A 72089-nucleotide genomic window follows, 5' to 3' on the forward strand; every position below is an offset into this window, starting at 1 on the left:
CACATAGACACATACATACACACATGTATGTGCGTATACAGAATATTCCCACATACAGTTAAGTACAAAGAAAATACAAAACAGATACGTGTGCAATGACTTACATGTAACATTATCGTTTTGTTCTATTTATTTCTGTAATTTTAGATACTTTTAAAGTTTTGACAGATATACTTGAAAACTTACCCTCTACCCCAGCCCCAAATCCCACCCTTTACCAAACCCAAACTTTGTCTGGTAGAATTCACCTTTACTTGCCCCCCGGCACCGCCAGCAAAGTCCATTAGCCCAGCATGTTCCAGTGAATGCTCTTGTCCTTTGCACACATTTGCAAACACTCTCTTCTGTCTCTCTGTCCTGTATCAGCTGTTTCTCAACGCTCAATTCTGTAATTCACTTCCACTGGTTTGCCTCTCTCTCTCTCTCTCACATACACACACACAGTCTTTATTACTATAAATTTAAAACCATTCAGAAAAAGATACTTGCCACTTACCAGTCCCATGTGCCTGAGCCACATAGCTCTAATGGGAAAAAAAAAAAAATTCCAGCGAAAAAGAGAATGAGAAATAACAACACTTCAGGGATAGGTGCTGAGCTCCTCACACATAGTTCTGGTGAATCTTCAGCTACATGTCTCAGTAACATTTCAGATATTAAGACAGCATCATCTTTGGAAGTGATTCTGTGAAAATTATCTGTGTCTCCAAATCAGCTTTGTTTTATATGGGTTAGAAGAGAAAAAAGTATATTAAACCTAAGGTCAGCCCTCGTTAAGAGAGAATAAACAGAACGCACTAATGGTTAGGTACAAGTGCTCCAAATATTCTTAACTTTCATAGCCAGGCCCTTTTTTAAAAAAACACTTTCTCAAATTTTCTAGGGAAGCATTTTTGACATTCCCTCCTGTTAAGACTGCAAGGAGATCAATCAGTCAACCTAAAGGAAATCAATACTGAATACTCATTGGAAGGACTGATGCTGAAGCTGAAGCTCCAATACTTGGGCCACCTGATGTGAAGGGTCAACTTATTAGAAAAGATCCTGATGCTGGAAAAGATTGAAGGTGGGAGGAGAAGGGGGCAACAGAGGATGAGATGATTGGATGGCATCACCGACGCAATGGACATGAGTCTGAGCAAGCTCCCAGAGTTGGTGATGGACAGGGAAGCCTGTTGTGCTGCAGTCCATGGAGTCAAAAAGAGTCAGACACAACGTAGCGACTGAACAACAACCTATTGAGACAGTTTTCTTTTGGTTGTTCTTAGGCAGAAACTTCAAGAAACTGTCTTTATTAAGCTCCCGCTGTCGGTGGCTTGGCTTCCCGGGATGTTATACCCCTAAGCAGCTGCATCCCAAAAGCCATCAGTTACCCTTTGGTCTGCCCTGTGTTCCCATATCCTGTACAGTAAAGACTCAAATTCTCCCCTGGGGGTGAGTTTTCTTTCATTTTTTATTTTTTTCAGTCTCTTCATCCATCTGTATTCCTTTTGGCTATCAAGTCAAGGTGAGACTGACACATGCTGATAGTTGTTTCAGCTGCTGCTGGGCACCGGTTACCCTAGCAATGGAGAGAAAACAACCATAGGAATTCCAAGGGGCCATAGGGACACCCCTTCAGCTCTAAGCTCCTAAAAATTAGTGGAGTAACTGGATCGCAAGCCCTGCCCACATCTGTCTGGCTGAATTTGTGGCTGAATTTACAAAACACAGAGGAAGAGCTGATTGCTACCACCAGTTCCGAGGAGGAAACCTCCCTGCTTTTTCTTTTTTTTTTAAACTTTTTATATTATATTGAGGTATAGCTGATGAACAATGTTGTGATAGTTTCAGGTGAACAGCGAAGGGACTCAGCCATACATATACATGTATCTGTTCTTCCCCAAACTCCCCTCCCATCCAGGCTGCCACATAACACTGAGCAGAGTTCCCTGTGCTTTACAGTAGGTCCTTGTTGGTTATCCATTCTAAACATAGCAATGCACTTTGTTTATAGCTTGTGATATTACAGGCAAGAGGACCCCTATCCCCAAGTATTTTGTGTCCTGACCTGTGACAGTAACCCTGATCCATCTCCCTTTATGCAGAGGTGTCTGAAACTTAGCAAGCTAAGGGGCTGCCAAGGTCTTGAGGGGCAGGAACCAACCATTGTCTTTGGCCATCGGCACAGTCTTTGCAGTAGCAAAATTATTATTCCTATTAATGCAGTGGGGGAGGGACTTTCATCTTTTAATGAGAAAATGGAGGATTGTTTTCATTTTTCATTGCAGGGGCTAATTAAGGCCTGGGGCTCTGTGGCCGGGGACCCTTGTGGGTTTGCATTCCCATCACCTCTGCAGAGCCTCCCCCCAGCTGTGGGTAAGCCCCCTGCCCCAACTTCCTGCTGTAATTAGTAAGGGCTTCTATTCCGATTAAGTACTTTATTACAGAAGCTAATTATGAAGCCCAGAGCGGGTTAGCTGTGCCTTAGGAGAGATTTCCTTGTGCTTTGTGAAGGGAATTCTAATGGCAGCAAGGGTGTTGTTTCGACCTTTGAAGGACAAAGGTAGGAATTGGCACATCACACGGATGGTCAAATGTTCATCTATCCATGGAAAATGGACATACGTTAAAGCCACACCAGGAAAGCCAAGCAAACAAAGCTCCTTTTCAACTGAGATTTCAGCTGGAGGTTAGAGAGGAAACAAACGCTGTCGGCCACCAGCACCCACAGACTATTACAACAAAAGACCCACCTTGGACCCCCGAGCAAAGCCGCAGGGTGAGGAATCTGTGTTTTGTCTAATGCACGAACCCAAGCTGAAATCGTGGAGTGAAAGAGTTTCAGTCGTAACTACATATTGTATCCTGTAATTGTCTGTGCATTCATGTTTTCTCAGTATCACCGTGGTATCTGGAGAAAAGACAAGTAGCGAAGAAGAAGGAAACCAGGAAAGGTTGGGAATTTGTAGTAGTCTTTTGTTGTTTTTTACATCATTCATCTTAAAGCCCTTTGGATAAAGAGAGTTAAGAAAAAGCATGTTTTTTATTAGACATGTGTTTATAATTCTATATGGCTTCCTCACATTTCTAGGGAGATACAGATATCTATATTTGTTGTTGTTTAGTTGTTAAGTTGTGTCCGACTCTTTTGCGACCCCATGGACTGTAGCCCACCAGGCTCCTCTGTCCATGGGATTTCCCAGGCAAGAATACTGGAGTGGGTTGCCATTTCCTTCTCCAGGGGATCCTCCTGACCCAGGGATGGAACCCTCATCTCCTGCATGCAGGTGGATTCTTCACCACTGAACCACCAGGGTCTGGAAGCACATTTTGTTCATTCAAGATCCCCACTTCCCATCAAAAACTAGAATGGCCTTCAAAGCGGAGAAGACCCTGCAGAACTTCACTGACACTTTCTACTTTACAGGGGAAAGGCAGACAGTGGGGCTTCAACAAGCAGGGTGCAGGCCAGGGTCCCTACCCCACCCGTTTAATCCACCACAAGTGTGTCCAGCAGCTTCAGCCAAGACAGGCAGGAGATGATGTCCTTTTGTACAAGGTGTCTCCCAGCTGTGACTGCCTGGTCTTCCTCTCAGCATCCATTCAGCTACTGAATCTGCATGTCCATGTCCATGTTCCATCATCCCCTCACATAGAACTGTAAAATTTGAATAGGAACCCCCATTGATTTTTTACAGAATATTATGATTTTTTTTTAGTTGAAGCATTTCAGTTTATTTTACTGAATAAGGTACTTTGTATGTGTTAGTAACTCTCTACTTTGCTCCAAGTTATTTATGTGGCTTACAAAAATACATATAAAATAAAAAAGAATCAATGGAGACAAAAAGGAGCATGTTAAAACTTTCAGTTCAGTTGCTCAGTCACATCTGACTCTTTGCAACCCCATGGACTTCAGCACGCCAGGCTTCCCTGTCCATCACCAACTCCCGGAGCCTACTCAAACTCATGTCCATAGAGTCGGTGATGCCATCTAACCATCTCATCCTCTGCCATCCCCTTCTCCTCCTGCCTTCAATCTTTCCCAGCATCAGGGTCTTTACCAATGAGTCGGTTCTTCACATCAGGTGGCCAAAGTACTGGAGTTTCAGCTTCAGCATCAGTTCTTCCAATGAATATTCAGGACTGATTTCATTTAGGATGGGCTGGTTGGATCTCCTTGCAGTCCAAGGGACTCTCAGGAGTCTTCTCCAACATCACAGTTCAAAAGCATCAATTTTTCAGCACTCAGCTTTCTTTATAGTCCAGCTCTCACGTCCATACATGACCACTGGAAAAACCATAGCTTTGGCTAGACAGACCTTTGTTGGTAAAGTAATGTTTCTGCTTTTTAATATGCTGTCTAGGTTTTTTGGGGTTTTTTTGTTTTTTGGTTTTTTTTTGCTCTTGTTTTGATCAAATAATTGCTTGATGAAAGGAGGAGAGAATGGCTTTGCTCAGACACTGCTTGTGCAATGGTCAGTAATGTAATTTTTCTGATGTTTTATTTAGCAATGTGTGCTTTGAAAGCCTTAAAAATGTTTATATTCTTTACCCCAGTAATAATGATTTTGTATTTTTAGAATGAAGAAATCATCAGAGCTGCACACCAAGATTTACATGGTTCTTAGTATAATTTATGATACAAAAAATGGGAAAGAATCTATATATTCCTTAAAAGTTTGGTTAAACACAATTGGATAGGTATAGGCATTAAAAATATATTTGAATAACTTTTGTGAATTTTTAAGTAATGGAAGAATGCCAAGTATATCTTAAGTGAAATCTCAGCTTATATAGAGCATGATGCAATTGTGTACAGATAAAGCAAAGATAAAACACATTTATAAAGGGAAAGAAAGGCCAAATGCTGCAATTAACATTGTTTATCTCTGGGTTGTAATGTTACAGGGCATTATTATTATCCAAATATTCTGCAATAAACATTTATTACTAGTGTAATCAGAAAAAAAATTCCTTTTCTAAAATTCTCATTCAAAATACTCCTTCTGCCTGGGAATGATTTGTGATTCTTTCCCTGGTAATATTAGCTGAGAAAAAATAAAATATCCACACCTCAATTCATTTGCTATTCCCATCTCCAGCCAGATCAAGTGAAAGTGAAAGTCACTCAGTTGTGTCTGACTCTTTGTGACCATGGCTATACAGTCCATGTAATTCTCTAGGCCAGAATACTGGAGTGGGTAGCCTTTCCCTTCTCCAGGGGATCTTCCCAACCCAGGGATCGAACCCAGGTCTCCCGCTTTGCAGCAGATTCTTTACCAGCTGAGCCACCAGGGAAGCCAGATCAAACCTGATCTCAAATCAACAACAAATTTGTAGGAATAAAATATCACCAACATCTTCTCCCAGAGGGCCGGAGCTTTTTAAAAGACTTTTTCAGAGATTAGTGATGTCTTTTGGCCCGTGCATTCTTTTAAGAGGGCTTGAGGGGACTGTCCAGGAGTAGCACTCATGCCACGAATGGATTGTTGGTTAGAACAGAGGCACCAGGAATAACTGATGAGAATGAGGTCATATAGATGGTAACTACATTTGCCTACAGCCTCCATGTCAATCCAGAAATTTCTAACACAGGTGAGTATCAGGAAAGAAACTTATCATCATTGATGGATTTTTTTTTTAACAGATACCCATTCCATACTTTTGAAAATGCAAGTCATCTCTGGATAGTGCCTTTCTAAGTGACAGTGACTGAAAGTGGCAGATGGCCCAAGAGGATCTCTGAGGGCACGGTGTCACAACAAAGTCTTCATGGATCTGCTAGGTGTATGCAGTGACAGGCCCCCCCAGCAACCAATCAGGATGAGAAATAGAATCCATTAGTGGACTTGTTAAGCATCTTTGGCTCTCTGTGGATGACAGTCGAGTATCTGCCTTTCTCTATAACAGTAAGTCATTCTCTTCAGGTAGTGACAGCAGGGAGATGTCACACAATACGAGAAAAATCTCAACAGTGATTGCTTTATTTTGTAGATGACATTGAGAACACCAGAGGTGCTGGTTAGAAACACGCAGAGACTTATTTTTATGAGGTTTAAGCCTCAGGAATGATTTATAGGGCAACTCCTGAGACAAAGTAATAATTCACCACGGACCATGGCGCTGTGTCTCTGTTGTGAAGCCTCAAGAATACAAGATTCATCTTTTATTGTGTCTGTGATCATGAAAGTGAATGCTAAAAGTTAGCGATCGGTAGGAACTCTGTCACAGTGATGTATAGACTTGCCACTTTCAAAATTAATACTCCTTCAACCTGTGTGTCTAGAGATTCCTGAAGTCACCTATCTCGACTTCCTTATACCATGCATCACATGTATTAATAGTTGAAAACATCATTTTGTATTGGATGAAAAAGATGAATGCGGTCCTTCCAGTAATTAACTTAGCGCCACTGATCCTTGTGACAAACAGAGGGTGAATCAAGCAGCATCAGGAAAGGAAACTCACAGGCAATCAGTAGTCACAGAGTTAGCCAAGCTGAGATGATATTTGACTATGACTGAGAGACCTCCGCTCAGACAAAGGGAAATGCATTTATCACTTGTCAGAGCTTTGGTCTCCACATGTGCTATCTCCGGACACATGTGTTTATGATAACCTTGTAGATCTGTGTCTCTTAAACCAGCAGTCCCCAACCTTTCTGGGGCCAGGGACCAGTATCATGGAAGACAGTTTTTCCACAGACTGGGGACAGGAATGCTTTCAGGATGATTCAAGTGCTTTGCGTATACTGTGCACTTTATTATTATTATATCAGCTCCACGTCAGGCCATCGGGCTAAGTTAGATTGCAGGGGTTAGGGTCCCCTGTCTTAAAGTAAGGTTGTGATTCCTGCTTTTAATTAATCCAGTAGTCCTTGGATCATTCAGGTATTCCAGGTGAAAAAAAAGAAATCATACCATTTTGGTCGCAGATTTCACAAATCAGTTCACAAATACAACTGTCCAATGACGATTTCCTCCAAATCTCTCCATGTTCCCAATCATCCATTATATTGATAAAGGTTGCACAGTGACTTCATTGATTGGGCTCGGCCCATCCCACCCCACCCCCACCCTCTCCATAAGCCTTATCCCTTCACTTACAGGTAATTACTGATTTTTGTTAAGTGTGCATTTCTAGCTCTGATGATTGGATTGCATTATAATCTCAAGCCACAGAAAGGGAAAAAAAGTCAACTGTTGATCATGAAAACAGTGCTGCCTGCAAAGACCACTGCTACTCTGCCTTTTGAGATTACTCGGGTCACATACAAGAATTCTTTCTCCTGCCAAGTCTAGATTTCACTGTTTGCTCTCAGATAAGGACGCTTGCTTTTTTTCCACCCTAGGTCCCAAATATGCCTGCCCAGGGCTCAGAGTGTAATCTTAGTCCTGGTCATGGTAGATCTCTGCTTGCATTTCAGGTTTTTATCCTGAGTACTCAGCCAGTGCAAAAACTGTGCACTTCCCACTGGGGAGAAGAAGACATGTCTGTGGTGTGGAGGCAGTCTTGTGAATGCAGGGGGACACATTTGAGAGAGAATGCTAAGTCACTTCAGTCATGTCCAATTCTTTGCAACCCCACGGACTGTAACCCACAAGGCTCCTAGGTCTATGGGATTCTCCAGGCAAAAATATTGGAGTGGGTTGCCCTTCCCTTCTCCAGGGGATCTTCCCAACCCAGGGACTGAATCCACATCTTTTATGTCTCCTACACTGGCAGGTGGGTTCTTTACTACTAGCGCCAAGTATAGGATGTAAATCAAACTATTAACAGTCGTGAACATTGAGGAGTGGGGCCAGGAGAGAGCCAGGAGAGAGTGAAGAGAGAAAAAAACTCACCTTTTACTCTGTGCATGTTTGTTCCAATTCATCCATAGATCTTTCCAGAGCCCCTTGCCATGGGCTGGGAGGGTGTGTCAACAGGAAATGTGGGGTCCCTGCTCTAATGGAGCTTACCTTGTAGAGGGAAAGCCTAATTAGTAAACATATAAATACGGAAATGCAATAAATATACATTGGATCATGGCATCCAATCCCATCTCTTCATGGGAAGTAAAAGGGAAAAAGGTGGAAGCAGTGACAGGTTTTATTTCTTGGGCTCCCAAATCACTGCAGACAGAGACGGCAGCCATGAAAATGGAAGATGCTTGCTCCTTGGAAGGAAAGCTGTGACAAACCTAGACAGCGTATTAAAAAGCAGCAACATCACCTTCCCGACAAAGGTACGTATAGTCAAAGCTATGGTTTTTTCAGTAGTCACGTACAAATGTGAGAGTTGGATATAAAGAAGGCTGAGCACAGAATTGATGCTTTTGTAGTGTGGTGCTGGAGAAGACTCTCGAGAGTCCCTTGAACTGAAAGGAGATCAAACCAGTCAATCCTAAAGGAAATCAATCATAAATATTTATTGGAAGGACTGATCCTGAAGCTGAAGCTCCAATACTTTGGCCACCTGATGCGAAGAGCTGACTCACTGGAAAAGACCCAGATGCTGGGAAAGATTGAGGGCCAAAGGAGAAGGGGGCGGCAGGGGATGAGATAGTTAGCATCACTGACTCAATGGACATGAATCTGAGCAAACTCCAGGAGATAGTGGAGGACATGAAAGCCTGGCATGCTGCAGTCTGTGAGGTCACAAAAGTTGAACATGATTTAGCGACAGAACAACAGGGAAGAAAATGAACAGCCCAGGGAGATCTGCCTTGAAGACAAGGACGGGGCCTGAGGAGCTGACCACACACATCACACAGTTGGAACTATATTCAAGATCCACATGCTTCCTTTAAACTAATGCTTTTGAAGAAAACAAAAGCAGAGCAAACCAGGCAGCCCCTCAGCGGGATTTTGGACTTGAAGTTTTGGTGTCTGCCCTCCTCTCCCTTGGCAGTGAACTTGGCTGGGATGGATGGGAGGAGGGCACATGAAGGCTAGACAGAGGCTTCGCTGAAGCAGAAGCAGAGCCTTGTCAAAAGCGCAGGCAATGGAACACGAGACCCGGAGCCACCATTCATTTTCTGAAACCCAAGGACAGGCTTCAGCGGGTGATGGCAATGCAGCTTCCTCCAGCTCAAAGGACTGGCAGGTCCATCCATCTGTGCTGTTGCTGTTTCTGATGCAGTAGGTCTTAATAAATGCTACCTGAGAAAAACACACCTAGTCCTAGGACTTTCTCACCTATTCAGGGATGTGAAGAGGTCCATTGTGATGCGGACCCCAACTGGAAGGGAAATTCATCTATTTTTGCAAAGCATTCCTGAGCACTTGGAGTTCTATAGTCTTCCAATTGCTTATAACCCTCCTCCCCATAAATGTGCTTGGAGCCACCAAATATCTGGGCCAATTTCCTGTCCATCTATTCAGTGAGTAAGACAGAGCTGAATGGGGAAACCAAAAGCCAATCACACTGGCAGAGACTGGAAGGACACGGAGGCTGGAATGAGACACTAGTCCCCACGGGAAAGATTGGCATTCCAGGTAGATTCACCACCAGGCATGGAAGGCTGGAGCAAACATATTCATCTCTGCTCCATGGCACCTCCCCCAAGTGATGGCAGAAGAGAACCTGGCCCCAGGGCAGCCTCCCCCTCCACCCACAAAGGAACCCTAGCTGGTTAGAGGCAAGCAGAGCGAGCACATTTCCATCTCACACAGCGAAGAATCTAACCCAGTGGAGACCAGCAGAGCCAGCCAGCAGGTGCCACCACCCACATCAATGAATGCAAATGGAAAATAAAGGAAATGCCCTGTTTTCCCCACCGAAGTTGAGTGTAAAATTCCAAAGGGAAAATCAACTCTTCTAAACAAGCTGGGGAGAGTTAGAAACTTTGCTCCACCATCCCTAACTGCTCTGCTGGGCTTTATGTCCCTGTGCGAAGTTCTGCCTGGTCTGAATTTATGCAAGTCACTAAAACACTTGGAGCATCGGATTCTTAATAAACCTTGATTAAGCAAAAGATTCCTGAAATCCAGAAGTGTGAGACCTCAGGAAAGCCCCTTGACCACTATTTTCCACCCAAGACTCTTATGCAAAGAGAGGAGAACCTAGGATCAAACCATTCCCAAGGCTCTTTTCAGGCTTCCCTGGTGGCTCAGTGGTAAAAAATCTGCTTGCCAATGCATGAGCTGTAGGAGACACAGGTTCGACCCTTGGGTCGGGAAAATCACCTGGAGAAGGGAATGCTCACCCACTCTAGTATCCTTGCCTGGAGAATTCTGTGGACAAAGGAGCCTGGAGGGTTACAGTCCATGGGGTTGCAAAGGGTCAGAAACAACTGAAGCCACTTAACATGCGTGCATGCACGCAAGGCTTTGGGAAAAATAATGGCAAGATCTAGAATTGTCTTTGTCCCCTTTTTAACTGAGTGAACTTCTGAGCTCAAAGCAAAGAATGAAATCTAGCAGCTGGGAAGTCCTGGAGGAAGGGTGCAGACAGCCATTCTTCCAATAGCATTATGTTTGGAAAAGAAATTCTGTGAAAATGATAACTTAGATTTCCCCTATTTATGTTTTCTCAAAGACTTTCATATCCAACAGAATAAAAGAAATAAACTCACCACCGTTTGTTAAGGTAGTTCCAAAGCAGATTATCTACGGTGCCTCAACTTTAAGGACCAGATTAACTACAAGTCTATCAGTGTAAACGCTAAGTCAGTGAGCGTTGTGTATGAAAATCACGTGCCTATGACGCTGACCAAACGTGGCTTGAATGTGTGCAGCAGACAGGGGAAGAGTTTCTTCATCACTGCTGGGAAAGGTTGCTACTTTCTAATTCATAAGAAAATAACCCCTCTCCCTAAGAGCCCCTCTGGGAAGAGACAGGAGATAAACACAAAAACTTCCCTGGAGCCCGGTCATTACATCTGGAGAGTCAGAAAGGGCTGGAACATGATTCTGTCCCCAAAAGGCTCATTGCAGATATGCAGACAGGGAGAACAGGAAATAACAATGGGAGGGACAACAGGTGGACTAGAGATTGCATGAAGCCAGGTAAATGCAGCACAAGGTGTGTCTAGATGATAACAAATGCCAGGTTATAACACTGGTGATGCAACCCTGACATCAATTGTACCTCATTTCTGCCGAACGCAGGCAATGAATGGCTGATTTGATGCTGCCAAAAAAGAGATTGATGGGGGGGGGGGGGTGGCCAAAAGAGTACAATTTAGCAGCATATTAAACATTTGCAGATGAATGAAATAGAGCAGTTGACGACCTGTACTAGATCAGCATTAAGCACAGTGCCCTTGGCAATGGCTTCACCAGGGTGGCCTTAACATTCTTTGGTCTTGTGTAAAACATTCCTTTTTAGTTCTGATTTTCTGTAATCCTTATACAAAACCCTGACAATCTTATTGCACCCTTCCTCCTATGGGAGATAGATTTTCTTCTTCTTCTCTCCTTCTCAGCTGCTTCTGATAAGAAAACGGAAGCTTTTTTAAAAGTACAATTCAGAAGAACTGGGGAAGTGAGCGTATTATGGGAATCACAAATTGTTTCAAATTGGAGGTGATTTGAGTGAAAGTGCTAACTCCATCAGGAGGTCAGGAGGTTGCAATAAGCTCTGTGTAAGGCACCACATAGAATTTAAAGAGAAGAACCTGAAAAATAGAGGCACTGAGGGAAGCTTTGGGATGCATTCCTACAAAATCTGGTGCAATGTAGCCGGGGATATTCCAGAAGAGGTAGGAAGATGATTGATTTAAAATAAGACACAGTTTCAGGGTGCAGTTAAGGTAGGAGGAACTGTAGGGTGAGAAGATCAAACCTGAATACAATTTAAAGGAAAATAAAAATCCAAGGCTATGAAAACTGGGTCTCAGATGAGATCTACGTAAACAGTAGATGTGCTGAACAGCCATCTGTTAGGTATGATGAGAAGCTAACACTCTGCTGCTTTTTGCCCAGGTGATCAAGGGTCAACATGCACTGGTGGAAGCCGAGGGCACACTCAGATGCAGAGCTGACCTGAGAAACCTTCCAAAGACATCCCATGGTTCTTGGGAAGCAGGATTTGGGGGGTCAACATGCCTTACAGTCACTTGCTGCCAAGTTCTCTTCTCTGTGACTGGGGGCCTTTGGCCTGAAGGTCTTGGAGTTTGTGGGTTCCCCAGTTCCCCTGACCTCACTGGCTCAGAGGGTCTCATCTTCCTATGAACTTGACACTAGTGTTATAATACCATTTCTATTCATTCACTCATCAACTATGTATCGAATGTCTTACTGGGCTTACAAGACATTGGGGATAAAACAAGGAACCGCTTCTGCCCTCTTGATTCTTATGATCAGTGGGGAAGATCTTGTTATTCACAGCCTTGTCATGGTGAAGGGGCTTGCATAACTCAAGGAAGCTATACTGGGCAGGGCTACCCAAGATGCACGGGGGTCATAGTGAAGGGTTCTGACAAAACAGGGTCCACTGGAGGAGGGATGGCAAACCAGTCCAGTATTCTTGCTGTGAGAACCATCATGAAAAGATGAGGAAGATAGGCATTCATTAATTCATAAAAATGTAAAGATGCAACTATGATCAATGTCTCCAAAGTAAAGAATTCGGTGGGGGAATTCAGCCTAAAAGAAGCACCTGCCTCAGTGAGGGGGTATCAGGAATTCAGCTGAGTGGAAAAAGATGAGCAAGAGTAACCAGGTGAAGAGCAGAGAGAGGGAACTGCCAGGTGAGAAGGAACAGCATGTGCAAAGGCTCAGAGGGAGGTGGTTGCTGCTCTTTAGTCACTAAGTCGTGTCGGATTCTTCTGCAACCCCATGGACTGCAGCCCACCAGGTTCAGAAGCATGTAACGAGGGACTAAAGAAAAAGGCAATATAACCGGAAGAGAGAGAAGGAGGAATTCTGAAAATCTAGCGGAACCACGGCAGCTGAGGACTAATGTAGCAACAGTAGATTTGAAGAAAAGAGGGCAATTGGAGAGAAAACAGAAGGGATTTGATGATAGTTTGGGCATCAGTTGAGAGAAAAGGAAAAATCAAAAATGACTCCTATGCTTTCAAGCTGAACCCTTTAAGTGGTAACACACGTGGATTCAGGAAAGTCTCCTGACTGTGTGTCATGTTGGGAATTTGAGGGGTTTGGGGGGAGGAGGAAAATCAGGAATTTTGTTTGGGTTGCACTAAGTTCAAGTGTTCTCTGTGACATCCTAATGAATAAATCAGGGAGTTGAAGTGGATCTGGACTCAGAAGAAAGGCCTGGACTTTAGAGAAATTTGAAAATGACCACTATCAAAATGGTACTTAAACAGAGAAGAACAAAGACACTCACCTAGGAGAAAGTTAATATCTAAGCCTCAAGGAACCTCAACAGGTTCAAAATTTAGTAAAGGAGGAGGGCTTCCCTGGTGGCTCAGTGGTAAAGAATCCGCCTGCAATGCAGGAGACACAAGAGATGTAGGTTAGATCCCTGGGTCAGGAAGATTCCTTGGCGGAGGGCATGGCAACCCACTCCAGTATTCTTGCCTGGAAAATGCCAGGGACAGAGGAGCCTAGCGGGCTAAAGCTCACGGGGTCGCAAAAGAGTTGGACATGGCTTAGCAACTAAACAAAGAAGGAGGAGTAAGCATAAGGGACTAAGAAAAAAAGAACCACTTTGAAAGTGAAAGTCGCTCAGTTATGTCCGACTCTTTGCAACCCCATGAATTCTCTAGGCCGCAATACTGGAATGGGTAGCCTTTCCCTTCTCCAGGGGATCCTCCCAACCTAGGGATCGAACCTGCATCTCTTGTGTCTCCTGCATTGCAGGTGGATTCTTTACCACTGAGCCACAAGGGAAGCCCAAGGATACTGGAATGGATAGCCTTTCCCTTCTCCAGGGGATCTTCCCAATCCTGGAATCAAATCTGCATCTATCTCATAAGGATCATAAGAAATCTCATAAGGATCTAAGAAAAAAAGATCCAGTTGAGAAAAGAAGAAAAAAAATCTTTGAATTATGAGCCAAGCATAAAAATGTTCCAAGAAGGATGTAGCCATCATTAATGCCAAAAGCATCTAAGAACATTTTTTTATTTGATATGTTGGATAAAGACAAAGTGATATCCACTTGTTCAGGAAGCAAGAGGTCCTCAGAGCCCTTGGCAAGGTGTTTCAGATCCTTGCATATTAGGGGCAAAATCTCTAATGTGGGAAATTGAAGGATAAATATGGTGGGGTAGAGGGTGATAGCATAGAGACCCCCCCTTGGGAGATGCTTGGCTGTTAAGGTTAAGGAAGAGGATTTGGACTCCAGGAAAATTTGGGATTTGTTCATTTTTAATGTGTTATACTTATTTGTTTTTATCAGTGGTGCATTGGTAAATGTTTAACCAATTACCTGGAGTCAAACTTTGGTCTGTAGTGCAGCATTGGCCAATATCTGCAGCATAAAGGCTCTCATGGGGATTGATTTCCAGCTACCCATGTGGTATCACTGTACCTAAACATGGAAAGAAATGCTTGGAACTGGCTTTTACTAACCTGTGACTCTGACTCTAGTACAGTTCTGCTCTTCTCATGTTTGCATTTTGAAAACATCTAGTTCAGAGTGAAGGATGCACAATGCAGGATATGGAGACCAAAGAAACAAAATGTTTACAAAGGAGAGAGTGAGAGACTTGAGAACAAGAAGGAAGCTGGCCTTTATGAAGAGGAGGAATAGTCCTCTGTTGTAACAGGAGATAAGAAGAAAACAGGTATAAATGAAGATGCTGGGGGAATTCTCCTCTGTCTTTTCTGTAGGTGCTAGGCACCAGGAACCTTCAAGCACTTTACATAGATTATCTGATTTAATCCTCACAGTCACCAGAAGAGAGACACTTTATTAGGAGACTTTTTCACAGGCTGAGGAAATGAAAGGTAACTTGGATAAAGTCACCCGATTAGTAAGATTAGAATCCAGGTGATCCTAACCACAGAACCCATGCTCCTGCCCACAAAATCCAAGTTCATAGGCTGGAACTTCTGCAGCTATTTTGTCACTAAGAGGAAAGAGCCTACTTGAGGAAAAAATATCAACCAAACCAAATCCCACAAACAAGAAAGGGGAGAAATCAAGTTCTGATCATTTCATTTGAACCTACAGATTAAACCATACATCAAGCTAAAACTACCTCTGGGCTAAGAGAAGTATGCCAATAAAATTCTCTCTCTCTCTCTCTTAGCTTCTACATATTTCATCTCCTTATTACTGGCAACAGAACAAAACAGTTATTGCTGTTGTTCAGTCACTCAGTCCTGTCTGACTCTTTGAAACCCCATGGATTGCAGCATGCCAGGCTTCCCTGTCCTTCACCATCTCCCAGACTTTGCTCAAATTCATGTCCATTGAGTCGGTGATGTCATCCAACCATCTCGTCTTCTGTCCCCTTCTCCTCCTGCCTACAATCTTTCCCAGCATCAGGGAAAGTAAACACAGTTTTAAAAAATGCAAATATTTCAGACTAGAACTTTAGAAATTCTATGCCAGAATACATTGCAGAGTCAGGAATCTATATTGTGCGGACCAATACCCAAGTACAGCTAATCCATGTATGCGGATTACAGCTGTTACACGTCAGCTCATGTATGTGAGCTTGGTGCCTTCTTTTTAACATTATCTAAGTTATGCAAAGATGGGCTCGATAAAGGACAGAAATGGTATGGACCTAACAGAAGCAGAAGATATTAAGAAGAGATGGCAAGAATACACAGAAGAACTGTACAAAAAAGATCTTCACAACCAAGATAATCACAATGGTGTGATCACTGACCTAGAGCCAGACATCCTGAAATGTGAAGTCAAGTGGGCCTTAGAAAGCATCACTACGAACAAAGCTAGTGGAGGTGATAGAATTCCAATTGAGCTGTTTCAAATCCTGAAAGATGATGCTGTGAAAGTGCTGCACTCAATATGCCAGCAAATTTGGAAAACTCAGCAGTGGCCACAGGACTGGAAAAGGTCAGTTTTCATTCCAATCCCAAAGAAAGGCAATGCCAAAGAATGCTCAAACTACCGCATAATTGCACTCATCTCACACACTAGTAAAGTAATGCTCAAAATTCTCCAAGCCAGGCTTCAGCAGTATGTGAACCGTGAACTTCCAGATGTACAAGCTGGTTTTAGAAAAGGCAGAGGAACCAGAGATCAAATTGCCAAGATTCGCTGGATCATGGAAAAAGCAATAGAGTTCCAGAAAAACACCTATTTCTGCTTTATTGACTACGCCAAAGCCTTTGACTGTGTGGATCACAATAAACTGTGGAAAATTCTGAAAGAGATGGAAATACCAGACCACCTGACCTGCCTCTTGAGAAACCTATATCCAGGTCAGGAAACAACAGTTAGAACTGGACATGGAACAACAGACTGGTTCCAAATAGGAAAAGGAGTACGTCAAAGCTGTATATTGTCACCCTGCTTATTTAACTTATATGCAGAGTACATCATGAGAAACACTGGACTGGAAGAAACACAAGCTGGAATCAAGATTTCCGGGAGAAAATCAATAACCTCAGATATGCAGATGACACCACCCTTATGGCAGAAAGTGAAGAGGAACTAAAAAGCCTCTTGATGAAAGTGAAAGAGGAGAGTGAAAAAGTTGGCTTAAAGCTCAACATTCAGAAAACGAAGATCATGGCATCTGGTCCCATCACTTCATGGGAAATAGATTGGGAAACAGTGGAAACAGTGTCAGACTTTATTTTTCTGGGCTCCAAAATCACTACAGATGGTGACTGCAGCCATGAAATTAAAAGACGCTTACTCCTTGGAAGGAAAGTTATGACCAAACTAGATAGCATATTGAAAAGCAGAGACATTACTTTGCCAACAAAGGTCCATCTAAGTCAAGGCTATGGTTTTTCCTGTGGTCATGTATGGATGTGAGAGTTGGACTGTGAAGAAGGCTGAGAGCCAAAGAATTGATGCTTTTGAACTGTGGTGTTGGAGAAGACTCTTGAGAGTCCCTTGGACTGCAAGGATATCCAACCAGTCCATTCTGAAGGAGATCAGCCCTGGGATTTCTTTGGAAGGAAGGATGCTAAAGCTGAAACTCCAGTACTTTGGCCACCTCATGTGAAGAGTTGACTCATTGGAAAAGACTCTGATGCTGGGAGGGATTGGGGGCAGGAGGAGAAGGGGACGACAGAGGATGAGATGGCTGGATGGCATCACTGACTCAATGGACGTGAGTCTGAGTGAACTCCAGGAGCTGGTTATGGACAGGGAGGCCTGGTGTGCTGGGATTCATGGGGTCGCAAAGAGTCGGACACGACTGAGCGACTGATCTGATCTGATCTGAAGTTATGCTAGAGTCAAAGGACCATTTTTAAAAAGCACCAAGTATTATAAATAATGATCAACCAGGTTGTTTTGGTTATCAGTGAAACTTCATTTCCAGGATCCTAAACCTGCTCCTTTGTTTTGATAAAAGACATCCTGCAACTGAGATCTGGGCCTGCGTGATTCCCTGGAGCTTATAAAATATAGCAAAGATCACTACTACCCCATAGAACGTGATGCTTCTGATAGGTAGAATAGGGAAAAGGAGTCCAAAATGGTGGTGGCTAAAAGACAAGGAAGGGAAAAGCCCGCAAAAATAGAACAAAGAAAGGTCCGAGGACTGAGTGAGGACCTCAGGTAAAACAAACAACACTCCTGGCCAGCCCAATTTACATAGGACAGGCCCAGGGAGAGAAAAACATATAAAAAGAGGAGCCAAAGCTAGCTTTCTCTCTCTGTCTCTCTCCCGCGCTGGGGTGCTCTTCTCTTTGTGTCTTTGGATCAACGTGCCCTCACGCCTCGAAGATGGATTTTCCTGCTATCTTCTGAATAAAATAGAGCTGTAACACTGAGCTTAACACTGATTTGTCTAAGAGCTATAACACGGTCCTTTCATGACCTGAGAGCTATAACACGGTCTATCCAAGACACACCGAGGGGGCTTTAATGTCCGTCATTCCAAACCTTTGTCGTGAGGAGACAAAGAACCGAGGAATATACACTCGCGTGACATCTATGGTGCCGTGACTCGGGTTTAACCTGCTGAAACAACCTCTGCGTGGAAGAGGCCAAGCACAGCAGGAGCCCAACTCAGCGAAAGTTCCCGCTGTAGAACCAGAAGGCTAAGAAAACCCAGCGCAGGGGAAGGCCCATCGTGCTGGAAACCCGGACAGCGAAAAACGAACTCAGCAGAAAGCTCACACAGCCCAGTCTGATTCCAGAAGACCTCTGGTTAAGGTAGGAGATCCTCGCTCCTATGGCTGGAGGGACATGCCTAACGAAATCTTAATTCCTTTACAATCTCTCATTTCTTGTTTCCTCGAACTTCCCGCAAACCGGCAGGAGTGGGCACAATTGAGGGATTCTGGAGAGGCTACTCATCAGCATATCCCAAAGGTGCTATCTGCTGAGCCCCAGTAGCTGTTACACAAGCCGGTGGGGGTTCTTCTGTCCTTTCTCTTCTCTGTGCCAAGGATCAGACCAATGAAACTGTGAGCACCGGTCAGATATTTAGCAAATTTTCTAGCAGGGTATGAAGGGGATTCCTTCGCACGTTTTTCCCACTGCTTTTTCCTCCTGTCCTTCAGCTCTCTTTCCCAAGACTTGAGCCCGACCAAAACCCAGGATGCCCAGCTTCAGGACCTAATAAAGCTCAGGCTCTGAGGTCTCCCTGCAAAAATTCATTGAGAGTCAAAGCGATAGATAAGAGGTAGACTTGTTAAGATTCAGAAAGAAGCGCCCACTCTACAGGGTACTGGCCATGAAATGTGGCCTGGCTAGGTTTTGCGAGCATGGGGGTAAATTCATATGCTAATGAGTGGGAGGGTCATCCCAGCCATTGGGGAACCACACACTCCTCCCTCTTTTAACCTTGTGCCTTGGAGCTGTCCTGCCACCTCTGGGTGTGTCTGTTGGCTTATAGATTGGGGATTAAGGTTTACTTGAATTTGACTTGTCATCTTGGACCCAATTGATTTTAATTGGTTTATGTTATACCCTTGTGCTATGTCATTCTTTCAAAGGTTGTGCTCTGCCCCATTCCCTCCTGTTCCATGCTCTTTTCCTGAGCCCCATCTGGGCCCACAAGGTTGCCTCTACAATCTTCTGGAGGGACAACCAGAAAATAGCTGGCCTCGGGAGGTAAATACCGTATAATATCCAACCCCCTAATCCTACCCAGTACTGATCACATTGGAGATCTTGGGGACGTCCAACTCCAGTCCAGGGGTCCCAGGAGGTCATCACGCATTGACCTGCCTAGGGATCTGGTCCTCAAAAGGTTGTCGTGCCTCAACCTGTTCGGGGATCCACCAGTCCCGGGGTCCCAGGAGGTCATCACGCCTCGACCTGCCCAGGGACCCGATTCTCAGGAGGCCGTCATGCCTCGACCTGCCCGGGGATTCAATCTCTAGGAGGCTGTCACGCCTCAGCCTGCCTGGGGATCTGCACCCTGACCCGGGGACGCCTGGCTCTCAGGTTGCAACAGTTCTGGGTAGGATAAGCTTCAGAAAGACTCACCCCTAAGGAAGTCCACCCATGAAAATCGAAGGAGGTCTTTTTCCTTTCTCCCTGTCATGACTGTCTTTCAAATGGGAAATAACCAATCCACTTCCCAGCAGATGCCCTTGAGATGCATCTTGATAACTGGAAGCTGTTCGACCCTCTAGCTCTAAGGAGAAGTCACTTGAAATTCTTTTGTGCCACTGCATGGCCACAGTATCCACTGGGGGATGAGAAACACTGGCTTGAGGATGGGATTTTAAATTACAATACCATCCTGCAATTAGAATTATTCTGCAAAAGACAAGGAAAATGGACAGACATCCCCTATGTGCAAATTTTCTTCCGACTAACAGACATGAAGGAACTCTGTCTTAAGTATGGGATTGTTGTACGCCCTAAAAGTGAGCCCACTAGGCAAATGGTGTTAGGCCCAGGCAACCAAGAAAAGGAACCCCCCCATGAAGGCTCACCTCCCACAGCTCCTGAGTTGCCTGGTGCTCCTTCCTTGTATCCAAACGTGCCCCCATATCCAGGAGCACCCCCTCCACAAAAGCCAGCTCAAGTATGTGCCTTAGTTGAAACTGGAGGAGAATTCGGACCAACCCGGGTCCATAAGCCCTTCTCCCTCTTAGAACTAAGACAGATCAAACAAGACCTGGAAAGCTATACAGATGACCCAGGCAAATATATAGATACATTCCAACATATTACCTTGGCCTTTGACTTGACGTGGAAAGACATCATGGTCATATTTAGTCAAACTTTATCTGACCCTGAACATACTAGGGTCTTAAAGGAAGCCCGGAGGTATGCAACAGGGCTTCACATGTCCAGTGGCAGATACCCAGTAGGGGAAACTGCAGTCCCCTCCTCTGATCCTAATTGGAATTATAATGACCCTGAGCACACCTGGGAAATGGATCATTTTCTAACCTGTGTGAAGGCAGGACTGCAAGCAGTCCAACAAAAGGTAATTAGCTATGCCCGGGTCTCAGCAATAACTCAGGAGCCCAGTGAGAACCCCATTGCCTTTCTGGAAAGGCTAAAAGAGGCACTCCAAAAGTTTACCAGTCTGGACTTAGACTCTTATGCGGGAAAGGTGATTTTAAAGGACAAATTCCTGTCCCAATGTGCATCAGATAACAGAATTAAGTTACAACAGCAGGACCCTGCTGCCTCTTTAGATGAGATGGTCCAGACAGCCACCAATACCTTTTATAACAGAGAACAGGAGAAGGAGGCCAAGGCCCAGGAGAGGGAGAGAAAGAAAGAGACAAGGCATGCCCAGATGCTGGCCACCCTCCAGAGAAGCCCTATGGCAAACCCCAAGTCCTTGAAGGACAAGGCACGAGACAAATGCCTGATCTGTAGACAGGCGGGGCATTGGGCCAAAGAGTGTCCAAACTGTGACAAGTCTCCTAGAATGGCTTGCCACAAATGCCATCAACTGGGACATTGGGCGGCACTCTGCCCTCAGGACCCAAGAGCCTCAAGCGCCAAGCCTACCCTCACGATGGTTCAAGAGGACTGAAGCGGCCCGCTCCAGCCAGCCCACCTGTCACAGATAACCATCACAGGGCTGGAGCCAAGGGTGCAACTGGATGTGGCAGGTAGGTCCAAGAATTTCTTGGTTGACACAGGGGCTACCTACTCTGTCTTGATCTCCTACTCTGGAGCTTTCTCCTCCCAAACCTGTACCATTTTGGGTGCTACAGGAAAAGCAACTACTGAAAGATTCACCCGAGCACTTCTTTGTTGCTGGGATGGACAAATATTTTCCCACAAGTTTCTGGTGGTCCCTGAGTGTCCTACTCCCTATTGGGAAGAGATATACTCACTACACTGGGGACCACCCTTGTGATGGAAGTTTTTCAGCCCCTAGAGCTCCACAGCTCCTGGTTACTACTGAAGAACCCGTTACACCTTCAATAGAGAGGGACCAAAAACTATGGGAAGACGAAATTAACCCCCAGGTGTGGGATCAGGGGATTCCTGGACGAGCCCACCAAGCTGAACCGGTCATCATTGTCCTCCGAGATCCCACTCGGTTTCCTAACTGGAAACAATATCCTCTCAAAAGAGAGGCTCGGGAGGGACTACAGCCTTTAATAAATAAATTCCTTGTTTGTGGGCTATTGGTCCCCACCAGTTTGCCATGTAACACCCCAATCCTCTCAGTAAAGAAAAAAGACAGAACCTGGTGAATGGTTCAAGATCTCCGGATCATAAATAAAGCTGTAGTCCCCCTCCGTCCCACAGTACCCAATCCCTATGTAATCTTGGGAGAAATCCCACCCAGTGCCAAGTGGTTTACAGTCTTGGATCTCAAAGATGCATTTTTTTACATACCACTGGCTAAAGAATCCTAATATCTTTTTGACTTTGAGTGGGAGGCCCCAGGAGAAAAACACCAACAGATGACTTGGACAGTATTACCTCAGGGGTTCAGAGATAGCCCCCACCTGTTTGGACAGGCCCTTAGCCAGTATCTCCTAGATCTAGACCTGGGACCTAATGGGAAAATATTACAATATGTAGATGACTTACTAATCTGCTCTCCAGATGAGAAAGTGCCCAACAACATGCAATTCAAGTTCTAAACTTCTTGGCAGAAAGGGGATATAAAGTCTCCCATGCTAAGGCACAGATGGTCGAGACAAAGGTCATTTACCTGGGAGTTAAGATTACACACGGGTCCAGGAGGCTGTCCTCCGATCGGGTACAAGGAATCCTCCAGTTGCCCTTCTCCACGACTCGAAAACAATTGCGAGCTTTCCTGGGGCTAACCGGGTATTGTAGAATCGGGATACCCAACTATGGTCTAATTGCCCAGCCCTTATATGAAAGCTTAAAGGGACAAGATGATTCAATCCCACTGATGTGGGGAACTCCTCAAAAGAAGACAGAGGCTACACTAAAACGGGCCTTAACTCAGGCACCTGCCTTGAGGTTGCCAGACCCAGAAAAAACATTCCAACTTTATGTCCATGAAAGAGAGGAATAGCCTTGGGAGTGTTAACTCAAAGGTTGGGATCTGAGCCCCAGCCTGTAGCTTACTTATCCAAGAGGCTCGATCCAACTACCCGAGGTTGGCCCCCCTGCCTTCGAAATCTTGCAGCTATTGCAATCATGATAGAAGATGCTTTAAAACTCTCCTTTGGGGGCAAACTAATTATTTTTACCAGCCACCAAGTAAAATAACTCCTAAATGGGAGAGGCCATTTATGGATGTCTAATCAAAGAATCCTCAGATATCAAGTAATGCTGATGGAAAATCCAGGCCTCACTATATCCCCTTGTGAGGTTCTTAACCCAGCCACCCTCCTGCCTACCCCCGAGGGCTCTCTCCCCTTTCACTCTTGTCTAGAAACCTTGGACCACTGGACAAAACCCCAAGAGGGATTGTCAGAAGATCCTCTGACCAATCCTGAGGAAATCTGGTACACTGATGGAAGCAGCTTTGTCTTGGATGGAAAAAGAAGAGCCGGGTATGCAGTAGTCTCCAATTTTGAGACCATAGAGGCCAAGCCTCTGCCACCAGGTACTTCAGCCCAATTAGCTGAGCTCATAGCCCTGACTCGAGCTTTAGAGCTGGGAAAAGGAAAAAGAATACCCATTTACACTGACTCCAAGTATGCCTTTCTGGTGCTACATGCGCATGCGGCTATTTGGAAAGAAAGGGGCCTCTTGACCACCGAAGGGTCCCCAGTCAAATATGGTGATCACATTCTTAGACTCTTGGAGGCAGTCCATCTGCACACTGAGGTTTCAGTCTCCCACTGTAAAAGACACCAAAAAGGGAGCACAGAAGTGGCATGAGGGAACCAAGCAGCTGATCAGGCAGCTAGGAGAGCAGCATTACAGAACCATGACCTAATAGGGATCACCACCTTAGTTACACAGACTAATTTGCCAGAAACTCCTTCATATGCTGAAGGTGAGACTCTTAAAGCTAAGAGCGAGGGCTTTCAAGAAGGTCGTATGGGGTGGTTCCAAAAGGAGGGACTCCTTTTTCTGCCTGGAACCCTCCAATGGAAGCTGGTTAAGTCCTTACATGCCACCACTCATTTAGGAGAAAAGGCCCTCCACAGATTACTAGAAAGGTCCTTCAGAGGAACAGGCTTCCAAACAACTATAAGACAGGTGGTCTCCTCTTGTCCCACTTGCCAATTAAACAACCCCCAAGGAGCTCGAAGACCCCAGCTGGCCCAGCCCGTCCAACGACGTGGGGCCCACCCAGGAGAAGACTGGCAGATGGACTTCACCCAGATGCCAGTTTCTCAAGGGTATAAATACCTATTAGTCATGATAGATACATTCACAGGATGGATTGAAGGCTTTCCCACCCTGACTGAGAAGGCTGAGGAGGTGGTAAAAAAAACTGCTCCATGAAATCATTCCAAGATTTGTTCTGCCCAGGTCATTACAAAATGACAATGGAACATCATTTACTTCTAAGGTCACCCAAGGGGTCTCAAAAGCATTGGGCATTACTTATTATCTCCATTGTGCCTGGAGGCCTCAATCTTCAGGAAAAGTAAAAAGAGCCAACCAATTATTAAAATCAGTGATAAAAAAGATAAACCATAAGACCTCCCTGGGATGGAAGGAGGCTTTACCAATAGCTCTCCTCCGCACCCGCATTGCCCCTAAGGAACAGATTGGTCTTAGTCCTGTGAGATGCTATATGGGAGACCTTTTGTTTATGTCAATGACCTCTTCTTAGATCCAGAGGTTCAGATCCTCCAGTCTTATACCATGGCCATTGGGCAATTCCAACAGGATATACACCTTTGGGGTATGAACCAGGACCCAAAAGATTCTAAGGAGTCACCACTATTGCTCCAGGGACTCAAGTCCTAATTAAAGTCTGGAAAGATGGGTCCCCAAAGGCTCAACTCCAGCCCACATGGAAGGGCCCCTACCCTGTAATACTTTCTACCCCCACAGCAGTCAAGGTACCAGGACATGACTCCTGGATTCACTACTCACGAGTCAAGCCATGGGAAAAAACAGAAGAGGACACTCAATACACCTGTGAGCCCCTGGGAGATCTCAGATACCTATTCAGGACTACAAATGAGTGCCATTCTAATGAACACCCCCAAAATCTGGTTTCTGGGGATAAGATTTCTCAGAATATCTCTAAACAGCCAACACAGCTTGGTAGAGATAGTACTCCAAAACAGACAGGAGATAGATCTTCTGATTCCTAAAAAAGGAGGGACTTGAGCCATCCTGGCGATGTGAATTTAAAATTGGCTAATGCACCTACTAGTCCTTGTTATGCTATATTGATGATGCTTATGATTATTCCATGTACTGTCAATTGTCTAACCTGTTTTGTCTCTGCCCAGGTCAACCAGCTACAACATGCAGTGCCAACTCAACAAAGATATAAAACTACAGCAGACAACGGAAAATATCACACACCCTTAGATGGACACTGCTATAAGGACTCTGAGGCTTGAGACTAGCAAGAGGAGGAGGCCCAATACCCCTCGCCATCCCAGTTCAGCAGGAAGTAGCCAGAAAGACCTCGACGCCCCTATTCCCAAAAAATTGGGCCTCCCATCTCTTGAGGGGGGAATGTTAGGTAGGTAGAAGAGGGAAAAGGAGTCCAAAATGGCGGTGGCTAAAAGACAAGGAAGGGAAAAGCCCGCGAAAATAAAACAAAAGAAGGTCCGAGGACCGAGTGAGGACCTCAGGTAAAACAAACAACACTCCTGGCCGGCCCAATTTACATAGGACAGGCCCAGGGAGAGAAAAACATATAAAAAGAGGAGCCAAAGCTAGCTTTCTCTCTCTGTCTCTCTCCCGCGCTAGGGTGCTCTTCTCTTTGCGTCTTTGGGTCGACGTGCCCTCATGCCTCAAAGATGGATTTTCCTGCTATCTTCTAAATAAAATAGAGCTGTAACACTGAGCTTAACACTGATTTGTCTAAGAGCTATAACACAGTCTTTTCATGACCTGAGAGCTATAACACAGTCTATCCAAGACCCAAGAGCAGTGAAAGGCCGAGCGGACTTTAATGTCCGTCATTCCAAACCTTTGTTGTGACAAGACAAAGAACTGAGGAACATACAATCGTGTGACAGTTCTAAAGAGAGATGACCTCCTGGAAAGAACAGTGCCATGGTAATGCTCTCACAGAAACAGGAGACCGAGGACATCATGGTTGTTACAAAAGGGTTCTCACCTCCATATTATATGGAGTCCCTGACTGGGGTATCAAGGATTTACAGGAAGTGAAAATAAAACTGAAACAAATGAGTCATTGAGACACAAATCTCTTCCTTGTAAGCAAAGATCTAATTTTGCTAGTGGTCCTGCTCTTGTTCTGAATGCTTGGCTAGCTGATATCACAGTCTTCCTCCCCAACCCCCCACCATCCAAACCCTCCACGCTTCGCCTTAACTCCAGTGGAAGTGAATACTGCAGCAGAGACCAGGACCTGCTGCTGGTAAAAAAAAAAAAACAAAAACCGCTGATCCTTGATCCCGTTTGGTCCTGGGTCTTATTAGCCTGCAGAGCCTGACAGGGAATTGATGTGTTGGGGGCGGGGTGATGCCTGCAGGAACGATAGTAATTATGCTAATTGAAGAGACTTCTTTGTTGTGAGATTTCCAGAGCAGGAAGCAGCTTGTGTCAGACATATACAGTAGAAGTCCTAAAAACAGCACCCTCAGGTGTGCCCCGGGTGATGACAGAGAGAGCCGGGAGGTTAATCTGAAAACAAAGCAAATGAGCTGGAACGGAAGGAGAACAAGCACCAACAGACGGTCTAAGACTGTGAACCTTGTGAATAAGAGCGTGGAGGGGAAACTGGGCGGCGGGGATGAGCAAGAAGGCAAAAAACTGCAAAGAAGCATCCTTTCTGGAAACTCCTGCATTAAAAAAAAAAAAGTCAAGCCCCAAACTAATTCTAAATAGCAAAGAAAATAAAGGAGGCTGCACAGCTGCTGATCGGAAATGAGGTCAATCTGTCGAGGTGGGCGGCAGCGATGTGGCAGGTGAGGTGCGCATGCATGCTGCATCTCCAGGCAGACGATGGACCTGCAAGGACAAAGGTTTCAGGGGATGCTGCCCGCGGGAGGAGCTGGGGCAGCAGAAGGGCCCCCTCTCAGCGGCACCTCGGAGACCCAACGTGGGCACCTTAGAAGGTGCCCTTAAACCTGGAAACACAGAGCGCTCTGAACTGTTTCCCCACGTTTAGACCAAGGGAGTCAGACACGACTGAGCGACTGAACTGAACTGAACTGAGACCAAGGGAAGAAAACCACTTTTTTCTCTAAACTGTATCCTTTAGCTGCAAGATATCAATGCAAAACCAGAGGAAAGGAACAGCTGGTTTACCCAGATAAAACTTTAGTCAAAAGGACATCTCTTCCTGATTCCGAAAATAAAGAATCACTTTTTTTTTTAATTTCCAAACACCAATCCTTCTCTCTTTGCAGGAACTTCTCTGTTTCCAAACCGTTTTTTTCTTTCCCCAAAAAAGGAAAACAAACATCCTCTTTGCATGAACTTAATTGCCACCTCCAGACATGGATGGAGGAGCCTGGTAGGCTGCAGTCCATGGGGTCGCTAAGAGTCGGACAAGACTGAGCGACTTCACTTTCATCTTTCACTTTCATACATTGGAGAAGGAAATGGCAACCCACTCCAGTGTTCTTGCCTGGAGAATCCCAGGGACGGGGGAGCCTGGTGAGCTGCCGTCTATGGGGTCGCACAGAGTTGGACAAGACTGAAGCGACTTAGCAGCAGCAGCAGCAGCAGCAGCAGCTGTGCCTTTTCTCAGCCAAGGATCTGCAACAAACAGGCCATACATACTCCCACCGTTCTTTGCCATCTCCTCTCCCTTAATCCTGAAAATCATGACTCTCGCACCCTCACCTCTCCACTGAAACTGCTCTGGGAGACCTCTGCTCCCCTTGTCAACTGAAGCCAACATCTTCCCTCGGATCCCCATCACCCCTGGTCATTCTGTAGCAATTAGAAATGTTGTCTCAGAGACATAGAGAACAAATGTATGGACACCAAGTGGGGATTCATCAGAGGTGGGATTAACTAAGAGATTAGGATATATATACACTACTATGTGTAAAATAGATAACTAATGAGAACCTACTGTATAGCACACGGAACCCCACTTCGTGCTCTGTGGTGACCTAAATGGGAAGGAAATCCAAAAAGGAGGGGATATACATATGTGTGTGTGTAGCTGATTTATTTTATTGTACTGCAGAAACTAATACAACATTGTAAAGCAACTACACTTTAATTAAAAAAATTTTTTTAATTAAATAAAAAAAAAAGAAGTGTTTTCTCAGAATTGTCTTTCCTTTGGTGTCAGTGATCCCTCAGGGATATGGCTCTCTAACCCACCGAGCAACCCTGCCATAGTGCATCTCACGCCTTATCAGAAAGCCCTGGGGGCCTAGTAAAGGCAGATTGCTGGGCCCCACACCCAGAGTTTTGGACTCAGTACATCTAGGTGGGATCCAGAGTTTACCTGTCAAGCAAGCTTCCAGGTGATGCTGGTATACACGGTACAGGAACCATTCTTTAAGAACCACTTCTCCCACAGTTGTCAACCCAGGATTTTCTTTACAATTGCCCAGGGCTGAGGCACTTTGAAAAGTAAGATGACTGGCCCTGACCCTGGACGGTTACAGGGAGACTGTCTGGGCTGGAGTCTGAGCTGTCTCTAATGTGCATGATTCTAATGTGCATGATTCTATGATCAGCAGCCTCTGCATCTGCCTCCTGCCCCAGCTCTGCTTTGTCATGCCAGCCTCCACAGTGACCACCTGTCAGGCTCAGTCCCCTAGATCTTTGCCCTTAAGCTTGGTGAGAAATTAGGAGAGCTGTCCTAATGAGGTGGCTCTAGGGAAAGAGACTAGGGCAGCTTTGAAAGAGATTTGGGATCCAAAAATAACTCTTCTTAATGACCACCTGGACACTGTGTGGACACTGGAAGAGACAAATAATTCACTTATTTAGTAGTAAGTATAGAAATAGTATTTGTAACCTTTTTCAAATCCTGAAAAGACCACGTTCCTTATCCCCCTGGCCCCAACAGTTTTACACGAATATTATGCCAAAACTTCTGTCCACCAGATGGAAAATAGTTTACTCATCTACTCTGGGATCAGAGGCAGAACTCCCCTTGGTACCTTGCCAGAAAAGTAATTAGGCCTATTTGGAAACAAGATTTTGTTTTTGTTTTGTTTATTTCACATTCTTGGAAGTTTTGCTTTTTTTCCCTGATAAATCCAAACATCAATAATAATACCACACTTGCTATTCACATTTTTAGGTCTGCTTACTTTTTCTTTGCACATGTTCACACAGAGCTTTTCTCTTCCTTTTCTTTTACTGTTTTTTCTCTCTTTGCCTTCAAACTAGTTATGTGTTCTAGGAATGCAAGATGGGTCAATATGAACACATCTATCTGTAAAATTCATTGCAACAACAAATTAAATCTGGAGGCAGTGAAAAGGCATTTGATAAATTTAGCAGTCACAACTATTGCTGAAATAAACAGAAATGCTTCCGGCATGATAAAGACTATTATCAAAGCCTAAGATCAAACACAATATTAAATGTAAAATAGTAACCAAGCTCACTGAAGCCAGAAAGAAAAAACGAGATGCCTTCCAGCGTCATTTGTATGCAACATTTTCTTGGTGACTCTAGCTAATGCAATAATAAAAGAAAATAAAATGAGTGGCATAAATTTAGAAATGAAAAGAGCAAACAATATTTATAGACTAACCATATGCCTAGAACACTCAAGAAAATATAGTCATTTTTAAAAAAGCTATTAGAATTAAAGGACAAACTTGGGTTCTTTTTAAGATTAGTAAATGCACAAAAGTGGAAAATAGCCTTTATACTAACAGAAATCATTTAGAAGAAAAAGAGTTTTTAAAATTCCATTAATGATCACATGAGAAACTTTAAACTCCTAAGGAATCTACATGAAAAATAGGAAAAGGTCTATGTGAAGAATGAAATGAAATGTGGGTTGCAATTTCCTACTCCAGGGGATCTTCCGGACCCAGGGATCCAACTTGCATCTCTTACGTCTCCTGCACTGGCAGCCAGTTTCTTTACCACGAGTGCCTTGTGGCTTAGCTGGTGAAGAATCTGCCTGCAATATGGGAGACCTGGGTTCGATCCCTGGGTTGGGAAGATTCCCTGGAGAAGGGAAAGGCTACCCGCTCCAGTATTCTGACCTGGAGAATTCCATGGACTGTATAATCCATGGAGTCACAAAGAGTTGGACACGACTGAACAACTTTCACATATATAGTGCCAGCTGGAAAGCCCTATACATATACATACGTCCCTTCTCTTTTAGATTTCTGTCCCATTTAATCACCACAGAGCACCGAGTTCCCTGTGCTATACAGTAAGCTCTCATTAGTTATCTGCCAGCCAGTGCAGGAGACACAAGAGACACAGGTTCAGCCCCTAGGTCAGGAGGATCCCCTGAAGTAAGAAGTGGCAACCCACTCCAGTGTTCTTGCCTGGAAAGTTCCAGGAACTGATGAGGAACCTGATGAGCTACTGTCCATGGGGCCACAAAGAGTTGGACATGACTGAGCAGCTGAGCACACATATAGTATGTTCTCAATAGTTATGTATTTTATACAAAGTATCAGTAGTGTATATGTGTCAATCCCAATCTCCCAATTCATCCCACCCCCGTTTTCCCACACTGCTGTTGTTTAGTCGCTAAGTCGTCTCTGACTCTGCGACCCCATGGACTGCAGCCAGGCTCCTCTGTCCTCCACTGTCTCCCAGAGTTTGCTCAGATTCGTGTCCATTGAGTTGGTGATGTTATCTAACCATCTCAGGCTCTGCTGCCCTCTTCTCTTCCTGCCCTCAAACTTTCCCAGCATCAGGATCTTTCCCAATGAGTCGGCTCTTCGCATCAGATGGCCAAAGTATTGGAGTTTCAGCTTCAGCATCAGTCCTTCCAATGAATATTCAGGTGATTTCCTTTAGGATTTACTGGTTTGATCTCCTTGCAGTCCAAGGGACCAAGAGTGTTCTCCAGCACCACAGTTTGAAAGCATCAATTCTTAGCCATTCAGCCTTCTTTATGGTCCAACTCTCACATGTGTCCATGACTACTGGAAATATCACAGCTTTGACTATATGGACTTTTGTCAGCAAAGTGATATCTCTGCTTTTTAATACTCTGTCTAGGCTTGTTCCCACCTTGATGTCCACAAATTTTATATTAAAAATCCATATGTAAGAATTGCTAAGATAATGTAGAAAAACAAAGAGGAGGCAAAGACTATATGTGAACTGGTGCAATCAAAATAATTTGGGACTGACCAGGACTGGTCAGAGAAAGTGGTGCCAAAGAGTTCAGAAATAAACCCAAGTACACATCAGTTCAGTTCAGTTCAGTCGCTCAGTCGTGTCCGACTCTTTGTGACCCCATGAATCCCAGCACGCCAGGCCTCCCTGTCCATCACCAACTCCCGGAGCTCACTGAGACTCACGTCCATCGAGTCAGTGATGCCATCCAGCCATCTCATCCTCTGTTGTCCCCTTCTCCTCCTGCCCCCAATCCCTCCCAGCATCAGAGTCTTTTCCAATGAGTCAACTCTTCGCATGAGGTGGCCAAAGTATTGGAGTTTCAGCTTTAGCATCAGTCCTTCCAAAGAACACCCAGGACTGATCCCCTTTAGAATGGACTGGTTGGATCTCCTTGCTGTCCAAGGGACTCTCAAGAGTATGCATAGGGACTTAATATGTGGTAAAAGTGGCATTTAATTCAGGCATGAAAGAATCATTTATTTTATAAATGAGACTGGAACAATTGGCTATTCATCTGGAATAAAAGAATATCAGTTCCTTACTTCAGGCCATGCTGCTGCTGCTGCTGGTAAGTCGCTTCAGTCGTGTCTGACTCTGTGCGACCCCATAGACTGCAGACCACCAGGCTCCCCATCCCTGGGAGTCTCCAGGCAAGAACACTGGAGTGGGTTGCCATTTCCTTCTCCAATGCATGAAAGTGAAAAGTGAAAGTGAAGTTGCTGGGTCGTGTCTGACTCTTAGTGACCCCACGGACTTCAGCCTACCAGGCTCCTCTACCCATGGGATTTTCCAGGCAAGAGTACTGGAGTGGGGTGCCATTGCCTTCTCCAACTTCCGGCCATAGACAAAAATAAACTTCATGTGGATTAAAGATCTAATGTAAAAAATAAAAATAGAGGAATAGTGATTATTGGGAGAAAATTTAGGAGAAGATTTATCTAGCCATTGAGTGAGAAAGTTCTTACTACGCAAAAACAAAACTCAAAACCCATGAAAAAGCTAAGCATTTTATAAAAAGTCAACAATGTTTAAATGGCAAAAGACACCATTTTAAAAAGTTAAGTGGCCTATAATAGATTGGGAAAAAATATGAGCTGATATCTGAGAGTGAGTTCATATTCCTGTTGCACAAAGAAAGAGAAACTAATTTTTTACAATCAAATAACCAGCAGGCAAACAGGGGTACAATAATAAACAGGAAATTTACTCAAGAGGAAAACGTAAAAGGTGGATAGACATGAAAAGCGGATCAATCTCACAAGCAGCACAGGTGAGCACAAATTAAAGGACAGATAAAATGTAAATATCCTACACATCTCTTTTATAGTAATTTAAGTCCTTAACGTGATTAAATGTTACTGGAAATGAATTTTTCCTGAAAGTCTGCCAGTTGTTTTTGACAAATTGTCATTTGGTGTCTGAGAGACAGTCTTCATGACAACAAAAGTGACTTACACCAACACCACTTAACTTTGAAAATTCTGTGGTCTACACTGAGATGGTTGGCAATTTTTATTGCCTTTAACTGTTTGTTCTGTGAATAGACAATCCCTTCATAATTAGTCTAAATGACCAAATGGAGTGCAACTTTATTTTATTGAGTTTTATTGAACTTTTGATTGTTGCTTCAAATTAAGTATAAATATGTAGTCATTCTCCAAGAAAGGATGCATGTATTGCTTATAAAACTTGTGTTATAGGGACTTCCCTGGTGGTCCACTGGTTAAGACTCCACACTCCAAGAGCAGAGGTCTTGGGTTTGATACTGGTCAGGGAGCTAAGATCCCAAGTGCCAAAGAAAAGAACTGGAAACATCTTAAAAAAAAAAACAAAAAAAAAACTGTATTATAAATTTTTAAAAAAGCAAATAAAATGCCTTTCTCTACCCTCTTATTTAAACAAAAAGTGAAAGCCAAACAGGAGGAGGAAGAAGAAGAGGGAGGTGAAGAAGGAAGAGGCCGATGGTGATGATCACATAGCTATATTTTCTTACCAAGGGCTAGCTACTGTTCTAAGCACTTAACATATAATAGCTCATTTAACTCTATTACTATCAACAACCATGAGGGAGGCACTATTATTATCCCCCTTTATAGGTGGGAAGACGATACAAAATTCTCATAAAACAATCCTTACCTTGATTACAGTGAGTTCTCTGATAATTACTATTCTGTCCTATGTTACTTAAAAATTTCCGATCAGGACCCAGTAAATTAATTTTATGGTACACAAATGGTTAAACCTACAGTTTGAAAAACCCTGATCTAGAGAGATGTTCATATTAAATTTGACAAGTTTCTGAGTAATGTGTGTACGGAAATCTCATTTACCGAAGAAAAACTGAAAGAAGGAAGGAAGGGACATGACGGAAGGGAGATAAGGAGGTGGGGAGGAAGAGGCAGAAGGGGAGGGAGGGGAGATGCTGCGTGTTTATGAGAATGGACTCTGTAGTAACAGGTGTGTGTGTTCAGGCAGAAAAGAAGGGACTAGTCCTCTCTGTCTGTATCAGCTACCTCCGTTGGTTGGACATAGCAGAAGAACGGAGAAGGCAATGGCAACCCACTGCAGTACTCTTGCCTGGCAAATCCCATGGACGGAGGAGCCTGGTGGGTTGCAGTCCATGGGGTCGCTAGGACTTAGCAGCAGCAGCAGCAGAAGAAAGATTTTCAGCTTTGCCTTGTGCATCTCTGTTTTGTTTTCATGCTGCAAAACAAATGCTTTGCTTTTAGAGTTTTTAAAGCACAACCCAACACACTGGGACAGAAGAGTTTTGTGATCTGTAAATTTCTGTGCTCTGGGATAAAAATCTAAGTTTTTTTTTTTTTTTTGGTCATAGTTCATACTTCATTGACCCTCATTCAGCATTTGGCAACCATTTATTTAAAAAATAAATCTCTCAATTCCATCTATGAAGCTTCCTGGGAGAAGGATAAACCTGATTATGGTGTCTTCTTATCAAGGGAGAAGGGTGAGTGCTTATTCTTACCTGTTGTAATAATGCAGCTGAATGAAAGGGGAAGAATCTCCATGGAAAAATACCCAAGAAAAGTTACAGAGGATGTTTATAGGAGAGAAGTGTAAGTCCACTTGAGTGAAGTCTCATTCATTCATTCATTCATTGAACATGTCCCTGATTTGTTTTTTATTTTATTTTGTGTTTTATTTTTTGGCCGCACTGAGAGGCATGCAGTATCTTGGCTCCCGGGACTAGGGATCAAATCCGCACCCCTTGCAGTGGGAGTGCAGAGTCTTAGCCACTGGACTTGCCAGGGAAGTCTCTGGTTTAATTTATTTTACCTTAATTTTACATACCAAACTGCCACCTCTCTCTCCGTTTTGCACTCTACATGAAATAGGTCATTTAATTGCCAGAGGTTTCCCCCATGAACCAGAAGGTTTAGTATCTCCTTTAGACCTTCCTCCAGCCAAACTGTTCAAGATTCTGGAGTCTTATTCAGTGCAAACATCAAGCAAGCCTGGTTCTTTCTTCCAAAGTCTAAAAGGAAAGAAAAAGTAGAATTTTCGATCAACTTCCATGGTGGCTGTCAGCTCTCTTTGCTAGCTCCATCTTCCAGGCACATGCTAGGGCTGCACTTCTCTGTACACTCAAAGTCAGATGCAGGTGTAGGTCTTGCTTTAACCAAAGGAAGGAGTGAAGATGTGATGGCTCATGTAAGATTCAGTGTGTGAATTTGCCATGTCCTTTGCTGCCTCTGCAACAATGGATGTGATCTCCATCAGCCTGTCTTCATGATGGACATACAGAGGGGTGGGAAATAAACTGGAGTCGTGTTAAGCTGCTGAAACTTCAGAGCTGCTTGTTACACAACGTGACATATCCTATCCGTGACTGATACACTGCATGAGCACTAAGTCTTAATTGCAAACTCCTCACATGCTTTACTATTAAGACCTGTACCTTGCCACTGGAGGAATGTTGGTCTACAGCTGTGGTGCTGTCTCTGCTCTCTGGAAACCTACAGAAATTTTACAGAACTCGGTGGGCTTTGTGACTGTAAAATTTTTACTTACACTCAAATTCTGAACCATTGTTTTCACTGAAGGATTGGGGAATGAAAAGGAATAGAGAATAGAGACAGAATCAGTGATGTTTGGATGCAAAGGGAAGGAAAGTGGTCAAGAGCCAGCAGGGCAAAGAATATTTAAAATTTTTTTTCTGGGACTTCTTTGGTGGTTCAATGGTTAGGGTTCCCTGCTTTTACTGCCGAAGGTGAGGGTTCAATCCCTGGTCAGAGAAATAAGACCCTGCAAGCTCCTGGGCTAAAAAAACAGTAACTTTTTTCTGCGCATCTGGGAAAAGGCCCAACTTTCTTGACTCTGAACAATGAATGGAGTCTAAGAGGCCATCAGCCTCTCCGATTCTGGAGCAGCCAGTCTGAGACAATAGTCTCTATAGATTCAAAGATGTCCAGAAATCTGTCAAGAAGGGTAGCAGGGTGGATGAGCTGGAGATTTATGTGCTGAATTATGAACGGAATCAAGACGCTCTCATCTTAATTTGAAGTGGTCTTTTGAAATCAGAACTTCTGGCAAGAAAAGGAAAACCACAAATTACACCTAAGGCAAAATACACTATGGAGATATCCCAGATCTTTTGAGTCCCATGAAAATAACCTCAATTTCTAGGGAAATTGGCCCATCTGTGTTAGAAGTACATGGACCCCCTTGACACCAGCGTAAGAGGCCTAGGGCAGGCTGCTCCAGGAGAGAAATACTTCTTGGGGGGAAGGGCCCTGGAACAGGCTTGACTCCTTGGATCATGCAGGCACACGGAGTAGCCAAATAGCAAAGCCTGGATGTCATGCCACTGCTCTTGTAAGGAAAAATCAGTATAAATTAGGTTGTTTACCTTTCCATTTATTCATGTACCCAGTAGACTCTCCCAGGCACAATGCAAAACACTGGCGATATTTGACAACAACAACAGTAAAATTAAAAGGTAGTCTTTGCCTTTCCGGTTCTAATGAGAGAAATAATATCATAATAATATATCAGGGACTTCCCTGGTGGCTCAGTGGTAAAGAATCCATCTGCCAATTCAGGAGACAGGGGTTCGATCCCTGGTCCGGGAAGATCCCACATGCCACAGAGCAACTAAGCCCGTGGGTCACAACTATTGAGCCTGTGCTCTAGAGCTGGGGAAACCTCAACGACTGCACCCACACGCTGCATCTATGAAGCCTGGGCGCCCTAGAGCCTGCGCTCCACAAGAGAAGCCACCACAATTAGAAGCCTGCACACCACAACTAAAGAGTAGCCCCCACTGGCTGCAACTAGAGAAAAACCCACGCAACAAAGACTCAGCTCAGCCATAGATAAATAAATTATAAAAAATAATAATTTATCAGGTTAGCCGATATTATCATTAATTTTTTCTGTAACCGTATAAAATTTTTGATCTACCCAATAGAGTAAATATATTCTAATAGCAGAGCTATTGTAACCAGGAAGGGTTAATTTTGAATGTACACTGGATCTGCTTCTGTGAGTTTAACCCTTCTCTTGCCACTTTTGCAGCAGGCGTTCATGATGGTCTGCCGCAAGGAGATCATCTGACCCTGCTCACCCATGAAGAACTGTGACATTTTTGCCCTGTCTGCTGCTCATGGTGGGCCCAGAAATTCACACGTGGGGAGGCCTGAATCACAGGTAGATGTGACATCTTTGTTTGTGGCTTTGACAGGAAATATTCCACTTCATACCACCCATGAAGAGACTGTAAGGGCCATTCTAGGAGATATTTGCAAGAATTACAAGGTCTCTTTACTTTGTTTCCTCACCTTCTCCCCCATCTCTGATCCATAAAAGAATCTGACATCCAGGCCCGGACAAGATGGTTATTTTGAGGTGCTAGCCTGCCATCTTCTCAGTCAGCTGGCTCCCAAATAAAATCCTTTCCTCATCCCAACACCTGACGTGGTCTTAGATTCACTGATTTATCATGCAGCGAGCAGAGCAAGTTTGGACTTGGTAACACTATGAACAACCTGCTATGGTCGGATGGAGCACAGCAGGAAAACTGACTTCTGGGTTCACAGAACTGGTAAGAACCAGGGATAAATGCCACTTTCCTGAACTGGGACACAAGAAACCTAATCATGGGATCCCATTTGTGACTGATGTTGGGGAAATTGAGGTATAGTCTGTAGAGTTCCAGAGTTGTCATGATGTGTATAAGTGTGTGTGTGTGTATGTGTGTGTTTTAACTACCATTCATTTGTGAGGCAGAAAAGATTTGCACCCACAGCAGTTTTAAAAGACCTCTGAGAGCAGAAAACACACACAGGCTCTCTTTATCTTTCCATCCATGTTCCCAAATACAGTGCAATTTCCTTGTCCTGTCTGATTAAGTTGATCATAAACAGACTGTGATTTTCCAGGAAAAAGAAAAGAAAACTGAGCCTTTCTAACAGTTTCAAATCATTTATCTTGATTAACTAGACAGTCTTAGATCCAAACAAGCCTGTCTTATTTAAACTTGCATGAAGAATAGGCCTTCATCCTCAGGAATGGATGATCCATATTTTCTATGATCCTTGATGAAATTGGGGTTATAAGACTGTCTTGGAAGCAAACACAGAAATCTGGAAATGGACCTCTCTCTACATTAAAAGGAAACCAAAACCACCCAACCCAGCAAAGAAACTTTTATAACCCTACAGACCCTCCAGTTATCACTGTTTCCTTATCTTTATCCTTGAGTCAAGCTCACTTCTTTTTTCTCACGTTCTTCTTGCACCTGCAGCCAACCTGCAGTCAGACACCACCCTGACCCTCCTCCCAAGCTGCGTTTTCCCAGGTCAGCCCTCTCTTCTCATTGCCAAATCCAGCCAGGCTCTTTGACCTCATTCTAGATGAGTAAGTCCCAAATTTGGACATTGCTCTCTCTTCCCTGGGACACCCCTCCCTCCAGGTCTTGCTCCTTTGAAAACATGACCTGTTTCTCCCGCACCCACCCCAGACTCTGCTGAGGATTTTATATGTCCTTATTTGCCTATCTGGTGGCTCAGATAGTAGAGAATCTGCCTGCATTGCAGGAGACCCAGATTCAATCCCTGGGTCGGGAAGATACCTTGGAGAAGAGAATGGCTACCCACTCCAGTATTTTTGCCTGGAGAATCCCATGGACAGAGGAGCCTGGTGGGCTACAGTCCATGAGGTCGCAAAAGAATCGGACATGATTTAGCTACTAAACAACTACGCAGACATTCCCTACAGGAGCCTCTTCCTGTTTTATCTCCTCTCTTTGCTTATGGCTCCACATATTCTTAGTGTCACAGGCTCAACACCTTGTCATCATGTTAGGCTAAAAATCCTTGTCAGGTGTAACTGTCTATTTCTAAAGCATCTCTCTTCCTTGTCCTTGTTACCTCCACTGCCAATGCCCAAGTTCACTGACAAGTCTAATCCCCTTTCCATGTATCCTCTGTCCAATGACCAAAAAAAAAAAAAAATCTTTCTAAAGTATACATCTTACCATGCATCTTCTCTTCTCAATATCTTTAATGGTTTCCCCTTGACGTAACACGAAGTCACAATGTAAATACTAAGAGAAGATGGCTGAAGGCAGAGGAGAGATAAAAATGGGCTGGGAAGGTGAACCTGAAGTCAGATTTCATGCAAGAAGGAAGCAGAGGTGTTGTCAAGAATGGAATTAACACGCCTTCCTTTCTGATCCCAATGCTTCGGAAATTACTGCATTTAAATCAGAAAAATGGTATTTGTCAGACTTCCCATATCAGATGAATAACATAATAGTGATGGTTTTTGACAGTCTAAGTATTTCCACTGAAAAAGTTTTGAGAAACAAAACAGAAAAAACTATCAGGGTTTTGTCGTCAACATTTTTATGCCATTGCAATGCCCTTGCATTGACGATTCCAAGGGAAATGGAAGTGTGAACAGTTTTGCTACCGAGAAACAGGCCAAATATTTAGGAATTGAAGTTACTTTTGACAGTTGAGGACTTAGAACATATTTGAGTATTTGTTCCAAGAATGCAGTTTGAGATTCTGCCAGGAAGAATCAGGATCCCCCAGGTTCAAGGTGGCAAAGAGCTATTTCAAATGTTTTGTAAGTTGGTGAAGTAGACATCAATCAACCAGCAAATCCTTGGACTCATTTTATTTCAGTTTCTGTTTTCAGTTCCTGTATTTTTGTGAGGCATATAAAAGGGAACAGTATGGTTCTGAAACTATCCACACCAAAATAATGTAACACCCAGCTCAACCTAATGTTACATCAACTTCCAAAGTAATTAGTACGTAGATTATAATAGATATCTTTTCTTAGCACGCATGGAAATGCCTGAAATGCAGAACAAGTGCTATTATTAGAGTTATACCAATACATTAAAACCTTAAGGGGCTTCCCTGGTGGTCCAGTGCTTAAGAGTTCATCTTCCAAGGCAGGGCATTCAAGTTCAATCCCTGGTTGGGGGACTTATCTCACATGCCTTGGGGCAAAAAAACAAAACATAAAACAGAAGCAATATTGTAACAAATTCAATAAAGATTTTTTAAATGGTCCACAGCAAAAAAGAATCTTAAAAATAAACAAATAAAAGTTAAAAATTTTAAGTAAAACCTTAAGACATTTAAGCAACGATATTACTTCCTGCTGCTGCTACTGCTGCTAAGTTGCTTCAGTCTTGGCCGACTCTGTGCAACCCCATAGACGGCGGCCCACCAGGCTCCCCCGTCCCTGGGATTCTCCAGGCGAGAACACTGGAGTGGGTTGCCATTTCCTTCTCCAATGCGTGAAAGGGAAAAGTGAAAGTGAAGTCGCTCAGTCGTATCCGACCTTCAGCGACCCCATGGACTGCAGCCTTCCAGGCTCCTCCGTCCATGGGATTTTCCAGGCAAGAGTACTGGAGTGGGGTGCCATTGCCTTCTCCAAAATATTACTTCCTACAAGCTACCAAATTCTTAATCTTTAGAAATATTCTAAAAAAAAAATTATTTTTAAAAAAGCATCTGATTGTATAAAGGTGACCCATTAGACAGTAAAGAATTTGTCTGCAATGCAGGAGACCAGGGTTCCATCCCTGGGTCAGGAAGTTCCCCTGGAGAAGGGAGTAGAAAGCCACTCCAGTATTCTTGCCTAGAGAATTCCATGGACATAGGACTCTGTCAGGCTACAGTCCATGAGATTGCAAAGAGCTGGACAGGACTTAGCAACTAACATTAATTTACTCATCTTCGGAGACAAATTGAGAGCTAAGCTTTTCTTCTCTCAATTAATGGATGGAGACTTCACTGTTGACATTGTCAAGAAGTCCAGTCCTTCTTGAGGTCTCCTCCCTCTACATCCATTCATGTATTGTCCAAATCTCCAGGCAGAGAGAGAAATGGGTGGTGCGACCAGTCCCCTAAGGGGACTCAGGCTGGGTTTGCAATTGTTCTCACTGCTGCCACCGAAGCTGGGTCCTTGAGCCTTGCTCTGCCCCTAGGAAACATTCTTTCCCTTGGCTGCTGCCCTCAGTGACCTGGTTCCCTGCGCTGCCTTCAGGGGGGGCGAGATTCCCAGGCTGGGTCTTGGGACCAGGTACACAACCACACGGGGCCACTGGGTGTTGAGAGGAGTCCGAGCCAAGGAGACTGTCTGCATCTACTCGGGCCAAGGGGGGCTGGAAGCATCTTTTGACAAGTAGGCATTGCAATGTCACAAGTGCTGCTCCTACGTCAGTGAGGCTTTGAAAATCCCCTAGAAGGATAGACACCGAAATACATATGCTATCACATCCACCCAGTGAAGCTGGTGCTGAGTTTTATTTTTCTTTGAATTTCTGTCTTTTCTAAATATCTCGCATGAAAATATATTACATCTGTAACCAGAGTTTTCATGCTATAAAAATATTTTAGACAATAAAGAGAAACTGCTATAATGTTTTCCCTGGAAAACATTATAAATAATGTTTAATATTATAAATATCTATCGATATTTTTTATATGTTTTTTATATGCCAGGCACTTTCCAGGCACCAGGGACATGAAAGAACAGGATAGGCTATGTTCTACTAATTCATCAGCAAAGAAGCTGAATGTAAGTCAGTCCCTCTGGGCATGGGTAGAGGGGTGGCCACCAACCACTAGCTAGGGAGCCATCTGGGTACCATCCAATACGGAGGAGGAAGGCACTGAACTGTTTTCACTCATTTAGGAAAATCACAAAAATTGTTGAAAAGAAATTCATCTTCCATTGCAGACTAAAACTTTATTACTTCAAAGTATCTATAAGTAGACTGCTTTCTCTGTTAGAAATAACTTTAAAAATGTACTTTTTCTGGGACTTCTCTGGTGGTTCAGTGGTTGGGACTTTGTCTTCCAGTGCAGGGGGTTCAGATTTGATCCCTGGTCTCACAGAAGGCAATGGCACCCCACTCCAGTACTCTTGCCTGGAAAATCCCATGGATGGAGGAGCCTGGTAGGCTGCAGTCCATGGGGTCGCGAAGAGTCAGACACGACGGAGCGACTTCCCTTTCACTTTTCACTTTCATGCATTGGAGAAGAAAATGGCAACCCACTCCAGTGTTCTTGCCTGGAGAATCCCAGGGATGGGGGAGCCTGGTGGGCTTCCGTCTATGGGGTCCCACAGAGTTGGACACAACTGAAGCGACTTAGCAGCAGCAGCAGCAGCTGGGAGCTAAGACCCAACATGCCTCCTAGCCAGAAAACCAAAATGTAAAACAGAAGCAATGTTGTAACAAATTCAATAAAGACCTTATAAAAAATGGGCCATTTCAAAAAAAAAATTTTTTTAATGTGGTTTTTTCCAACTAAATTCAGGTTTTCTATCAGCATCTCTCCTAATTACTATCTTTCCCTCTTCCCCCTCTCAACCTCCAGTCTTCTACTTTGCAGCCTAGCCCTCAAATATCCCTTGAGCACAGAGTAGCCAGTCACCATGGTGCCACTGCCACCCACCATTACTCTGCAGTGCTCCATGTCAAGCGGATAGCAAGTCTTTCTTCCTCATCAAGACCCTCAGGACTGGCAGCCAACTCAGACTTCAGAGGCTGGGACTCAGAAGAATCCCTTTCCACTGTGCGGAGTAGAGTCTCTGAAGTCTGCCTGCCCCTGGCAGCCTGGGCACCGCAGCTGAATGTTGCCACGTTGAAGCAGAGCATCTGATTCACCAAGAAACACAGTCCACAGCCACATTTGCTTCACTCTTTTGGAAACAGTGTGATTGACTTTCTTCTTCTTTTGGCTTCTCAGACGTTTTTCAGTGTGACCCAGGGTATCCCAGGAGGCCCCTCCATGGCTCATCCAGTGTAGCCAAGAGCCACACAAGGACACAACACCCACTCACATGACAGCTCTCAGAGATGCTTCAGAGAAAACACAAAGAAAGGAAGGCTCAGAAACCAAGGAGGGAAACCCTGTCGTGTCTGACTCTTTGTGACCCCATCAACTGTAGCCTTCCAGGCTCCTCAGTCCATGGGATTCTCCAGGCAAGAATACTGGAGTGGGTTGCTGAGGCCTCCTCCAAGGGATCTTCCTGACCCAGGGATCAAACCTGCGTCTCTTGCATTGGCAAGCAGAATCTTTACCACTGAGCCACCTGGGAAGCTCTGAGACCCAAAGCAATCAAACAAATAAACATTAAAAAAAAAAGCATTTACAGGGCAAGAGCCAACCATCTGGGAATTCACTGATAAATGCCATGTCTACTTCCCTGCTGGTACAGGCTACTTGCATTAACTCCAGACACAGCTATAGAAGCTTCCAAAAGAGAACTGGACTCTGAAATCAGGAGGATTCAGAAAAGGTTTCTTCCAAAAGGTCCTGGACCAACCACAATAGCTTTCGCTATTGTTTCAAATTCAGCAAAGGCAAATCCCTTTGGATTTCCAGCAGACTTATAAAGTGGAGTATGTATGTATACAATATTGCCACATTCCCCAAATATTCTTTCAATACAGCTGTGATTAACCTTTTGGGGGAAACAACTCCTCTGATAAGTTAAAAGCAATATTAAATAACATATTAAATCTTTTTTTAAAAAGAGAGAGAAAGAAATAGATACTGCTATGGTGTCAGCTACTGTGCTGGGTCCTGAGACTATAAAAATCGGGAAAACATACTTCCTACCTTGGAAAGGCCCCCCAGTTTGATGAGTTTAGTGGTTAAAGGACATATTACTTTAACACTCTATGGACACTGAGATCTGGCGCTGGCAGAATTCAGGACCAGAGAGAATCTTGGACATAGGTCAACCTTGTCCCTCTGCTCACCTTTCAGGTTTTGCTGAACTGCAGAATTCCCTGCCTCTGGGAAAAAAAACCCTCATTCTTGAGCATCCTTATTTTCTTTTTCTGATGCTAAGTAGTGATTTTATTTCAACCTTGGGAGGGAAGTCCTTGCATAACAGTGACTGTTTTTCAGAATTGAGCATGCTTTTAAATGGGGATCATTTCTACACCCTCACTAAGGAAGAACCTCCAGGAACTTGCTGCCAGAGTGGAATTCCCTCTAGATTTTTGAGCAATAAACAGGACTTGTCAGAAGCTGTCAGAATCCAGTAGCTTTGAAACAACCAGTTTGGTGAGAGAGGAGACATGACGTTGAAAAAACATGCCGTAATTCCCCAGACTCAGCCAGGAGAAGCTGTCTCAACATGAAATGTTCCGGGACTATTTGTGAAAATCTATGGAAAGTGAAAAATGCAAAAGTAGGAACAGACTAGAATAGCATCATAGGCAAAGCCTGGCCTGTAGCGGGCTTCTATACATCTTCCTTGAATGAATGAAGAAGATACAAGCCTTACTCATGTAGCTTCTTTTTAATAGAAAAGGGCTATGAAGCTAAGACTCTGACACAGTGAAGGGGTTCAGTCTTCGAGTGGGGCAGCCAATCAGTGCTCCTCTCTCCCAGCCAAGGAGTTCCAAATGCCCTGTTTGTCCATCTCTGTGTTAAATCCACAGCCTAGAAATGTCCCATAAGTGGGAGCTGACCCAGGTTTGGGATACCAAGGGCAGCCTCCCACTAATCCATCCTCAATAAACAAAGAGCAACACGGGCTCATATGCAGAAAGCAGTTTTCAGAGGACCCTGCAGAAAGACCCTACTTAAAGAGAAAGCGTTGGTAATTCTCACGAGCCATCGGTGTCCCAGTGCAGTGATCATGTTCTCCACCCTTTGAAGTCGAAAGGAATCTGAGAAGCCAACCGGAGTTTCCATGGGGCCCGGGCGAGGGCCCCACAGGAACTGTGTGAACGGGGATCCTGCAGGCATTTGCCCTGGGTTCCCATCTATAAAAATCCCCAGATTTGAACAGACAGCTGCTATTCGGGCTCTTAAAATGGTATCTGGATGGAGATGTGGGGCTCGCCTCGAGCCTGTAGCCCGGCCATCAATCTGATGAGAAATACAGTTGAAAGTACAGGTTGGAAAGCCAAGGACCTGTCAGGCTCCTTCACACTCCAGCACTGCCAGGAGGTCTATAAAAATGTCATTGTCTCTCGGCTGCCGGTGATTATGTTACCCTGTACGTTGGCCGGCGGTAATAAAATTAAAAAAAAAAAAGCAAATATCATTTTTGCACTGTTCTGGCCTTCCTCTGGCCTTTTTCAAACAATAATAGACTAAATATAAAGAGACAGAAGTCATTACCCGGCTCTTTAACTAGTGCCAAGGAAAATGAATAATTAAGGAAACATTACTTGTAAGAAACGGACACGGTTGCTTTTAAGGTAGAAGCAAATAGGAGCTCTTTAAAAATATATCATTTCCCCTTTATCTTAACACGGCGTTTGGACTCTGGCATAATATATTAGGGTCGCTACTGTTTAGATCTTAGCAGGAAAAAAAAATGCTTTTAGTTTCCATTATCCTATTATAGGTCCCAAATCAAACAGAGACTCAGAGGAGAGATGAAGAGGGTTGGGGAGGGGGTGGGTCTGTTTGCACAGCTTCCTGACCATCTAGCAGAGAATCTGATGGTTGATTTTGTTCACCTGGGATGGCAAGGCCCCAGCTCGGCTCTCTGACCTCCCCTGCATCGGAACATCCAGAGCAGTGGCTGGAAGCCTAGTTGACTTAAGTTGATCCTTAAGTTGCCAGGAGGAGGTCCACCCTGGAGACCTTGCAGGTACCTCAGAACCTGAACAGCATTAGACAAGGCAGTCCTCCCGTTCTCTCTGTGGTTCTCTCTCCCTCTCACCTCTCCTCCTCTCATCTGGGTCTTCAGCCTCCCTTTGGAAGGAGCATCAGGTGGAGTGGGCAGCAGACCCAGCTCAATCCCCTCTGCCCAGCCTCTGCGCAGGTAGCCATCTCAACCAGCTAGAGAGAGGACTTTGCTCAGCCCAGGGCAACCACAGAAGTGGTCTGGAGATTGCAGGCATGGCTCGTCCAGCACTGAGGGCCAGAACCACATACAGGTGAAACCAGAGTGAGCCCAGGCTCATGAATGTGAAGCTGTGCTCCAAGAGATGCCCTTGGTCCTGGCGCCAACTCTGGGTTGGATGGATGAGGCCTGAGGCATCGTCCTCGGGCATTGTATGACTCACTTGGTCAAGCAGAGAGCTGGTGTCTGCTGTTCCCTAATGCCCGGCTCCCTGCTCCCCTGCTTCAGGTAGCAGAGCCCTATTCCTTTCCTCTGTGTTATGGGCTGACTTATGTCCCCCAGATTCAACTGTTGAAGTCCCAGCCTCTTGTACCTTGAATATGACCGAATCTACAAAGTCTTTTAAGAGGTGATTGTATTAACATGAGGCTGTGTGGGTGGAACCCTAGCCCCATACAAGTGAGATCCCCATAAGAAGATGAGATGCCGAGGGAGCAACCAGAAGCAGCTAGAGGATGGCTATCAGGGGGCCAAAGACACTTTGATCTTGGACATCCATCTCCAGAACTGTGAGGAATTAAACACCTGTTGTTTACGCCATCTGGTCTATGGCATTTTGTGATGGTGGCTCCAGCAGACTCATATACTCTATCAAAGTCAATCATTTGCCACTGCCTGAAAAGTTAATGCCCTGGTTCCCTAAGGTACCACAAACAGGGCATGGTAAAACAACAGAAACTTAAGGTCTCACAGTTCCAGAGGCTGGGAGTCTGAGATCAAGGTGGAGGCAGGGTTGGTTCCCCTGAGGCTGGGAGGGGGTTCTGCTCTATGCCTGTCTCCTGACTTCTGATGGTTTGCTGGTAATCTTCATTTCCTTGAATTGGAGCAGAATCACCCCAGTCATTGTCTTTCTCTTATATGGCACTCTCCTTGTGTCTGTTTTTCTCTGTGTGTCCTGATTTCCTCTTTCTATAAGGTCTATATACTCAAACCTATACATTGGAGAAGGAAATGGCAACCCACTCCAGCGTTCTTGCCTGGAGAATCCCAGGGACGGGGGAGCCTGGGGGGCTGCCGTCTATGAGGTCGCACAGAGTCGGACATGACTGAAGCGACTTAGCAGCAGTAGCAGCAGCATGGTATTTCTAGTATTCATGTACAGATATGATAGTTGGACCATAAAGAAGGCTGAGCACTGAAGAATTGATGCTCTCAAACTATGGTGATGGAGAAAACTCTTGAGAGTCTCTTGGACTAAAAGGATATCAAGCCCATCAATCCTAAAGGAAATCAACTCTGAATATTCATTGGAAGGACTGATGCTAAAGCTGAAGCTCCAATACTTTGGCCACCTGATGCAAAGAGCCAACACATTGGAAAAGACCCTGACACTGGGAAACATTGAAGGCAGGAGAAGAAGGGGACAACAGAGGATGAGATGGTTGGATGGCATCACTGACTCAATGGACATGAGTCTGAGCAAACTCGGGAGATAGTGGAAGACAGGGAAGCCTGGCATGCTGCAGTCCATGGGGTCACAAAGAGTCAGATGCAACTTATCGACTGAACAACAACATAAAAACACTGGTCACGTTGGGCCAGGTCTCATCCTAATGACCTCGTCTTAACTTGATCACCTACAAAGACCCTATTTCCAGACTAGGTCCCATTCACAGGCAATTGGGGTCAGAATCTCATCATATGTTTGGAGACTATCATCAAGTCATAGCAGTTACATATAGCTAAGCACTTACTTTCTAGAATTTCCAGGGCTTCCCTGGTGGCTCAGATAGTAAAGAAACTACCTGCAATATAGGCAACCCAGGTTTGATTCCTGGGTCAGGAAGATCCCCTGGAGAAAGGAATGACAATTCATCCCAGTATTCTTGCCTGGAGAATTCCATGGACAGAGGAGCCTGTGGGCTACAGTCCATGGGGTCCCAAAGAGTTGGACACAACTTAGCAACTTACACTTTACTCTCCAGAACGCCAATGCCAGAGAGTTATTTGTGAGTTAACATAGGAGAAACCACCTTCACCCCAGCTCCTTAATCTTCCCCATCCATTCACCAATGTTTTGAATTGTTTTATCAGAGAAGAGAACTTTCCTGAGCTCCCTAAGAAAGAAGGCTTCCACCGCAGGTTGACGAATTCCTACCGCAAGACACATACCCAGAGGGGAGTTTCTCTTGGCAGATGGTGTCATTACCAAGGAGGTTCAGTTCAGTTCAGTCGCTCAGTCGTGTCCGACCCTTTGCCACCCCATGAATCGCAGCATGCCAGGCCTCCCTGTCCATCACCAACTCCCGGAGTTCACCCAGACTCAAGTCCATCGAGTCAGTGATGCCATCCAGCCATCTCATCCTCTGTCGTCCCCTTCTCCTCCTGCCCCCAATCCCTCCCAGCATCACAGTCTTTTCCAATGAGTCAACTCTTCGCATGAGGTGGCCAAAGTATTGGAGTTTCAGCTTTAGCATCATTCCTTCCAAAGAAATCCCAGGACTGATCTCCTTCAGAATGGACTGGTTGGATCTCCTTGCAATCCAAGGGACTCTCAAGAGTCTTCTCCAACACCACAGTTCAAAAGCATCAATTCTTCGGCACTCAGCCTTCTTCACAGTCCAACTCTCACACCCATACATGACCACTGGAAAAACCATAGCCTTGACTAGACGGACCTTTGTTGGCAAACTAATGTCTCTGCTTTTGAATATGCTATCTAAGTTGGCCATAACCTTCCTTCCAAGGAGTAAGCATCTTTTAATTTCATGGCTGCAGTCACCATCTGCAGTGATTTTGGAGCCCCAAAAAATAAAGTCTGACACTGTTTCCACTGTTTCCCCATCCACTTGCCATGAAGTGATGGGACCAGATGCCATGATCTTTGTTTTCTGAATGTTGAGCTTTAAGCCAACTTTTTCACTCTCCTCTTTCACTTTCATCAAGAGGCTCTTTAGTTCCTCTTCACTTTCTGCCATAAGGGTGGTGGCATCTGCATATCCGAGGTTATTGATATTTCTCCCGGCAATCTTGATTCCAGCTTGTGCTTCTTCCAGCCCAGCATTTCTCATGATGTACTCTGCATATAAGTTAAATAAGCAGGGCGACAATATACAGCCTTGACGTACTCCTTTTCCTATTTGGAACCAGTCGGTTGTTCCATGGCCAGTTCTAACTGTTGCTTCCTGACCTGCATACAGATTTCTCAAAAGGCAGATCAGGTGGTCTGGTATTCCCATCTCTTTCAGAATTTTCCACAGTTTGTTGTGATCCACACAGTCAAAGGCTTTGGCATAGTCAATAAAGCAGAAATAGATGTTTTTCTGGAACTCTCTTGCTTTTTCCATGATTCAGTGGATGTTGGCAATTTGATCTCTGGTTCCTCTGCCTTTTCTAAAACCAGCTGGAACATCAGGAAGTTCACGGTTCACATATTGCTGAAGCCTGGCTTGGAGAATTCTGAGCATTACTTTACAAGCGTGTGAGATGAGTGCAATTGTGTGGTAGTTTGAGCATTTTTTGGCATTGCCTTTCTTTGGGATTGGAATGAAAACTGCCCTTTTCCAGTCCTGTGGCCACTGCTGAGTTTTCCAAATTTGCTGGCATATTGAGTGCAGCACTTTCACAGCATCATCTTTCAGGATTTGGAATAGCTCGACTGGAATTCCATCACTTCCACTAGCTTTGTTTGTAGTGATGCTTTCTAAGGCCCACTTGACTTCACATTCCAGAATGTCTGGCTCTAGGTGAGTGATCACACCATCATGATTATCTGGGTCATGAAGATCTTTTTTGTATAGTTCTTCTGTGTATTCTTGCCACCTCTTCTGAATATCTTCTGCTTCTGTTAGGTCCATACCATTTCTGTCCTTTATCGAACCCATCTTTGCATGAAATGTTCCCTTGGTATCTCTAATTTTCTTGAAGAGATCTCTAGTCTTTCCCATTCTGTTGTTTTCCTCTATTTAAGACAACTAAAGGGCTAATGCACAAAGGACCCCCAGGCTGGGCCCTGGAGGAGGAAGAACAAAAGAGGTTAAAGGAGATTGGGAGCTGCAGAGATCTGTGCGTGTGCTCATCAGACCTTTGCATTTTTCCATCGTGTGTCTGTTGTCATGTAGACATGGCCTTTGCAGCCTGAAGAGAGAGTGGTTCAAAGGAGCCACTGTTGAAATGTACATGGTCACATTAGACTCTGAGCAAATCAGACGGGACCTGCAGATTCTCCTGACAAGAACAAGATGGGGAGAAAAGAAGAAAGACTGACAGCATCTTTAAAGGCCAGCTTGGCTTGCTGGCTTGCCTGGAGCTGATTGATTATGCATCATTGCAGGAAAGGCACATGTTCCAGAAATGCTCTTCAGTGAACTGCATCCATTCGTGCCTTTATGGAGTCAACCCAGGTGATTCAGGCGGGAGGGAGGACTTGGATAAAGAGAAAACCTACAAAGCAGTTGCGTTCCACACATACTTGCTCTTTCAAAGTACATCCAGAAGGAAATCAAATTACTGTGCAAACCTCTGCATTTAATTCATTCCCGGGGGGCGAGGGGGAGGCGTGTGGGAGGCGCGCGCCCAGGGCCATCAATCCAGAAGCAGAGACATGAAAGTCTCGTTATTTGAAATATAGTCTTTGCATTTTTGTTTTGCTCAAGGCTGTACATTGAGAAGTTATCAGTAAATGGGAAGAAAGTCAAGAAGGATGAGATGTAATTTTGTGGTACTTTTTGCCAACAGGACTGAGAGCAGCTTGGTAGCACCTGGAGACTGTTGTTAGACTTTGTTTAAAAATCACAAGTTTGGGTTGGGGTGAGTGTGTGAGTGTGTGTGCATGAGCGTGTTGTGAAAATACAATCCAAGTGATTTATGGGAACTTTTGCTTTGCGAAGGCCAGCCTGAAAAATCACTGCAGAATTTCTAAAATTGCTTGTTTTAGGATAATACATGGTTCATGAAATTAAAAGGCGCTTACTCCTTGGAAGGAAAGTTATGACCAACCTGGATAGCATATTCAAAAGCAGAGACATTACTTTGCCAACAAAGGTCCGTCTAGTCAAGGCTATGGTTTTTCCACTAGTCATGTATGGATGTGAGAGTTGGACTGTGAAGAAAGCTGAGCAGCAAAGAATTGATGCTTTTGAACTGTGGTGTTGGAGAAGACTCTTGAGAGTCCCTTGGACTGCAAGGAGATCCAACCAGTACATCCTAAAGGAGATCAGTCCTGGGTGTTCATTGGCAGGACTGATGCTGAATCTGAAACTCCAATACTTTGGCCACCTCATACAAAGAGTTGACTCATTGGAAAAGACTCTGATACTGGGAGGGATTGGGGACAGGAAGAGAAGGGGACGACAGAGGATGAGATGGCTGGATGGCATCAGCGACTCGATGGACGTGAGTTTGAATGAACTCCGGGAGTTGGTGATGGACAGGGAGGCCTGGTGTGCTGCAATTCATGGGGTCACAAAGAGTCGGACATGACTGAGCGACTGAACTGAACTGAACTGAACTGAACTGATGGTTCATGAGGGCTTCCCTGTTAGCTCAGTTGGTAAAGAATCCACCTGCAAGGCAGGAGATTCTGGTTTGATTCCTGGGTCAGGAAGATCTGCTAGAGAAGAGATAGGCTACCCACTCCAGTATTCTTGGGCTTCCCTTGTGACTCAGCTGGTAAAGAATCTACCTGCAATGTGGGAGATCTGGGTTCGATCCCTGGGCTGGGAAGATCCCCTGGAGAAGGGAAAGGTTACCCACTCCAGTATTCTGGCTTGGAGAATTCCATAGACTATACAGTCCATGGGGTCACAAAGAGTCAGACACAACTGAGCGACTTTCACTTACTTCACACTTCTTGACACTTCACACTTCAACTTCATGACAATCAAACTTGTAAAGTCTGCACAGTAAGGCACGTGGCTGCACATTACTGACTTGCTGGGGAAAGAGTTAAACTAAGAACAGGGTAAATTATTGAGAAGACACCCTGGCTTAACTTCCCTCCACCCCAGCCCTGCTGGGTCTTGGCACCAGAAGTCACCTGTCATGCATTTTCCAGCGCTTGTTCACTCCAGACACAGCCTCGGCAACACCCAGGATCTCCCCAAGCCTGACTTACAGTCCTCTCTATGCTCCATTATTGGGACCAACCGAGCCCGTGCACTGCAACTACTGAGCCTGTGTTTTCGGGCCTGGGAGCCGCAACTACTGAGCCAACGCACCACAACTACTAAAGCCCTAGAGCCTGTGCTCTGCAACAACAGAAGCCACTGCAATGAGACGCCTGTGCACCACTGAGAGTAGATCCTGCTCACCGCAACTAGAGAAAGCCCACATACAGCAACAAAGATCCAGCACAGCCAACACCTAAATAATCAACAATAATAAAAAAAAATTCTGAAATTTTAATCAGCCAACTTGAACATATCACAAAAAATTTAAAGCACACACATACACCCCACCCCTCTCTGCATCCCTTCAGTAGAGAACCTCAGTGCAGTGTGAGGACCCACACATGAGGGACACTCTGTTCCAGAAGGTTCCATCCAGCTCCATCACCTCTCACATGAGCCCAGCAGGGGCTGCACATTAGTGCACAGATGGCAGCCAGGGCCAGGCCACCTTCCTCACACCTGCCAGACCCCAGTGGACCAGATTCCAGTTAACCTGTGCTCTGGCAGGGCGGGAGTGTCAGTCTGTGTTACCCCTTCTTGTTTGTATGAGTGATCTCTCTGTTCCCATGTGATGACCATGTCTAGTTTGGCCAGAAGGACCAAGCTGACCTTTTTCCTGAGAGTCCCAGAGGAGATATTCTGCATGTGTTTCTGTAACTACAGCAAGTTACAGAACACAAGGGCTTAGCAATCCACAATTGCTTTCTTTGCCTCCCTTCTTCCTCTCCAGGCAGAACCCTAGCCTTTTCATGGGCTCCTCCTCACACCCAAAACACAGAGGGGGAGGAGCCATCATCACCATCATCATCACCATCACCACCATCATTTCATCTTCATCATCGTTTTCATCTTCATCACCACCACCATCATTTTGTCTTTATCACTATCACCACCTTCATCAGTTTCATCTTCTTCATCACCATCACCACTATCATCATTTTTTCTTCATTACCATCACCACCTTCATCACCTTTATCATCCTCATCTTTATTATCATCTAATCACTTCACGGGAAATAGATGGGGAAACAGTGGAAACAGTGTCAGACTTTATTTTTGGGGGCTCCAAAATCACTGCAGATGGTGACTGCAACCATGAAATTAAAAGATGCTTACTCCTTGGAAGGAAAGTTATGACCAACCTAGATAGCATATTCAAAAGCAGAGACATTACTTTGCCAACAAAGGTTCGTCTAGTCAAGGCTATGGTTTTTCCTGTGGTCATGTATGGATGTGAGAGTTGGACTGTGAAGAAAGCTGAGCACCGAAGAATCGATGCTTTTGAACTGTGGTGTTGGAGAAGACTCTTGAGAGTCCCTTGGACTGCAAGGAGATCCAACCAGTTCATTCTGAAGGAGATCAGCCCTGGGATTTCTTTGGAAGGAATGATGCTGAAGCTGAAACTCCAGTACTTTGGCCACCTCATTCGAAGAGTTGACTCATTGGAAAAGACTCTGATGCTGGAAGGGATTGGGGGCAGGAGGAGAGGGGACGACAGAGGATGAGATGGCTGGATGGCATCAGCAACTCAATGGACGTGAGTCTCAGTGAACTCTGGGAGTTGGTGATGGTCAGGGAGGCCTGGAGTGCTGCAATTCATGGGGTCGCAGAGTTGGACACAACTGAGCGACTGAACTGAACTGAACTGAACCGGTCCATCCCTAACAAGCCCATTTGACTTGTTACCTCACTACTAACCACTCACTGTTAATCAGCTTCACCAGCTATTTCAGCTCCACACAAACATAAGCCAAATTTTTCTGGGAAACAACCAGCCAACCTGTCATAGCACCATGCAAAGCACTAGCTCCATGCAGAGTACAAAAGAGATAAAAGATAGAATTCATAAACAGCACAAATGGCATTCAATAGGAAAATTGTTTTCAAAGATGAATGGGCACCCATAGGATGAAATCTCCATGCTGGTTAAAAAGAATTACCTCTCTATGACTAACATGGTCTTCCTTCTAACATATACTGGAAGTGGTGATGCAAATTACAGAGCAATATATGTAGCATGATCTTCTGTATGTTAAAATAAACATCCCAAACTATTTTGGTGGAGGGAGAGAAAAGAAAACTTGCATTAATGTATTTGTGCAATTTAAAAAAATATAGGTTGGCCAAAATGTTCATTCAGGTTTTTCTGTAAGATCATGAATGTTTTGGCTAACCCAATAATAGTAAAAAGATAAGTTCTTTCCCTGAGAAGCTTCCAGTCATGAGGGAAGAAGGCAGACTAAGAAACACAACATATCCTGAGATAGTTGTTCACCTGTGGAACTAAGATCTCCCTGGAGACCAAGCCAGGAAACCTACCAGCAGAGGTCAGGACCTGATGGCAGTTTTGAGGAATGGGTAAGATGCGTTAAGATGGGGAAAGAGACAGGAACCAATTAGACAAGACGCCTTATTCACCCTCCCTGTGGGAGGAGTGGAGAAAGATAAGCTGTACCCCTTCTTGGTCCCTCACCCCCACAAGGGAATCATTTGTATTTTCTCCAGGTAATGAAGTCATTAGAGAGGTTTGCTCTCTAGCAGTTAACAAAATCAGGGAAACATACATTTGTGGAAGGAATAGAAATACATGCTATACTTCTGCAGTTAGGTAAACGTTACACTTCCTTTAACATGAATAACAATCAATATAAAGCAAAGAAAAAAGAAAAAAAAAAAAAAAGTATCCAGCCACCTGGGTCCAGGAGAGTACTTTAGCTCTTAACTGACCCTCCATCATCTTCTAATAATCCGTCCTCTCCTCCAATGACTACTATTTTAAACCAAAGCCCATTAATTCTGCATTCATATTTTTCTAATGGAACATAGATTAGGAATGGCCTTCCCAATTACCTTACACTGATTCTCCTTTTAGTTATAATAAGCCATCTAAAGCCTCCCACTCAGGGGCCCTTTCTGGTTCCAAGAAATTTCAGTGCCTCTCGGCAGCTTCCTCAGCTGCGCACAATTAATCCCCAACCAGGATGCCTCTGGTTGAGTGATTCAGCAACCTTTCAAAGGACCCGACTCATCTTCACGCAGAAACAACATATGCTACCACAAAGTTAATCCAACATGGAACATCAAGACATTAAGCAGATTATTCACAGGGGGTGGGGAAGAAACCACAGGGAGAGAGAAACAGGGCACATTTGGCTAAGAGCAGGAATTCTGCTGGTCTGGGAAGGGATGGTCCTGCTTGCTGAGGTCAGCCAAGTCCTCATGATTCAGACCAGTATCTCCATGTGCCACCCAGGTCTGCAACTTTGGCAGTAAATCATATTTGGATGGGGGGGGGAAGGAGTTTGTGGTCAAAACAAGCGTGAGAAACAAGTGGCCTGATGGAAGTTCCAGGTTTTTTTGTTTTGTTTTGTTTTGTTCTTATTGCAGGACTTCTCAGAGCCTTTATTATTGAGAAAGTGCACAGTGAATCCCTGGGACGGCTGACAGTCAACATTTCCCAAAATGTTCTCAGTCAACAGCCCTTGGTGATCACCAGTACATGCTTTAGGAAACAGTGACTTAGATCACGGAGTCATTTTTCTTGGGAAAATGTATTTCCTGGGAAAGCGTGTCATGCCCTGTGGAATTCTGAGAATAATTGTACTTAGTTACTTGGAGTTACAGCAACCTGGTGGGCAAACCTCAACCAAGGAACTGTGCTTCCCTTTAGCTAAAGTTTGGCCTTTCCTTTCTGTTAGAAGCAACTTGATTATGACTGTCAGGCTCCCTATAGCCTTGGTCTTCCAAGTGCAGTACATGAACCAGAAGTATGCAGATGGCCAGAAGTGTGCCAGAAATGCAGCATCTCATGCCATCCTCAAAGGGACTAGAATTTAATTCCTTGCCCTGTGTCCATGGAGCTCTTGAGGACTGGTCTTTCCAGCCAGCCATCCTAACCCCTGCCCCCACCACCACAAAGCAAGACGTTCTGGGCAACTGGAGCACAGCTGGTCACAGGCAAGTCCTCTAAGCCAGTGGAGACACGTGCTAGTCATCAGCAGGAGGCCTGGGGTTTCCTGGCGAACAGCTTTCAACCCTGTTCCCTCCCCCGACCACCGCCACCAGCACCGCCCATGTGTAGACAAGTGTTCTAGGATCAGGGGGAGATTGTAAAAGAAATGAAAGACACAGTCCCCATCTTTAAAAATGTATCATCTCACTGGGAGAAGCAGACCATTCACATATGTACAAAGCAACTTAAAAATGCATTTACAGAGAAACATAATTAAAAGCATAAGTGGAGGAAACCACTTCCTGAACCGTGTCACAGTTATAGTCGATGTGTGCTGGGTGCCGGCAATGAAAACCTCCCTTTCAGACTTTATCATCCCCTTTGGTTTAGAGTTTGCCTTATTCTAGAAAGGTTTTGAGAAAATGTGGAAAAATAGGTTGAAAGAAAAATGGAAAACTAGAACCAAGGGAAATGAGAACACAAAAATGGCCCTCAAGAACCGAAGTCAACATAGCGCTTCCCAAGTTGCGCAGTGATAAAGAATACCAATGCAGGAGACACAGGTTCAATCCCTGGGTTGGGAAGATCCCCTGGAGAAGGAAATGGCAACCCACTCCAGTATTCTTGCCTGGAGAATCCCATGGACAGAGGAGCCTGGTGAGCTACAGTCCACGGGGCACAAAGAGTTAGGCAGGGCTGAGCACACACGCTAAGTTAACATAAGCATGATATCACTATGCTTCAAAGCTATGGCTTCTTCTTCCTGGTGAAAATGTTTTGTGGATTCCTTGATCGGATATTGAAGGAACATTGAATTCTAAAACATTACTGCTCATAGCAAGGTCCTTGGACTAGCACCACTGGTGTCAATAGTAAACCTGTTAGAAGTGAAAAACCCCATGCTGATCCCAGACCTACTGAATCAAAATCTGCATTTTAGAAAGATCGCAGGTGATTCACAGGAGCATTAAAGTTTGAGAAGCACTCTTCTAAAAGCCATCCTTCACCTGGAATTTCACAGAGGAGGTCCTAAATAATAAAAGAGAAAATCTATCCACAGAATTTCTGTAACAAATGTGGGAAGTAACTGAATGGCTGTTTCTGACAGCAGTTTTTGAAATGACAAAGGATGTAATAATAAAGCTAAACTTAAGGCAAAGCATTCTTCGACATGACACTGAAAGCACAATTTATTTTTTTTAATTTGGTAAATTGTAACTTAGATTTCATCAAAATTTAAGTTTCTGGCTTCTAGAAAGACACTGCTAAGAGAATGAAAAAACAAGCTACAGTCCAGGAGAAAATATTTGCAAATGATAAAGCCAACAAATAACTAGTATCTAGACTAAAGGATTCAACCCTTGAAAATTTTTTAAAATCCAATTAGAAAATAGACAAAACACACGAACAGACATGTCAACAAAGGGGAACTATAGATGGCAAGTAGGTCAAAGAAAAGATGTTCAACCTCTTAAACCATTCAGTTCAGTTCAGTTCAGTCGTTCAGTTGTGTCCGACTCTTTGCGACCCCATGAATCGCAGCATGCCAGGCCTCCCTGTCCATCACCAACTCCTGGAGTTCACCCAGACTCAAGTCCATCGAGTCAGTGATGCCATCCAGCCATCTCATCCTCTGTCGTCCCCTTCTCCTCCTGCCCCCAAATCCCTCCCAGCATCAGAGTCTTTCCCAATGAGTCAACTCTTCACATGAGGTGGCCAAAGTATTGGAGTTTCAGCTTTAGCATCATTCCTTCCAAAGAAATCCCAGGGCTGATCTCCTTCAGAATGGACTGGTTGGATCTTCTTGCAGTCCAAGGGAGTCTCAAGAATCTTCTCCAACACCACAGTTCAAAAGCATCAATTCTTCGGTGCTCAGCTTTCTTCACAGTTCAGCTCTCACATCCATACATGACCACTGGAAAAACCATAGCCTTGACTAGACGGACCTTTGTTGGCAAAGTAATGTCTTTGCTTTTGAATATGCTATCCAGGTTGGTCATAACTTTCCTTCCAAGGAGTAAGCGTCTTTTAATTTCATGGCTGCAGTCACTATCTGCAGTGATTTTGGAGCCCAAAAAAATAAAGTCTGACACTGTTTCCACTGTTTCCCCATCTATTTGCCATGAAGTGATGGGACCAGATGCCATGATCTTCGTTTTCTGAATGTTGAGCTTTAAGACAACTTTTTCACTCTCCTCTTTCACCTTCATCAAGAGACTTTTTAGTTCCTCTTCACAAACCAGAAATCAAATTGCCAACATCCGCTGGATTATCGAAAAAGCAAGAGAGTTCCAGAAAAACATCTATTTCTGCTTTATTGACTATGCCAAAGCCTTTCACTGTGTGGATCACAATAAACTGTGGAAAATTCTGAAAGAGATGGGAATACCAGACCACCTGACCTGCCTCTTGAGAAACCTATATGCAGGTCAGGAAGCAACAGTTAGAAGTGGACACGGAACAATGGACTAGTTCCAAATAGGAAAAGGAGTATGTCAAGGCTGTATATTGTCACTCTGCTTATTTAACTTATATGCAGAGTACATCATGAGAAACGCTGGGCTGGAAGAAGCACAAGCTGGAATCAAGATTGCTGGGAGAAATATCAATAACCTCGGATATGCAGATGCCACCACCCTTATGGCAGAAAGTGAAGAGGAACTAAAAAGCCTCTTGATGAAAGTGAAAGAGGAGAGTGAAAAAGTTGGCTTAAAGCTCAACATTCAGAAAGCCATTAAGGAAATGTAAATGAAAACCATGATGATAATTATCACAAGATACCTATTTCAACAGCTCAGAGAATAAGTAGGGAGAACACCCAGTGCTGGTGAGGATGTGGAGAAACTGGGTCTTTCACATGTCACTGCCGGGAATGTAAAATGGTCCAGCTGCTCTGGAAAATAATTTGGCAGCTTCTCATCAAAGTAAACATGCACTTACCATGCAACCCGCAATTCCATTCTTGGTCATTTATCCCAGAGAAGTGAAAACTTATGTTCACACAAGAACTTGCTCACAAATGCTTACAGCAAATGGAGCCATGGCCAAAACACGGGAAAAAACACAAATGTCCTTCCCTGGGTGAATGGTTAAATAAGCTCTGGTATCTTTGTACTAAGTAATACTGCTCAGCAATAAAAGGGGAGGAATTGTCAACACATAGCAATGTAGATGCATGGAGCTTAGTGAGAAAAGGCAATCTTGAAAGGTTACATACTGTGGGATTTCATTTATACGATGTTCTCAAAAGGACAAAGCTATAAAGAAGGAGAACAGATTTGTGTTTTTCCAAGGAACACTGATAGGATGGGAGGGTAGACAGGGGTTGTTGTTTTGTTGTCTAGTCACTCAGTTGTGTCTGACTCTTTTGTGACCCCATGGACTGTAGCCTGCCAGGCTCCTGTCATGGAAATCCATGGGATTTCCCAGGCAAGAATACTGGAGTGGATTGCCATTTCCTTCTCCAGGGGATCTTCCTGACCCAGGGATCAAACCCGAGTCTCCTGCATGAGCAGGCAGATTCGTTGGCACTAAACCACCTGGGAAGTCCACCAGATCCTGATGGCACCCCACTCCAGTACTCTTGCCTGGAAAATCCCATGGACGGAGAAGGCTGGTAGGCTACAGTCCATGGGGTCACAAAGAGTTGGACACGTTGAGCGACTTCACTTTCACGCCACCTGGGAGGTCTACCAGATCCTGAATAAATGGGTACAATTAAGTTTCTGAGCCTGGAAATCAGAAGACTTGAGTCTGAACTCATGTATTCATCCAAACAGATGCTCGGAAAAATATCTACCACCCAGAGTTCCTACCTGACACCACCCCTTGGCTCCATCCATCTCTGGACAACATCTCTCAGCAATTGTTGGAAAAAATGTCCCCGATGTCAAAATCTATTCTTCCTGAATCCTGAACAAGAGCTCTAGGAGGTCACAAGTCCAGCCAACAGCTGTCCCCAGACAAGTTTTGTGACACGCATGCTGTATTCTTTTTTCTCAGATGGAAGCCAACCAGCATTTTTGAAGTTGAGAATTTTCCTATCTAAATGCAGGTTTCAGGCCTAGCTTATACCTCGAAGCTCACACTCCCTCATGGCAACAACCTTCTGGGCTGAGGAGGCATGGCTCTGGGACAGTTCACATGATCTCAGGACCCTGCACTGACTCAATGCTCTAATTCTCTGTGTTCTGTACCTGTCCAGTTTCCAGACCTCCAAGCTTCCTCTGTCCTTCACAGGAGTTTTTGCTGAACAATCTACCTTTCACTCTGTGATGTGAAAATCAGCGGTCAGCAGGTACCAGGAGTAAGACACGACCCCCACTCTGCCCCTCTCCAGAGCCTCACCTATAGCAGCATCCACCCCAGATCAGCCTGTACGAGTCCCTCTGTGTTTACAGCACCCATAGGGTCGCATCCCAGCAGCAGTGAAAAACTCCAAAGGCTGAAACTGGTTTTGAAATTGACTTTGAGGAGGCTGACACACGCCACTCGGGGCTGATTTAACACCAGGTCCTGGCATCTAAATGGCCCTTCGTGATTAATACCAGTCATTTGTTCAAAGTTAACAGCCCCGGAGTGACAGCCATAGATAAATGAACCACATTAGAAAAACAGTAAAGCAGGCGTTTATAGAGTTGAGTCATTGAAGAATATGATTGTAATCGAGATCAGCTCTGCCCACCATACGCAATGAATGAATCCACTCTGTTGAAGTCATTTTTACCCAATACCTTTTCAATTGTCCTGAAGTTGTCCATATTTATCTTGATTAAAAAACAAGCCAACTCCTAGTGACATTAATGGGTTTTATGTTCTTAGAAGTGAGTATTATAAGCAGATGGAGACAGTGGGAGGGGATGGGAAGAAGGCTTTGCATTTCCATCTCCACAGTTTATCACAACGGATCCAAGACAAGGGAGAAGGGGTCGCCATCGATTAGGGGACCAGTTACCCCCTAAGACCTCCAAGGACATGTGATCAAACTTGGCTTTGCCTTCCTCTGCTCACATCTGCCTGGGCCGGGTTAGAGGGTCTCTGTGTGGACACGTAAATCTGGCCACAGACCATTGCTTTCAATGCCCCTCGTGGTGTTGCCAGGCCACTTACAGGGACAGGGAGTTTAAACCATTGTTGAATTTGTTACCTTAGCATCAAATACTTAAACAGAGAGTGGAGGTGTCGTCTTTGAGGATCACATGCTGATTGGTTCCATTCTTCTGGGAGAAGGCACTTGTATCTCTTAGAAAGTGACAAGGCAGGGAGGGACCTCACCCCATATTTGATGGGTGAGGAAACTGTGACCTGAGGGGTGAAACTTATTAAGCCAGACAGGTGGGGTGTCAGGGCCACAGTGAAGGGTCGGCCCCCCAGCCCCTAACCCATCTCTCCTTTCTCATACTCCCAGCCCCCTCCCACTGCACAGCAAGGAGGAGGGAAATAGTAACCTCAGGGCAGCCATTCGAGTGGGACTCACCTGATACGGAAAGTCAGGACAATAAAACTCTCTGTTTTGGGCCAATTTGGGGGCTCGGCCCCTGATCCTGCTAGTGCTTCTCCTTCGGAAAGGCGGGTCACCTGGATGGTGCTGCACTGCATTTGATGTGGTTTTCTGAGTCAGCAGCTTAGACGAATCAGCTCTGAGGTCCAGGGGATCCCTGTGGTCCCCCTTCCAGTGGGCTCCATGGTCTAAGAACAAAGCCAAGGCCAGAATCTCTTGGACAGGAGGCTTCCCCTCTGTCTGGTTTCTGAGATTTCAAACCCTGCCTGGTGCATCCTCCAGCGTTTCCTGGCTCGGCAACTTGGAGATGTAAATTCCCCAGTCTGTCTCTCCACCCACAGGTGCAGAGTGATGGCTTTCACATAGGAGATCTTGGTGGTGACAGAGCTCTCCCTGTCGGGGGACCGCCCATGAACAGGAGTGGCAGCTGTGATGGGAAGAGGGCTGTGCAAGTGGTCCCTGGGCCAACAGAGGAGGAGAACCTCCTAAGGAAGACCTTGACCCAAGCCACACCATGTTTTAGCAGAAACAACTCATGCCCTACTCTAATCTGCCCAAATTTTCTGAAGGATTCTGGGAGTATCCCCCTGCCTCTGGGTAAGATTAAGAGGCTGTACTAGATGGTGGCATTACCCACGGGATGTGAACTTTAATTAGTTAGGGGCTTCCCCAGTAGCTCAGTGGTAAAGAATTCACCTGCAATGAAGGAGACAAAGGAGACACAGGTTCGATCCCTGGGTCAGGAAGATCCCCTGGAGGAGGGCATGGCAACCCACTCCAGTATTCTTGCCTGGATAATCCCATGGACAGGGAAGCAAAGACTTGGACATGACTGAAGTGACTGAGCAGAGTGGTATGGAGTGTAAACAGGCTGGTGGGAGGCAGCGGACCTGGGGCCACTTTCAGAAACTGCCAAGCTGAGCTCTGGCTGAGCCACCTGCCTTCTTGAGCACGGGAGGGTGTCACCAAAGGTTCCCAGGGAACACTCAGGAGGCCCCTGCGGGCACTAGCACATGGCTCTCCTGTAGAGATGGGATGTGAAAGGAGGAGAGGGGTTTGGTGGCTGGTGGGTCTGTGGGCAGAATGAGAGGCAGGTTCCTCCTCATGGACAGAGGAGCCTGGTGGGCTACAGTCCATGGGGTTGCCTAGGTATAACCCAGGCAAAGATCAGGGAGCCGGTGGGAGAGGAGGTAACTAAAGCCAAAACAAATGCTAGAGCTTAAAAAATAAGGAATGGACTTCCAGAAAACCACTCACCAGAGCTGAAGCACACACACGTGTGCAGTGCTGCTGGAGCCACGGAGCCAGAGGCGAAAGAATTCTTTTCTGTATTTAGGTCAGATTAGGGGCTCTGAGCGGAGAAGGCAATGGCACTCTACTCCAGTACTCTTACCTGGAAAATCCCATGGACAGAGGAGCCTGGTAGGTTCCAGTCCCTGGGGTCGCTAAGAGTCGGGCACGACTGAGCGACTTCACTTTCACTTTTCACTTTCATGCATTGGAGAAGGAAATGGCAACCCACTCCAGTATTCTTGCCTGGAGAATCCCAGGGACAGAGGAGCCTAGTGGGCTGCCGTCTATGGGGTCACACAGAGTCGGACACGACTGAATCGACTTAGCAGCAGCAGCAGGGGATCTGAGAGCCCCTTCTCTGTTCCAGGAGGAATGTCCCTCCTCAGAGACTTTACATGCTGCCTAGACTTTCAAATTGTGGTGCTGGAGAAGACTCTTGAGAGTTTTTTGGACTGCAGGGAGATCCAACCTGTCCATCCTAAAGGAAATCAACACTGAATATTCATTGGAAGGACAGATGCTGAAGCTGAAGCTCCAATACTTTGGCCACCTGTTTTGAAGAGCCAACTCAATGGAAAAGACTCTGATGCTGGGGAAGACTGAGGGCAGGAGGAGAAGGGGGAGACAGGATGAGCTGGTTAGAGAGCATCACCAACTCAGTGGACATGAATTTGAGGAAACACCAGGAGATACTGAAGCAAAGAGGAGCCTGGTGTGCTGCAGTCCATGGGGTTGTAAAGAGTCAGACACAACTTAGCGGCTGAACTGCAACAACAAGGTTGCCAGCATTAAAAACCACCGTCTCAGCTTGTAATCGTGCTGTTTGTTCAGATCTTTCTTGTCTGCTATTGGACTCTGGCCAGTAGACTAAATTCTAGTGTCTGCTTGTCTTGTTCCTGGCTATGGAGACAGTGCTCAGTGAACTTCTGTGGGATGATGAGAAGGTTTCACTTAACATCCAATCTCTTTGGGGAATATTTCACTATTTTCACCGCTGTTCACTTCCACCTAAATTCAGGTGCTGGGCTTTGCCTTCTGAACCACCACGGTTCAGCTGAGTGCTAAGGACACCCAGCCCCATTTCGGGGATGTGAACAGTCCTGGGCCGTTGAAAGGGACAGCAGGAGAGGAGCTGGCCTCGTAGGGCATTTAGAATGGACCTGACAAAGCCCAGAGGTCCAGGCCAGCATCCTCCTTGGGGTAATGCAGAATAGATATTCAGGCATCTGTTGAAGGAAGGCCCTCATCCCCAGCAATGAAAACTAACAGAACCGTGACTCCTCAACAGGAACATCGTACAAAGTGGTACTGCTGAGGAGTGGTCTGTGAGAGATAGCACATCTTCCTCTGGGCTCCAAGCCCTGCTCACAGATGCACATCCAGTTGTAGATGCCCCTCCAGCCATGATGACCCCAGTAGGCGCTGTGGTCCAAACTTCCCCAGGTTCTTCCAGGGCTAAGTTCCCTACTCCCCCTACCACATCCTGCCCTGTCCTTGCCCAGGGCCACCTTCCTTTGCCCTCCCAAGGCAGCCCACTCCTTTCAGAGTGTTTTCCTGGCCTGTTGTTAAAACTTAAACTTCATGCTGTGCTTTTCTCAGGTCTGCCCTTCTGTTTCTCGATTTGAAAGTTTTTTTTAAAAAATGAACATTTGGTCTTCTGTTTACATTCCCATCATAACAACTCCAGTTCTATGCAAGGTGATGTTGATGTACATGATTGATGAGAGAACAAGACGCTTACAGGCGAATGAGGGAAAGAAATACCAAACGATTAAAACCTTAAGAGTGTCTCAATACAGTCAGACTCATTTGATGTTGTGTGTTTCAAATATATTTTACCAGTTTATTGGGTGGTCTGTGTGTATGATGCTGCATTTTTGTTTGTGGTGCATTTTTTTAATAGAAGTTTTCTCTTTATAGTTTTTTTTAAGAGGATAAAGTGTTTAATATTTTTGGAATCAGATCTGCGTTTTTAAAGTTTCTTATTGTATGCTTACAAAGACATTTCTTTCTCATTTTGAAAAAATTCACAGTGGTACTGAAATTTTTTATGGCAGTGAATTTTTTTTAAATTCACCATTTACATAGAGAAATAGCCATTCCTCTGTCACTTAATCCCTACAGCTAATCTTTCTCTGCAGAAACTGAAAAGGCTAGATTCTCACTTTCCCTACTTCCATTGTTTTGAGAGTGGTCACGTGACCCAGCCTTAACCAATGAGAAGAAATGGAGACTGTTCTGGGGGTTTGGGGGAGAGAGTTCCTCTGTGATAACAAGGAAGAAAGCTTCCCCAGGGAGGTGCCTCCCATCATCCTTGCTGCTTCCTTCCTTCTCATTTTTAGAAGCAATTCTGCCTAAAAAATGATGCCTCGTACTATGGCAGCCACATTGCTTCCATGAGAAGATGTGACTGAACCCAAAAAGCCAATCTGATGAGGATGGATAGAGCCTGATAACCTGTTGGGCCCCTTAACTAGCCTGCGACCCACTTCCTCCAGCATTCTTGTCATGTGACATAGATGAAAACGTCTTTGTCTCAAGCCTCTGTGACTCGGGCCCCTTGTGATTTTCAGAGTTTGGGGGAAAGACCTGCGCTGGAGATCCATATTTGGGAATCGTCAGCATCTAGATGGTGTTTAAGGCTATGAGCCTAAGTAGACTCCAATAGGGTTACACTGCTTCTTCCCAGGTGGCTCAGTGGTAAAGAAACCGCCTGCCAACGCAGGAGATGCAGGGGATGCAGGTGCAAAACCTGGATCTGGAAGATCCCCTGGTAATGGCAACCCGCTCTAGTATTCTTGCCTGGAGAATCTCAGGGACGGGGGAGCCTGGTGGGCTACAGTCCATGGTGTCACAAAGAGTCGGACACAACTGAGCAACTGAGCACACACGTATTTGAGTAACAACAGATCTTTTTTTTCAAGGCACTGGGACATATGGAGACTCCCTTGTTGGTCCAGTGATTAAGACTCCACTCTTCCGATGCAGGGGGCATGGGTTCAATCCCTGGTCTGGGAACTAAGATTCCATATGCCATGTGGCACAGGACGCCCAAAAAAAATTAAATTAAAAAATTTTTTTAATTACAAAAAGGACACTGTGTGTATAAGGAAGGCATGGTACCATCGGCTGCCTGGTTCACAGGCTACTGACCCCTTTCTCCCACCCACAGCTGGAGGGCCGACTTAGCCACATGACTCTAAGCCCAACCGAGCAGGCACTCAGTTATCATAGGTCTAATTACCAAGATAGGATTTGCATCTTATGCCCCCAGCCGGAGACTCTGATACTTCAGAGTAACCAAGAGTTTAGCATCCACAGTCTAGTACATGCTGCTGGGGCCCTTCCTCCCAGCCCACGTGGAGGACTGTTGCCCACTACATCCAAATCCTCCCGACCCGCTTCCCCACTGCTTGCTCTCCACCCCCCAGAAGTTATTTCTTCAAGGATTTCCAAAGGCTTGGGCCTTCTCTGGGAGTCCAGTGGTTAAGACTCTGCATTGCCAATTCAGGGTATGTAGGTTCAATCCCTGGTCAGGGAACTAAGATCCTACATGCTGTGTGGCATGGCCAAAAGGTAAAGAAAGAAAGAAATGCCAAAAGCTAAGCCTGTAGAGTAAGTAGATGCCTCTGAGGCACAGAGTATGGGGTGAGATATGAAATGTTCCCTATGTTGGCTTCAGTGAGAGTGTTATGCATGATGAGGTGAAGTCTGAGTGAGGTGAAGTCTGAGTAAGACAGAAGGGAGAACTCAGCTGGTTTGCCCCCATTCGGGGCCCATCTAGCTTGCTCTGCCTTCTAATCTTGGGTTGTTAATGATGCTTATTTTTAATCTCACTCTGTCTGCAAAACAAAGAATGTCTTCTAACGCATATATACTGAATTTAGAAAAATGGTACTGAAGAATTTATTTACGGGGCAGCAATGGAGAAACAGACATAGAGAATAGATTTATAGACATGGGGAGAGGGGAGGAGAGGGTGAGATGTATGGAAAGAGTAACATGGAAACTTATATTATCATATATAGATAGCCAATGGGAATTTGCTGTATGGCTCTGGAAACTCAAACAGGGGCTCTGTATCAATCTAGAGGGATGGGATGGGGAGGGAGGTGGGAGGGAGATTCAAATGGGAATGGATATATGTATACCTATGGCTGATTTATGTTGATGTTTGACAGAAAAGAACAAAATTCTGTAAAGCAATTATCCTTCAATAAAATAATAATAATAAACCTACCAACAACTACCAAAAAGAAATAAACACAGTTGAAATTTTGGAAAAGAAAAAAACAAACAGCTTGGGTGGGAAGCTCAAAGAAATTCATAAGGAACTGCTTTAAGTTGCCATCTTAAGCCATTTCAAGTACAAAATAGTCATTCGGCAAATAGACAATGTTAATATTTAGGAATGCAAAGTTCTAAACTCTCATCTCCAAGCCAAAGTTCTAAAGTCAACAGAGAAATTCCGGATGGTGGGTATTAAATTTCCTGTCTCAGATCCCTAGACATTTTATAAACTATCTCATTTATCTCTCCAACTCCAAAAAAAAAAAATAAGTTTTTTCCAGACCCTGTCATGGAGTAGGTATTGAATAATATTTGTTGAATGAATAGAATACATTTCAGAGTTTGCAAAGACTACATAGATTATGTAGTCATGTTCTATTATCAAGGGGAACTAGAATACAGAGATGCTAAGCAAATGGTCCAAAAATTCAAAGTCAACAAAAACGATGACTCTATCCTGAATTTCTAAGTGTTAGGTCCTGTCTAAGGGTTTTACAAGTGTAACAGGAGTAACTCTGCATGCGCAAGCACTGACATGCAGAAAATACCCATTTCCCTATTGTCTTTAAGTCCAATAAAACCCAAGTTTGAGGCCTGAGACCACTAGGCTGGTGGAAAATTCAGTTCTCTGGGGATCCTTCTTCCAAGAATTGCAACAGAACCAGGAAGGTCTGTGAAATACTGAAGTTTCAGAAAGGAAGGGCTTCCATTTCATCCTAGCCCTGCTGGAACCCTCACTGTCTGAGTCCCTAGTGGTTTATTAGGATTTGGAGGCTCTCTGCTTCCGTGCCGCCTGCAGGGGGGTTAAGAATCAGTGCCTGGGCTAGGGGCTTTCCTGATGCCTCAGAGGTAAAGAATCCGTCTGCAATGCAGAAGACACAGGAGACATGGGTTTGATCCCTGGGTTGGGAAGATCCCCTAGAGCAGGAAATGGCCACCCACTCCAGTATTCCTGCCTGGGAAATCCCATGACCAGAGGAGCCTGGTGGGCTACAGCCCAGGGGGTCGCAAAGAGTGGGACACAACTGAGCAACTGAGTACGCACGCACACCTGGGCTGCAGGCGGTCTCCCTAAGCATCCTGAGGAGAGCCTCCTGACCTTCACTGTGACTTGACACTTCGGAAGGAAGCTTGTGACCCGGTGCTTTTACCCCATCCTGGCCCTGTCCTCTCCTTTTCCTGTAGAAACAAACTCCGTCTCCTGAGATCCCTCAAAGAAGATTCCTTAAGTGGCTTTCATCGCTGAGCTCAGGCTTTAGTCACACAGAAGCTGGGAAGGGAAAAAACCAGTGGGCAACTTCTGCTGTCATTGAAATCCTTTTCCAAAGCCAAGAAGCATGAAAGACGGGTTTCCTTTGGCAGAATGGATGTGGAGGCAGGGGGACACAGGAGGAAAACCAAAACCAAGTATTTCTCAAAAAAATATACTGCCAACACCCAAATGGGAGGGGAGTTGGGGCAAGAATGTATACATATATAAGTACCTCTGAGTCCCTTTGCTGTCTGCCTGAAACTATCACAACATTGTTAATCAACTATACTCCAATATACAATCAAAAGTTTAGAATATATATATACTTCCAGACTCAGATTATTTCATTAAACTCCACAACAGATTTGTGACAATTAAGGTCATGTCTGATTTTCACATGAAAACTAAGAAGCCCTGCATAGCTTACCCAAGTTAAGTCATCTGGTAGGTGGCCAAGAAAAGATTCAAGTTCAAAATCTGCCCGACCTCAAGCCTGCGTGCTTTCTTCTGTAATGGCTTTGGGAAAATGAGGGACTCTGGAGGGGGAGCCATCAGGACTCGGTGGCAGGAGAAGTGAGCCCATTGTGAGATGGACAAACAGGCATGCTGTGTCTGCACTGGAATTTCCCTGGTGCACAGAAAAGGCGGGTAGAAAGAAGTCTGAGGAGCCCAAACAACAAACATGAGTTATCAAGTGGGGACACTTGGAAAAGATGGTGCCTTGGACCTGGTGCCCTGGGTCTTGGGCTCTCCATCCTGAGCTGTTCAATGTGCCTCAAAAGATGAGACATGTTCTGCAGCCATATTTCAAGCTGGGATTTTTTTAATGGATTCCAAATGAGAATACTGTCCTCTTTGTGGGACAGTCTCTTGTTTTAAAGCCAAAGCTTTACTGTTTGATGGAGGAAATGTTGTCAAAATATGGTTCCCATTCCACAGCCATCAGAAAACACATGGGCGGGATAGAAAGACTTCCTGCGTGTTGCACACACACACACACGAATAACTTTCCTAAATAATTTGATGATGACATTTGGAATTGATCTCATACATATTAAACCCTCTGAAAAGTCCTTGTCTATGAAGAGAGGCTTTAAATATTAAGCTTCCTTGCCTGCAAAGGTCAAATACACCCTCTTGTGGTTAAATGGCATATTTTATTTCCAGATGATTTCTGTAACAGAGCTCAGGATATGAGAGTTTGACGAACAATGAGAAATGGAAAAGAAAGAATGCAACATATCATGCCATTTTTCAAATATCAACGATATCTAACTTAAGGTCCCCCATAATCTCCAATTTTCAGATGGAAAAACTGAGACTCGGGAACCTTGCCTAACCTGTCGGAGCTAAGCCACATCTGGAGATAGAGAAGCAAAGCAAAGACTTCAATTGTCCTGCCTCTCTACTACAACAGTTAAGTCACTAAGAAAACTAATTCCCAATAATTATAGTGTTAAGTATGGAGAAATGATGACATTGCCCTAACATTAATGTAGTCATGCAATGAGTGACTTGCGATAAACCAAGGAAGCGATTAGCGATCCAAGATGAAAGAATCCTTGTTTCATTACTTATCTTTCCAGCTAGTATTTGCTGTCCATTAGTCAGTCAATCCTGAGCTTCCCCAGGGGCTCCCAGGTAAAGAATCCACCTGCAATGCGGGAGATGTGGGTTTGATCCCTGGGTCAGGAAGATCCCCTGGAGGAGGGCATGGCAACCCACCCCTGTGTTCTTGCCTGAAGAATCCCATGGAGCCTGGTGGGCTGCAGTCCATAGGGTCACACAGAGTTGGATATGACTGAAGCAACTTAGCACACACACATGGAGTATAATTGCCTTACTGGAGTAGGTTGTCTACATAAATGAGGAGTTTTCTATCTTTTCTACCGTCTGGAATCATTCAGATAAATACACATATTATTGGTTCCACTGTATTGATCTCAGTTACAAGATCATTTGGACCTCGTTTCTTTTCCACAGTAGCTTCATAATCCCTATTTGTGTCTATTCTGTGATTGTTCCAGTCTTCCTAACTCCTCTTGGGTGCATTTCAGAACTGTATATTTTAAGAGGAGACTTTCTGTGTTCTCAAGATTTTTTATAATAAATTGCCAGATTGTTGTTCATTATCATCTCTAATATTTTTAATCTCTTCCACCTTTGTATCTGTGTTCTTGTTACTAACATATTATAATGTTGCCTTATTTCTTTTTATTTAATCAGAATCAGCAGGGAAATATCTATTCTATTAGCCTTTTCAGATACCAACTTTTGGTTTCATTTATCTTTTCAATTCTTCCTCTGTTTTCTAGTGAATCAGCATAAGCTTTTATCTTAATACCCACCTCCTGCTTTCATATGGTTTACTTTGTTTTTCTTTTTCTCATGTCTGAGGTTATATGCTTTGTTCATTTGTTTTTGGTCTTTTCTCAAAATTAAAGATAATATCGTAGACAGTGATACACTTTTCTAGAAATAAGTCTGATCCCTTAGGTTTCGGGAATGAAATATATTCTTGGTTATTACATTTGAGGAAAAAAATTTTTGGTTATAAATTCTTATTTAGTAAAGGGATTACTTACAAGTGTTCCTATATTTATGAAAAAATCATTTGGGGTCTGTTTTTCATTGTTGATTCTTAGTTTTATTGGATTAGGATGAAAGAATGTGGTTTGTTAACTTTCTACATTGGTAAATTATTAAAGTTTTTTTGGTCAAGTATATCACTGAATTTTTATGTGTTCCACAGACATTTTTTTTTTTTAAATCACATTTCCTCAAAGAAAGCATGTTCTCCCTCTATCAGTGTGTATGTATGTGGTGTAAGTGTAGGTACCAAATATCCAGGTTTCAATTGTACCTTAGTTTACAAATTGTGGTATTCAAATATCATGAATACCTCCTGATAGCTTGCTATTTTATTTGCCAAATTTTTCATTTCCTACTATAATTACACTTTCATAAATCTCTCCCTGAATCTTCACTTCTTCAGATATTATAATGTTTAATAAATGCTGCTTACATAACCTGATCTCCACCCAGAGGGTGGGACTCCACCTTCCAATGCAGGGGGCATGGGTTCAAACCCTGGTAAGAAACTAAGATCCCACTTGCTGCATGATGTGGCGAAAAAAAAAAAAAATTCTTTTTTAACGGGCAAAATTTTCTGCTGTTCCCCCTCATCATGTGTTTCAGTGTTTAAAAACCGACACCATAATTCCTCTTTGATGAACTTTTAAAGGATAGATGAGTCTGTTTGGTGACTGTAGCCATGAAATTAAAAGATGTTGCTACTTGGAAGGAAAGCAATGACAAAGCTAGACAGCATATTAAAAAGCAGAGACATCACTTTACCTACAAAAGTCCGTATAGTCAAAGCTATAGTTTTTCCAGTAGTCATATATGGATGTGAGAGTTGGACCATAAAGAAGGCTGAGAATTGATGCCTTCAAACTGTGGTGATGGAAAAGACTCTTGAGAGTCCCTCGGACTGCAAAGAGATCCAACCAGTCAATCCTAAGGACATCAACCCTGATTATTCATGGAAAGACTGATGCTGAAACAAACTCCAATACTTTGGCCACCTGATGGGAAGAGATGACTCACTGGGAAAGACCCTGATGCTGGGAAACACTGAGGGCAGAAGGGAGTGACAGAGGATGAGATGGTTGGATGGCATCACGTCGACTCATCACCGACGTGATTGAGCAAGCTCCGGGAGATGAACACGGCTGAACAACTGAACAGCAACAACAAAGTGTGTTCAACTGTATGTGTGCTAGGTCATGTCCGACCCCGAGACCCCATGGACTGCAGCCCGCCAGGCTCCTCTGTCCATGAGATTCTCCAGGCAAGAATACTGGAGTGAGTTGCCATTCCCTCCTCCAGGGGATCTTCCTGACCCAGGGATTAAACTGGCATCTCCTGCGACTCCTGCACTGGCAGGCAGATTATTTTATCGATAGCACCACCTGGGAAGTCGTTCAACCTGTAACATTGTTTAAAAACTAGAGAAAATAGATTTTCCCACTGAAGTAAAAATTTATGAGAAGACTGAGAAAACCAGAACAGACCCTGTACCAGAGAACAAACTGGACCAGCCACCACAGAGGAACTACTAGAAGAAAGGAACTGGTTTCAGATGATTCACATCTCAGTTCAATATATCCTTTGGGCTTCCCTGGTGGCTCAGATGGTAAAAGCGTCTGCCTGCAATGCTGGAGACCCAGGTTCGATCCCTGAGCCTGGTGGGCTCCAGTCCATGGGGCCGCAGAATCAGACACGACTTAGAGACTTCACTTTCACTTAAACTTTCAATATATCCTTGAAGAACAGAAAATGCATGTGAATGTTTGAACAATCCAGGCCTTGTGTCTCAGTATTGTCCAAACATTTTACAATGAACATTGTAGATTATTTTTTGTAATCGAATAGAATGGATACTTTATTATAAAAATATATTGAAGAATGCCTCAGTTCAGTTCAGTGTCTCAGTTGTGGCCGACTCTTTGCG

The sequence above is a fragment of the Bos taurus genome, chromosome 19 (genome assembly GCF_002263795.3).
Source record: "Bos taurus isolate L1 Dominette 01449 registration number 42190680 breed Hereford chromosome 19, ARS-UCD2.0, whole genome shotgun sequence".
Lineage (NCBI taxonomy): Eukaryota > Metazoa > Chordata > Mammalia > Artiodactyla > Bovidae > Bos > Bos taurus.